At 41.6% G+C, this 71,684-nt stretch overlaps 2 protein-coding genes across 5 annotated transcripts; one reads left to right on the top strand and one right to left on the bottom strand.

Moving 5' to 3' along the window:
- Positions 1-18,393: 18,393 nt before the first annotated feature.
- Positions 18,394-55,249, top strand: CCNYL1 (cyclin Y like 1). 2 transcript variants are annotated; one of them, XM_070387556.1, is made up of 10 exons: positions 18,398-18,962; positions 30,171-30,245; positions 32,061-32,095; positions 37,461-37,561; positions 40,644-40,679; positions 42,901-42,952; positions 44,256-44,375; positions 48,219-48,385; positions 51,640-51,802; positions 53,056-55,244. In XM_070387556.1, the coding sequence occupies exons 1-10, from the start codon at positions 18,737-18,739 to the stop codon at positions 53,170-53,172; spliced, it is 1,092 nt and encodes a 363-aa protein (XP_070243657.1). In that variant the 5' UTR covers positions 18,398-18,736; the 3' UTR covers positions 53,173-55,244. The 2 variants fall into 2 exon arrangements, with proteins under 2 accessions (XP_005907099.1, XP_070243657.1); XM_005907037.3 differs by lacking the exons at positions 37,461-37,561; positions 42,901-42,952 and having other exon boundaries at positions 18,394-18,962; positions 53,056-55,249.
- Positions 55,250-57,959: 2,710 nt separating this feature from the next.
- On the bottom strand, positions 57,960-67,810 carry FZD5 (frizzled class receptor 5). 3 transcript variants are annotated; one of them, XM_070387543.1, is made up of 3 exons: positions 67,694-67,810; positions 67,136-67,456; positions 57,960-66,848 (listed from the first exon to the last, which is right to left on the bottom strand). In XM_070387543.1, exon 3 carries the CDS (start codon positions 66,598-66,600, stop codon positions 64,843-64,845), a length of 1,758 nt encoding a protein of 585 aa, XP_070243644.1. In that variant the 5' UTR covers positions 66,601-66,848; positions 67,136-67,456; positions 67,694-67,810; the 3' UTR covers positions 57,960-64,842. The 3 variants fall into 3 exon arrangements, with proteins under 3 accessions (XP_070243644.1, XP_070243641.1, XP_070243651.1); XM_070387540.1 differs by having other exon boundaries at positions 67,136-67,774; XM_070387550.1 differs by having other exon boundaries at positions 57,960-66,834; positions 67,136-67,774.
- Positions 67,811-71,684: the final 3,874 nt, after the last annotated feature.

The raw sequence follows: 71,684 nt of genomic DNA, 5'->3' as shown, positions 1-71,684 counted from the left end.
CATTTGCTCAGTTGCTCAGTCATGTTCAACTCTTTGCAGCCCCGTGAACTGTAGCCCGCCAGGTTCCTCTGCCCATGGAATTTTCCAGGCAAGAATACAGGAATGAGTTGCCATTTCATACTCTAGGGGATCTTCCCCACCCAGAAATCGAACCCGAGTCTCCTGTGTCTCCTACATTGGCAGGTGAATTCTTTACCACTGTGCCACCTGGGAAACCGCAATCTTTAGAATATATCTGTACTACAACAGGGAAGTTAGATTACTTCCTTCCCAGAATTTCTCCCATCAGAACTCTAGGATTTGATGAAAACTTTTGTAGCTACCTTCAAAAATGATATTAGCTTACCAAGATATCTGTTCATCTGAAGCATACACCCATCAGAGCCACATATACAAACTCTAAGCTTTTCATTACATTTCAACTCAGAGAAGCAACACTAACCTAATGTGATCAAATGAATCAAATTTATCCCAGAGCAAGGACTTCCTGAAAAATCCAAATTAAAAAAATTAAGTTGAATCTCTTTCAAATAGGCCAACACCTGAATTTCTGTCTTACACATAGGTAAATATATTGTTTTGCTTGTCTGCTCAGGTTCTGCATTGCAGAGAAAAGAATTTAAAAGTCAGAATGCTAAAATTTGGAATTAAAGTAAAGGATTATGTAGATAGAGCAAGGGGAAAAAGTCAAAGGACAGTAAATTCCTATTATTAAATTCTCTGTTCTAGTGCTGGATTTTTCTAGTGTTTAATTGGTCAGTCGTGTTTGACTTTTTGGGATGCTATGGATTGTAGCGCAGCAGGTTCCTCTGTTCATGGACTTTCCCAGGCAAGAATACCAGAGTGACTTGCTATTTTCTTCTCCAGAGGACCCTCCCCAGCCAGAGATTAAATTCACGTTTCTTGTGTATCCTGCATTACAGGAGGATTCTTTTTACTTGCTGAGCCATCAGGGAAGCCAGAATTCTTCTAGCACAGAGCTCTAACTTCAGGGGCACTGCATGTAGTTATGCATTTGTGCACTGAATATTCCTAGGCAGTGCCATTCACAGTGAGCTCTGGTTGAGGACTCAAGCTCTCTAAGTCTATTTGTGTCTGTCTGTCTATGTATCTGGGTTTCCCTGGTGGCTCAGTGGTAAACAATCCCACCTGCAGTGCAGGAGCCACAGCAGACCTGGATTCAATCCCTGGGTCATTAAGATCCCCTGGAGGAGGGCATGGCAACCCAGTCCAGTATTCTTGCCTGAAGAATCCCATGGACAGAGGAGGCTGGTGGGCTACAGTCCATGGGGTTGCAAAGAGTCGAACAAGACTGGAGCTACTTAGCATGCACACATCTATGTATCTATCTACACATAAAAACAACATTTTTATATTACATCAATTTGTGAGTATATATTTATTTATCCAATATTACAGACTGAGATGACTTCAGACAGAAGAAATGACAATGGTTTATTGTATGAAGGGACTTATTTCTGAAAAAACAAAGAAAAGTGACAGTTCTGCACACAGTTCAGGAAAGTGAAACACCTTTTTGCAAGGGAAGTGTCTTTTCCACAGTGCACCAGGCTGAGCTGGAACCATCACCAAATTTTTCAACAGTGGCTGTTAAAAGCTAAAGCTATGCATCAAAAAGATGGATTCTGTATCTTTATATGTGTGATTTTATGTGCTGGAAATGTAGATGCTTGCCCTTTAGGATAGTTTTAGGTGGCATAATGAAGTTCCAAAGATGCTGCTCATATTGATTACCAAATATTTCTCAAACACCCACTTTGTGCAATATAAGATGTGAGGTTCTATAAGGATTAAAAGCATGAGTAAGATAAAGACCTTGAATACATGTAGCTTGGAATTGATTTGGAATATAAGCATATAAGAATACATACGGTAGAAGAGCGCAAGATATTTTAAAAAATAGCTTGAGGCTATGAACCTATGTCAGAAGAAATTTAAGAAAATAGAAATTACTGCAATTTAGTACTGAAATATTTCCTCAAACAATGTTCAATGGTAAGGAAGAGGAAGCTCAAAATGAATAACAGGAAAAACTACAAGCTGAAGGTTTTCACTCGACAAGAATAGTTTCGCTTGTGCTTCTACTCCCCACCTGTGACTTGAATCTTTTCAAACCCACTGGCCTAAACAACCAACTCAAAAAATCAGAGAAAGGAGTGGAATCGGGACCCACGAGGATAGATTCTGACCCTGTGTCTCTCAGCCTAAGCATGGTCATAAAAAGTCCGGTTTGCCTCTAGCCTGACTGGTGCTATGGAGCGCTGGCAGCTGAAGATGACAGCCTCTTTACTTTCTGTTTCTGGAGCCAGCGCTTTCCTTGCTAAGTGGGAGGTAAGACTGGGTTTTAAGCCCTGAGCAAGTGCCTTCCTTTCTTCATCTGAAAAATGAGCAAACAATGAGCTCCTCAAGGAGAGACAGTTAACACATGAAGACCATTTGATACAGTGGCTGGCACACAAAAAGAAAATATAGCAGGTGCTGAGCAGCTGCTTAGTAAGGAAGACCTGCTGCTAGACAGATGGAGTTGGAGGCTTGGTTATGCCACCTACAGCTTAGTAGCCCTGGGCGCGTCACTTCAACTCTGTACCTCAGTTTCCCCGTAAGGTACTTTGTGGGAAACTGTGAGAAATAAACTTCCCTGGTGGCTGACAGTAAAGAATCTGCCTGTAATGTGGGAGACTCAGGCTCAAAGCTTGGGTTGGGAAGATCCCCTGGAGGAGGAAATGGCAACCCACTCCAGTATTCTTGCCTGGAAATCCCATGGACAGAGGAGCATGGAAAGCTACAGTCCACTGGGTCACAAAGAGTCAGATAAGACTGAGCAACTAACACTATACTTAAAAACACCTAATACATGTACAGTGCCTGACACACCATAAATTCTCAATAAAACTCTTAGCTATTCATTGCAGTGAGCCCCTGGTGGCTCAGCAGGTGAAGAATCTGTCTGCAATGCAGGAGACATAGGAGACACAGGAAACATGAGTTTGATCCCTGGGTCGGGAAGATCTCCTGGAGGAGGAAATGGCAATCCACTCGAGTATTCTTGCCTGGAAAATCTCATGCACAGAGAAGCCTGACAGGCTACCGTCCAAAGTGTTGCAAAGCACAAAATATGTCTGAGTGCGTGCACGCCTCTGTGCGTGCACACGCACACACACACACACACACACATACACACTAGGAATTAGTAAATTATTTTACCTATCTTTCAAGGTTGTTGAAAGGTTAGTATAAGACCACCCATAAAGGTACTTACCAAAGCTTCTTGCTCATGCTAAGTACTCAATCAGAGTTGCGTATTACTTCAATGATTATTATTACTATGATTATTGGTATTGTACTATACTGAGTACATTCCAGTGTTCTCCCCTGGAGAATTCTATAGACAGAGGAGCCTGGCAGGCTACAGTCCATGGAGTCACAAAAGTTGGACACGACTTAGCTACTAAACCACCACAACCACCACTGTATCGAGTAGTATAAAACAGATTTGTACATTTCTAATGATTTATTATTCATAGCATCACCAGCTCAATGGAGATGAGTTTGGGTAAATTCCGGAAGTTGGTGATAGGGAGGCCTGGCGGGCTGCAGTTCATGGGGTCACAAAGAATCAGACATGACTGAGTGACTGAATTGAACTGAATTAGGTGCTATCATAAGTCAGTAAAAAAAAAAGCAGTTTTTTACACATGGCTAAGAAAAGATGTGAATTGAAAAGGGTTATAAGAATATAGTTAAGGAAAGAACAAAATTGATTGGCCTTTCTGGAAAAGTCTTACTTTACTACTTTCCAGCTCTTTGCGAGATAGATTTTCTGAGCTTTTAATGTTTAGCCATCTGAGTTAAAGATATATTTATTTCCTCCACAGTAATTCGAGTCAGTCCTCTGGTATTCAGCTAAATTGAACTCGGGTATTTTGGAACGGTATCTGTTGACATGAATATATTTGGCATCACTAGGGAATCTAAAACTACATACAGACGGTGTCATGATCCCTCACACTCAAGATGACCCAGTATCATTATGAAATAGAAGGAGTTGCTAAAAAGTTTCATGCTGTCATTTCTAATACTGAGCATAAAGGCATGCTAGTGTCTGGTTAGCAATGGTAGTTACAAAGATTATAGTTTTGCAAACATACTTAATGATATGCATTAGATACTTTTTGCTATTTTGCTCGAAAAAGTAGAAATGGGACTCTGGTAAGACACGCGAACAGACACATAACTGTTTACTCACTTTCCATCTGATTTTGAGGTGACTGTGTGTGGTGGGAAGAGTTCCCTCACCTGCTTCCTCCCAAAGGCATATCGGATTCTAACTCAACTTGGAGAAGATGGATGTACACTTGAGATTTTGTTTTGGTCTTGCCTAGATATTTCCAGTCTAGACAATTCCCTGATGGCTAAATTTAACTAAAAAGCTAAGAATTCTGGAAACAAATTCGCCTCGGAAGAATATTTGTGGCTCTGGGTCTTCTGTGATAACGTTTTATTTTTCTAAGTAAAGAAGTAACATGAGGAGGCCCTTAGTGCTGAAGGACCAGACTTTGTCACTTTGCCTTGGTTTCAGGTTTTCATGGGGCCTGTCAGAGGTCAAGACAGGCACAGGCCACTTCCATATTAAATCAAAACAAAATAAAAAAGGAAGAAAAAGAAGGGAAAGAAATGCAAAACAGAGTTACAAAAGTTGTGATATATTTTGAAAGTCAGTATCTAAGGAGTGAACTGTTTCAACCCACACATGCTCCCGTGTATTTATTCAGTTCAATATAATTATGCCATTCCCCAGATGATTAAAGGAGTTATTAGGGGATTTATTAAAAATATTGATTCATGATACACAACAGATGTGACCCAGTAATGAGACACAGAGGTAGGTTGAGCAGTTATGTCTTCTTTCTTCAAACCTACCAATGCTTCTCTGTAATCATAGGTATAACTGGGTGGCATTGTGGCTCTTTGTGACAGAGATGACCAGGGCCGGTGGCTCTCCTGGTGTTTCCCTTCCCTACAGGCCCAGGGCATCTGCACTGGTGAATATCCAGCTTATATATCCACCTGTTAATGTCAACTCTCTCCTGTGGTCAAAGAGGGGATTAACCTTCATGTTTGGGCTGCACAGGCACACTTGCTAATGGAATCTGTTTTTTCCAGTTTCATGCATTTATTGTGCTTTAAGAAAGGTGATCCGTTTGATCCTTTATTTTCAATGAATAACAGTCAAAATGCAGCCAAAATAGAATGACAAGTGTACACTGATGGACTCAAGAGGCCTTGGGTGGGAGGCAGTGGAGTATATGGAAAAACTTTGAGCAGAAGCTAACAATAAACACACATATTCTTAAAGGAAGTTACTGATGGGGGCTTTTTCTATGAGAGAGGACCTCTCAATAGCATAAGAGGAGTCTGGAAACTGATGAAAACCTCCTGAGAGTGCTCAGCACACTGATCAAAGTTCGGTCCAAGCTGCACTGTTATTGCCCACGCAGCTGTTACCTCTGGTTTGTTAGAAAAGCCCTAAGTTTCCAACTGAGTTGAGTAGCTGTGACTTCACCTGGTGATTGTCCACTTCCGTGAAATTTCATTTGCAGATATCAGAGGTGGCTTCCCTGTCTCCTTTTCCCAGAAAAAAGTAGGAATGAGGGAAAGAAGGAGGAGGAAGAGAGACAGAGAGAAGAGTAAGATGGAATCTTAGCAGATGGCAGTTGGTGCCCATGAGTTAAGAGGTTTGAGTTGGTGCAGGGAGCCTGAGGATTGGGATCCTGAGTGTGAGACCTGGTGAGCAGGAACAGACATAAGTGAAGGAAGCAACCAGCAACCAGCTAGCCTCAGCTTGGGGGAGGAGAGGCCCCACACTATGACCCTGTAGAGAAAGACTCATGGCAAAATCTGAGACTGGTTTACAATGACAGTTGATACAGTTTGTCAGACTGGGGAGTGAGGTGCTGGGGGTGCAAAGAAGACTTAGGGTTTGGGGCCAATGTCTGAGAAGCTCCTCCCCGTGCTTCTCCTTCCTCTTATTAAGATGCAGTAATAAAACATTTTATGAACTCATAAAAGGGTTACAAGGACATCCCTGGTGGTCCAATGGTTAAGATTTTGCCTTCCAAGACAGGGGGCAAGGGTTCCATCCTTAGTGGTTGGAGCAAAGATCCCACAATGCCTAGGGGCCAAAAAACCAAAACATGAAAAGAAGCAATATCGTAACAAATAAAGACTTAAAAAATGGTCCACACACACACACACACACACAAAACTTTAAAAAATAAAAGCGTTACAAACTTTTTGATACATCTTATCTGGATTCCACTCAGGAGCCAAGACCTTTGTTAAAATGTCAGGTCCAACTGTCCTCCAGTGCTTTCCTGTTTCCCCAAAGTATAATCTGAAGTTCTTTCTGAGATCTGCGGGGAGCTTTAGGACCCAGCGGTGCCCTGCTGCCTCTTCTGACCTCCTTTCTCCCTCAGCCTCCCTCAGGACCCCAAATGCCTTTGCTTTTCTCCAATTCAAGCTCCCAAGCCTTGGGCCTTGTGGTCCCCAGACTTCACAGGGCTTGTACCCTCCCACTTCATCCTGGCCTCTTTCTCCAAATTTATTGGTTTCCCGGGGCAGCCATGACAAAATTCCACAGACCCGGTGGCTTAAATAATGGAAATTAGTTTCCTCACCATTCTGGAGGCTGAAAGTCTAAGCTGAAGATGCCAGCAGGTTGGTTTCTTCTGAGAGCTGTGAGGGAAGGATCAGCTCCTGTTCTCTCTCCTTGGCTTACACGTGGCCAGCTTCTCCCAGTGACCTCCTTATTTCCTCTTCTTGAAAAGATCCCAGTCGTAATGGATTAGGGGTTACACTTATGATCTCATCGTAGCTTATCGCCACTCTAAAGACCCTATCTCTAAATATGGTCACGTTTTGAGGTACTGGCAGTCAGGACTTCAACGTACAGATTTTAGAGGGACAGTTTTATGGAACTGTTAAGCATTAAAGAATCTGCCTGCAATGCAGGATAAGAATATACAACCAGAAGCATTTCTCCCAGTTTTTTTTGTTGTTGTTCTTTAATAAGCAAATACGTGGGCTTCCCAGGTGGCGCTAGTGGTAAAGGACCCGTCTGCCAATGCAGGAAATGTCACAGACTTACAAGTTTGATCACTAGGTCAAGAAGATCCCCTGGAGGAGGGAATGGGAACCCACTCCAGTATTCTTGTCTGGAGAATCCCATGGACAGAGGAGCCTGGGGAACTACAGTCCATGGGATCACACAGAGTCAGACAGGACTGAAGTGACTTAGTATGCATCCCCACAAGCCTCCCTGATACATCCAAAATAGTGTCCCTACTAAGTAGCATACATTTATTGTCCTTTTTTTTAAAGATCATCTTCTACCTCAGTGTCAACCCTAGAGGGCCAAATTTTTTGTTTTGTTAATTGATGTATCTCTAGTGCCTAGTCGGAAAGTAGCAGGCCCCCAGTAAATATTCATGAAAGGATGAATGTGTATTATGAAGACATTACAAATTACTCTGCAAAGAACAATGACAGAGAATGATGTTCAAGGTATGTTAAATGAAGAAAGCACACTTTAAAAAGCTGCCTGCTTAGCATGGTTTCATTTTAAAATCATACACATATAATTTATTAAAAGAAAGCTTAGAGAACAAAAATAAATAAATCTTGGAGAGATACACAACAAAATACTAACAGTGGGTGGCTCTGGAGGTGAGATTTTGATTTCTCTTGTATGTTCATTTTCTAATTTCTCTTTAGTGAATATGTATTACCTCTGTAAGAGGAAAAAGACAATATATGTATCAAAAGTTAATAGAACATATTTTCCCATAATTTGTAACTGACTGTTATGTTAAGAGAGAAAAAAATACATTATTTGTCCTTTTCACTGGGGAACGGTTGGAAATACAGTGAATGGGCAGTCTCTTGGAGCCCAGTGACTAAGAGCACAGCCCATGGAATCTGCCCAGCCTGAACTCAAGCCCTTATGTGTCACTTTCTAGATTTATCATCTCAGGCATACTTGCCAACTGTACTGAGTCTCAGTTTCTTGTCTGTACAATGGGCTAACAGTGGTACACATGGGGCTTGGGGCTACCTTCTATCTCTGGCCCAGGCTGGAATTTGATTCTTTTGAGCTCAGTGATTAGACACCAAAGGTCAAGGACCAATCCAAGGATCTGACTCTTCTTTAGTCTCTGGTCAAGAACAGGCCAGGCAACATCCAGAGCACCCTATGCATTGCTTCTGGGCCTGGGCAGGGACAGGCAGCAGGAAATAATGAGGCACTTGCTGCAAGTGCCGAAGTTTTAAGGGGACCTCAAAACGCTCACTGATCAGGAGAAATAATATTTGGATGGGATATTTTTAATAAATACATGTTTAAAAATCTATAATGAACAAAATGTCGACAACTTAAATAGAGACAGATAAGCATTACTAATTCCTCCTTTGTTTCAGGCTCCATTACGGCTCAGCGTGGCACTGCTCCCAGCCCACAGACTGAAGGTGGGGAACCTTCAATTATTCAAATCATTATTAATTGCTACTTAACTATAATTAATTATCTAAATTGTCCTGAGTCTCAGAATGAGCATTGCTCTTTCTGTGATTGTTTGGCCCTCAGTCAAGGCCGTGTAAGGATACCTGTGTGTGTGTGTGTGTTCAGTCACTCAGTTGTGTCTGATTCTTTGTGACTCTAAGGTAGGGAATGCATATTTTTCTGATCCTATTTATTTCTTTCTCCTCAGTAGATACCTGATCACAATTGCTACCTAGACACAACCTCATCTTGTTGAAGACCCTGAGGGGCAAGTTTCTTCCTATTGTTTTATAGAAACATAAAATGCCAGCAAAGCAGAATTTCTACCTAAAAGAGGGCCAAACAAAATTTGCAGATGTTGCAAACTCCTCCCCTGGTGCTTCTGGGGAAGGGCACACAGACCTTGGCATACACCTTGTTTCAAAAGCAGGCAATAGTAAACAGTGTGTTCATTCCACCTACTTCTCTGGAGAAGGGAAGATCCTTATGAGGTGGGATCAGATGGGCCATTGGTTTCAAGTGGAGTTTTCCTGAAAGGCTTTCATATTACTGTATTACGGCGGTGGTTTGTGGATATTTGTTTCTGCATATCAAACACTTCACAGTATACATTCACATGGAAATCGTTAGTTAAATGTAGCAGCTGTAGAGCTTCCCCAGTGGCTCAGTGGTAAAGAATCCACCTGCCAATGCAAGAGACAGGAGTTTGATCCCTGGCCCCAGAGGATACCACATGCCATGGGGCAACTAAGCCTGTGTGCCACAACTATTGAGCCTGTACTCTACAGCAGGGGAGCCACAGCTACCGAAGCCCGTGTGCCCAGAGCCTGTGCTCCACGACAAGAGAAGCCACCACAAAGAGAAGCCCATGCACCACAACGAAGAGTAGCCCTCTTAGCCACAATTATAGAATGCCTGTGCAGCAATAAAGATCCAGCACAGTCAGAAGTAAATAAAGGAAAAAAAAGTAGCAGCAACAATAATGTTTGGAGTTTTGTTTTCATCAGTGGTTTCATTTTACAGGACATTTTTTTTTTTGCTGAAACCGTAGATTCTAAGTTGCTCTGTCAAGGTAATCACTAGAAAAATAAGATATTCTCTTGCCTGGAAAATCCCATGGACAGAGGAGCCTGGTAGGCTGCAGTCCATGGGGTCACGAAGAGTTGGACACGACTGAGCGATTTCACTTTCACTTTTCATGCATTGGAGAGGGAAATGGCAACCCACTCCAGTGTTCTTGCCTGGAGAATCCCAGGGAGGGTGGAGCCTGGTGGGCTGCCATCTATGGGGTCGCACAGAGTTGGACATGACTGAAGCGCCTTAGCAGCAGCAATAGCAGCAGCAGCATATAAACTTTAGGAAATTTCTATTACTCTTCTCCATTTAATGCACTATATGTTGTTTTCAAGAAAGAATCTGCCTGCAATGCAGGAGACCCAGGTTCGATTCCTGGGTCGGAAAGATCCCCTGGAGAAGGAAATGGGTACCCAATCCAGTATTCTTGCCTGAAGAATCCCATGGACAGAGGAGACTGGCGGGCTACAGTCCATGGGGTCGCAAGAGTCAGACACGACTGAGCGACTAACTACCACCACCACGTTGATTTCAAGCACATCATGTGAGATATCACAAGATGAACATAACCTATGGCAGATTTTTTTCTGCGCAAATCTGTGTTCTTTCTAGCTACCAAAAAACTCAGAGACCGAGCAGGGAAAGGAACTGTTTGAATGGCAGGTAGTGCATAAGACTTAGATTTGGTTACAGTATAAGTTTAGCATAATACATTATAAGGTGATGGTCTGGATGAACTTCAGAGGTTGATGAACTTTGGTGAATAAGTTAACTTTGAGGTTTGTTTTTTTTTTCTCTCTGATTTAAGGAATGTTGCTCACTATACCTCTCCCTTCCTCCTCCATATTTTTAGATTAATACGCTTACTAGGGAAGCAAAATACACTGGGATTACATACCTGCATCCAGTAAGCAGTCTGACTCTCCTGAGACCACCATGTGCTGATGCATGTCCAGCTGGCTCCAGATGTCCCAGCCTTCATAGACTAGGCACCTGACAGGAGAGTGAGGAAGCCAGCTGACAGCCAGAACAGACACTCCGGCTTTGTGGCCCTGCACGAACCATGTCCAGTTGCTAGATCCACTTCAAATGAGGCCCGAACTGTTCTGGGTCAGAGAGGAGAGGTCCCCACTGTGCCCTGCCCGTGGGGACCCACAAAATTGTGAGCATTAGAAAATGACTATTTTTTAAATAGATTTTTATTGGAGTACAGTTGCTTTACAATGTTACATTAGTTTCTGCTGCTGCTGCTAAGTCTCTTCAGTCATGTCTGACTCTGTGCAACCGCATAGACGGCAGCCCACCAGGCTCCCCCGTCCCTGGGATTCTCCAGGCAAGAACACTGGAGTAGGGTGCCATTGCCTTCTCCATGTTAGTTTCTACTGTACAGCAAAGTGAATCAGTTATATGCATACATATATCCCCTCATTTTTGGACTGCCTTCCTATTTAGGTCACCACAGAGCATTGAGTAGATTCCCCTGTGCTATACAGTAGGTTCTCATTATTTATCTATTTTATACATAGTAGTATATATATGTCAGTCCCAATCTCCCAATCCATCCCACCACCTCCCCTTCCCCCTTGGTGTCCCTACATTTGTCCTCTATGTCTGTATCTCTATTTTTGCCTTGTAAATATAGTCATCTATACCATTAGAAAATGACTATTGTTTTTTTAAAAATGCTGTAGAGCAACAGAAACTAGAAGCAGAGGCACAAAAAAAAAAAAAATAGAGAAGGCTGAAAAGTAAAGAATAATTGTATCAGTTCTCAAACTGTGATTGCTGGTACTCTCAGTCCAACTTTTTCATTTTTCCAACTTTTATCATTCATTTATTTATTCAAGAAAAAACATATTGAGACTGTTGCAAGCCAGGCATTATACTTTGTGCTGGGGATACCAAAAAGCTGAATAAAATACCTCTGTCCTCAGGGGAAAGGCTGGTTTAATGAGGATGTCAAGCAATTACCATACAACGGGATACAAGGCTGCTTTAGAGGAGGAACTGATTGCACTCAAGATGCAGAGTTTCCTAGCTTTAAGAGTCAGAGAACATTGCAGAAGAGGTGAGATAAGCCTCAAAAGAATGAGTAGAGGTTTACCAGATGGCCAAGGTGGGACTGGGCAAATTCTATGACTACAAAGAGTAGTGGATTCTTTTTTGGACAGTAGCTTCAGCTCCTGTGGTCTTGATTTTTCCTTGCCTCTCCTGGGCAAAGCATTGATTGCATAACCAGAGTATTACTTTCAGATGAGTATTTGATTTTATCTGCATGATAAGTATGACTGGAAAAACACAGCTCATGGGGTGTATGGCCGTACTCAACCTAGGCTTGTCAAACAAATGCCCTACATAAGCGAAACTTACTCACCAGAGGGGACAAGGCTTTAGCCCCCCTCCACACCCCCACCCCCAAAGTAACCTGTGTTATTGTTTTTTTTTTTTTTTTTTTCCCGAGTGTGCTGTCTATTCAAATCTGACTCTAAGGACAAGTTCCCTGGCCCCTACCTCCTTCCAGTTTGCTGTCTTAATCCCTTTTGATAGAAAAGTTCTAGAAGTACTTCAGGGTGAATGCCATGCTATGAGGATAAAAATTGATTATATGAGAAAAATTTCATGTCCTAAAAATCTATGAGCTTTGTTTCTAGCAGACAAACTTGGTGAAAAAGGCATCTTCAAACTTTTCCCTACTGCCAAGTTTAATGAAACTCCTTTTTCTGCAGCGTTTTTAACACCAACTTGGTTTCAGGAGGCCGTTGTCAAAAAGGCTAGGAAAAACTGAGGGGAACATGGTGAACCACTGCAAGAAAATGGTTCTAACTTCAATAAGGCAACTTGGCCAAGGATTCCATTTTAAGAGTATAAAATTAAATGGAAGTGCAGAGAATAAACATCTTAAATACCCTAAGATAACACACAAGGGAAGCAAGTGGAAATAGTGAAATTTGGAAATGCTGGGGGGAAGGAGCATTGGCATGATTAAGAACAAACAACAGAAAGCATCTAATATGTGCTTTTAATGTGTTTTTAAAAAACACTCTGCCTTGTTGTAAGTGGATTTGGCAGTGAGTTATTTCCTGGGTAAGTATAGAGGGGAGGAGCTCTCTTATGAGACTAGTTAAGTATAGACCACATACTGTTACTGTCTTTGGAGCTGGGAGCAGAGCTGGCACCTGCTTTAGAAAACCAGCAGCCTGAACAAGGCACTCCCAGAAGACAACGGCTCCTCTACCTTCACTTGGAGGTGATCAGAGGAAGCTCTGGTGGGCTGAGAAAGATTTTAGATTTCCCATCATACTTAGACAAATGGAACTGGAAGTAAATAAACCATTAAATGGCAGAGAAAAATAATGGCCCCAAGAAGGCAGAAGGAAACCTAGAACTTGTCTGAGAAAATGCCTCAATATTTGGGATTGTAGCCACAGTGACTTGTCCAGTGAGCATTCATTGCCCTGATGCTATGGTAAACTAACAACTTTTTCATTTTTTTAGAGCATCATTTCAACTAAATTCGCATTCTCATCTCAACAGACTCACTTCGCAGAAGGAAAACTAGATGGTGTGAGAAGAGAAAGAAGTTGGGAGAACAATTCAGAAGGAGTAGGGAAGGAAGACAGCTGGAAGAGACATGGGGTAGTTTATTACAATATGACTCCCAGTACTGTCTAATGCCCCACTTACTCCAAAATCTGGATTATAATGTTCTGAAGTCGGGAATTAGAGAAGTGAAATTGTTCCACATGAAATCAGGTATAATAGTAATTCTCAACTTTTTTGTTCACATATGCCACTGAGAATATGATGATAAGGGTAGACTCTACATCCAGAAAAAAAATGTACCTATTACACACAAAATCCTCTTCTGTAAGACCAACTAGTTGTAATACTCAGGACAGTAGGGTGGAGGAAGAGAAGGGAGATTTTTTCAGAAATCCACATAGCACAATGCTTACATATCATTGGCTTAAAGCTTAGTCCCATGGCCATACATAGCTGCAAGGGAATCCAATTACTCACAACACACATATAATATATAATCCTGTTTATTTGACCATTGTAGACACTTTCTTGCATCTGACCTAGTTTCATTCTACAGTTTGTCTTTCTCCACTTTTTTTTGTCCTTTTAGCTTAAGAAAAGATCGTTACAGAACTCCTTGTATAACTTTTTCAAATATGCTTGGAAAAGGCTATGAAATTTTATCATGATCATTCTTGCTTTAAGTTGAAATTTCTCTAATCTTTCCTTACAGATTGTTCCTTACAGAGTGCTTTCAATATCCAATTTCAATGTCTAGTTCACCCTTCTGCATTAGTTACTCAGCTATATAATTACATTTTCTAGCCTCCCTTGCAGCTATGTATAGCCATAGGACTAAGCTTTAAGCCAATGATACGTAAGCACTGTGCTATGTGGATTTCTGAAAAAATCTCCCTTCTCTTTCTCCACCCTACTGTCTAGAATGAAGACACAATAGCTGGAGACAAATAGACATCCTGGGCCATGAGTTTGAGGGGTGCTGGATAAGACTGGTTTGTGGACTCCCTTATTGGAAGATAAATTTCGTGAGAACAGGGACCTTGTTTTTCTTGGTCAAAGCAACCTAAACCTGAACCTATAAAGTGTGGCCTCTAGTAAGAGCTCAAGAGCGTGCATGCTATCTCTTCAATTGTATCTCACTCTGTGGGACCATATGGACTGTAGCCTGCCAGGCTCCTCTGTCCACGGGATTCTCCAGGCAAGAATACTGGAGTGAGTTGCCATGCCCTCCTCCAGGGTATCTTCATGACCCAGGGATTGAACCTGCATCTCCTGCATTGGCAGGCAGGTTCTTTACCACTAGTGCAACCTGGGAAGCCGAAGAGTTCAAATGCTGTGCTTAATTGCTCAGTCGTGCCTGACTCTTTGAGACTCCATGGACTATAGCCTGCCAGGCTCTTCTGTCCATGGGGATTCTCCAGGCAAGAATACTGAATGGGTTCTTTGCCCCAACCCAGGGATCAAACCCAGGTCTCCCACATTGCAGGCAGATTCTTTATCTTCTGAGTCATCAAGGTATTGAACAGCCATTAAATGAATAAGTTGAATTAATGAATGCGTTTACTCCAGATCCATGTAAAACAGGGAATGTTCATACATCAGTTGGCATTTGCAAATGTCAGGTTCTATCACAGAATCAAATTCTAGCTGAATTCAAACGTCATTACTCCTCTGCCTCCCTTTTCTCTCCCAGATTTGCCACTGTCATAAAAGGATAAGGTTTTTTCTCACTGCCCTCCGATGTTCTTTTAAAACAAAATATTCTCAAATCTATTAATACTTTCGTAATGGTGCTTCTGAATATTTTTTCTGCTTAGCAAGTTTAAAATTCTTTAATTTTCAAGGTCATGCATATCTATTTTTGTATGTCCCTGATGTTAAATGCAGGCACTATTTTGAAACTTAATCTTAGGCGTTGTCTCAAGTCTATAAGAATCATCCAAAATGGTAGCTGATGACATTCCTAGGACTTCAGACAATATTATTATTGTCATGGAATGTAGTCACTAGTTCCTAAGGATTTAATGAGATGTGTTCACTGAAACTGAACTTCCTTGAATCCTTTCGCATTCTACCATGGTTTCCCACATTTCAATGTATTGCCTGTTTTTGTATCCAAACCTTATTTATATCTTTTAAACAATTAAATTAAATATTATCTTTGCTTCCTTGATTTTTGAATTCTGTCCTGGTATTCTTTTGGCAAAGAAGAATACTCCCTCTGGGTTTTTTTCCCTTTCCTTTTGGTCTCATGTGTGATTAAAGGGTTTGTAAAAGTTCACATGTGTTGCAATTACATGTCATTTCTTAATTTTTAAAACTCTTCCCCCTCCAAAGTTGTTGCTATTTCTTTTTACTATTTGGAGGAACAAATGTTCCCATCATCCACTTTTGTGACATACCTGTTTTATACCTGAGCTCCTTGGTTTTTTGCTCAAATTTATTTTCAACTTTCCCAATTTTGAGGGAAGCTATCATTTGCTTTTTATTAGGTATATCAAGCTTTTCTAATGTTTAAACTTCTTTACACATTATCCTCGCTTTCCTGGAGTAGCCTTCCAAACAGAAGCCTATTACAACAGAGAAAAATAGAGCTCTTTTCTCACGTCATCAGATGAGCTCTTCCTAAACCTCTTCTCTATCAGAAATGTCTCTATTCTAACAGACCCAGAATAGGCATCTGTCACTCAGGTCCTGTTTCCTTCCTTGCTTTTCTCTCAATCCAAAGCTAACCTATGCCTGCCCTGGAGTACATCCACTTCTGCCTTCTTGAGGACCTTGCTCTGTCAATTTTCCCATCTCCTCTAACCTCAAACTCCAAACTTTTTTCTCCATAGGCGTATACCCTTTAACATATAAATATACTCACATTTTTCCATCTTAAAAAAATTATTAACTGTACATTTCCTTGTAATGACTGACAAGTCTTTCTTCTCAGCCAAATGTTTGGGAAGAAAATCTTTGTGTCCACTTTATCACCTCCTATTTATTTCTTTTAATCACTGCTTGCCTTCCAGTTTGCACCCATCCTGTCACCCATGTACCACATTATTTGTAATTTTCCTGCCCTCTGGACAACATTGGACTCTCTTTATGGAATAACAAATAGAGCTTCTACTGGCCAGGTACTATGCTGGGTGCTCTGTTTCAGAAAAGAGAAGCAGATGTGATTTCTCATGGAACTGAGCTGATCAGCCATTTCTGATTAATACACAGGTCCCTTGATTTCCACTACTCCCTTTGGCAGGTTTACTTAAATGTCATTTAAATTTCCCTATTTTTGAAGTTCCCCTCTCCCTCTCCCTCCCTCCCTCCTTCCTTTCCTTATTATACACGTCTTCTCAAGGCAATCACTTCACCCACAGCTTCAACTACTTTGTACTCCAATGACAATTTTAATATTGTTCTAATTTAACAGTTTTATTTTACATAGGACATGTCTTTTACTAAAACCATAGATTCCAAGTTGCTCCATGAAAAATATTATAGTCTTAACTGTCAGCATTAGGGGATTTCCACAATTACATTTAAAAATTGATTTAATATGTATTATTTTCAAAAACATAAAATGGGATATCACAAAATGGACTTAGCCTACAGAAGTTTACATCAAACTTTCAACCTGAGCACTCTACTTCCATGCTCCCATTAACAGAGCACCAAATGATCTTCCTCCTCAAACCTCTTCCTCTTTCTGCACTATCTAGGAAAAACTCACTGTGCTCTCCCTAGTTCCCTAAGTCAGAACCCTAGCAGCCAGTTTTGCCTCTCTTTTCCCCTTCTTGCTCCATATCTAGTCACTAAATGACCTCAAATCCTTTCCCACCACACCAGTCTCTGCCACTGCCTTTAGTTTGAACTCTCACTCCCCTCTTAGATGAATATAAAGTCGGTCTTGTTTCTTCCATCAATCCTTTTTATTGTCCAAAGTGACCTCACTAGAAGCCACCTGATGGTGACTCCTTAACATCACAATATTCAAAGGCTTTCATGTTTCTGGGGGGAAAAATCAAGCTCTTTACCCCAGAACCTACTTTGGGGTTAGATAGATCTAGGTTTGAATTTCAGGTTCAAGTACTTGGCAGCAGTGTGACTGACCTCAGACAACTGGACTTTCTAAGCCTTTATTTTCTCATGTGCCTGACTGAGCTCATCGAGGGCAGGGCTGTTGCAGGAAAGTGGGAGGGACTAACCAATGTTGAAAGAAGGGAAAGTATTTTTAAATTCACTTCAAAAAATTGTTCTCCCTTAGAGAAAATCCTATGCCACTTCCAATCAAATTTGACTTCTACATTTATTTTCGGATAATCACAATAAGGTGCCTTTGGGGATCCACACAATCGGAGACCAAATCCTGGCCATCCTCCTGAGCAATCATGTGACCTTGGGAACATATCTTTACCATCATCTTCATTAAATCAAAATCGTGGTACTTCACTTTGTGACTCTCAGTTTTGTATGAGAGAATCATGCTTTGTGCTTTATGTTACTGGTGAAAGTAGGGAAACCTGGAGACTCGTGCCGTGGAAGAGAGAAACAGCGAGAAAATCGAGTTGCTGAATCCCAGCGTTTCAGAGTTGGGAGGGAGGAGTTCGGTCCCTAATTTACCGATGAGGAAGTGGAGGGGTGACGTGTCCTCAAGTCTCATTCAAGACGCAGACACAGCTCTTTATTGAGGACCCGGGGGGTTGCTATGGTTAAACTGAAGGCGGAAATCTACACTCTTTCGAAGTCAGTTAGAGAGGAGTATTTAGTTACAAAAAACTCAACGATTCGGGTGTAACTAAGTTTGTTGAGCAATGCATCAAATGAGTCATCTGTCAGATCCGATGAAACCGAGTTGCTAACAGAACTGACTCTTTACTAACAAGCCTTCTATAGAGCCCACTGACTCAGAACAGCTTCGATTCACAAACTCCCTCAAGGCTTCCCGAAGGACCCGAAAGCTCCGAGTGCCGCAAGATGAATGGAAACAGGAGTCCAGGGCGCGCCACTCGAGGGGCGGAGCAGCCGCGGGGTGGGGGCGGGGCATTGTGAGTCACGTGCCTGCTCTTGGAGGCGGGCTCTGGGAGGAAACTCTGTGTGTGATTGGTCCGTCGTAACCAGGTGACCGAAGGACGCGTTCCGGTTGGCAAGGGCCGGCCAGGCCAGCGCCTTTCAGTCGGGAGGCGGCGGCGGAAGGAGGAGGAGCTCTGACCGCGCTCTCTCCCGGCAGTGGCTGCGCGTCTCAGCGCTTGTCGGGTCCCCACCCCTTTTAAATAAGCCGGGCTGGTCGCCGCCTTCACAGACTAGTTGACTCCGGGGAGGCGGCGGCGGCGAGACAGCGGGGGTGCGGCCGGGGCCGGAGCCCTGCCCCGGGCCCGGCGGCGGGGCGGACAGGCGAGAGGCAGGCGAGGCCGCGTCTACATGCGCGGCGCAGCCCCGGCATAGCCCGGGGCTGCCCGTGCCCGCCGCGCCATTGTTGGGGGAGGGGGCGGCTTCTGAGCTCGGCGGAGTCGGGGGCCGAGCGGAGGCGACGGCAGCGAGGAGCGGAGGCGCCCCATGGGGAACACGCTGACCTGTTGCGTGTCCCCCAGTGCCAGCCCCAAGTTGGGCCGGCGCGCGGGGCCGGCGGAGCCAGACTATGAGTCTGAGGTCTACGAGGCGGCGGCCGGAGACGCGGTGGCAGTAGCACCGGCGCCGGCTACCGTGGAACCCACCGAGTTGGATTTCGGAGCGGGTGAAGGCCACCACCTGCAGCACATCAGCGACCGGGAGATGCCCGAAGGTAAGAAAGCGGCCGGCGCGCCTCGCCCCTCGCGGGGCCGGCGCCGTCTGCTCTCGAGCTTACCTCTGGCCTCCGCCGACCCCCGGGTCCCCCGGGAGGGAGCCGCCGCCTAGGGCTCCTTCCTGCCTGGAGTTGGCTCTCTCGGGGCTGGGCACCGGGGACGGAGGCTGGCCCTGCCTGGCGTCCCCACCCCTTATTCTTTCCCTGTCGCGTCCGGCCAGTCTCTCTCCCTCTTCTCTACCCGAACGCCCAATTCTTCCCCTATTCCCATTTCGCAACCCGACCCGAGACCCTCAAGTCTGAGGCCCCTCCTGTTCGTGATTCTATTTAACATCTCGTGGGACTTTGTGAAGACTTTCTGATGTATTCTGTCTTCTCAATGAAAACTTAAATACTCCCAACTTCGGCGATATCCATCCCATCTCCCTATCCTTACTTATCCAGATGGTACCTAAGTGAAGGAACGAGGTAAGGATCTAGATACACTTCCACTCGTTAGGATAGTTGATACTCGGGACAATTAAGACAGATTTTAGGATTTGTTATTTAATATCAAAACTGAGATCGACAGAGTTAGTGTGGCGTTAAGTAGAATTCTGTCTAGAGTTGTGCTGATTGAAGCGACCTTATTCTAACTATAATCTGAACACGATAGCAAAGAAAAAGGTGAGAGTGGGGCTTAAAATAACTGAACGGAGTGAAACGTTACTGCAACGGCTGCAGGGAATAGATTTTTTTTTTTTTTTTAACCCAAAGACGACCCCACGGAGCTCTGATTAAGAGTCCAACTTTGACACAAAAATGTCTTCAGCTTTAACCAACTTCACTTGCATGTTGCCTCTTCTAAGGGAGGGGTGGGGGTGGTTCCTGAGACTGTTGGTCAAAAGTTTCAAAGGAGAAAAAAGAAATTCAGACTTTTATTTGTAATACAAAGATTTGGCAGTTAAGATGGCAGATCCTGCAGAAAAGTTGTCTCCATGGCTACCTCTCCTTCCAACCCCCTCCTGCCAGTGGAATCCTATTCAACTTTCAGAATGTTCAGGTAAAATTCTGAAGACCAAATGGCTGGGGGTGGGGGTGGGTTGTCATGGAGAAGAGAAAAGAGAGGAGAGGAAATGTTTGAATTTTTTCCTCTAGAATTTTGAAACTGGACGGCTCTAGGTTTTTTGTTTTTTGGTTTTTTTTTTAAAGATTCTGGATAACACTGGCTCATTAATAAAGACTGTGTTCTTTAAAGTAGAAAACATTGTGTGATGAAGATGTTAAAGCCCCATTGGCCCAATTGTTGCGTTTAAATGCCAGAGAGTATTTCTTTATTTCATAGAGAAAATGTCTTATAGCTTTTCTATTTAAATTTTATTTGCGTTTACTTAATTTCTTTCAAAGTTAGAATAGGTAAGCCTGTGAACTCACCCATATGATGGACATGGCTTTGTAAGTGGAAAGTACTCCCTTTTCAGATACTGTCAGATACTAGTCAGATACTGTGAAAGAATAAATTATGTAAATTAATTGTAGCTTTAAAAACAAAACTTGTGCATAGTTGTGAAAATTGTTCAGTTTGTTGCTATAAGGTAAGCCTCTAAGGGATTTTAAAAAACAATATGTAGGCTAGTGTAGTTGGACTTTTGTATAATTCTTTTAAGATTTACAATGTATTTTCGGGTGTATTTCACTTGACCCTTCCATCTATAAATAAGACCTGTGAATATTCTCCATGTGTTGCCAATGAAGAAACCAAGACTTAGAGATCTGAAATAACTGTGTAACATAGCTGCTGAACAGAAGAGACAGACGTGAGAGTGGTAGATACACCAAATTCAGTTGTTGGGTACTTAAAAAAAACTATTTGGAATGCACTTTTTATTTTATAATTTATCTGTAAGATAGGCCTATCTCAACTTCAGTTTTAATTATTTCCATTTGAGTTTATTGTTCACAACTCAGAAGCAACATTTACCTCTCCATTCTATGTCTGTACATTTATTACAATGGGTAGGAATAAAAGAAGTCGTGAAATAGCCTAAATTTACCAGCCAGGTAAACATGTTGGTATATTCGAAAGAGTTTGTTCTGCTGACCTCGAATTGAAGCCGAGAATGCCCTGGACAGAGGGACATTAGGAGAAGCTGGTAAGCAGGCAGGTAAGGTACAAAGCATTTAGTGAGGAGGAGTGCTAAGTCGGGAACTAGAAAAAGAGAGTTCATGTGTACAGAATTTACCTTTTTATGTTTGACATGATTGTTAAAATTTTACTTAAATTTGTCTCTCTTTTTTTTGGCGTTCAATAAAGTGATAAGAGAAACTTCAGTTTCAGCATTTGCCTATTATTAAGTTTCCATAGAAACAAGGTCAAAACACCGAATGTAAAGTGCAAGTACATTGGAAGTTTGCTCTTAATGTTTTTATTTCAGACAATTTTATATCAGTTTCCCTGGAAACTGAGAAATACATTGATATAAAACATTTTGGCTTTTCTGCAGTGAAGAATTATTTGGTTACTTAGACAAAATCAAACATAAATGATGCTGTGTCTTGTTCTTCAGAAACCTTTGAGAAGAACATGATTTCTTCAAGCTGTTTCAGTTAACTCCTAAAGAACCTAGTATAAATATCAGACTTAAAAGAATTTTGTTGCTACCTTGCCTTTAACAGTGTTATCTAATGTAACTGTGATATTAGTGTCAATAATAGAAAATAAGATGCTATGGTCCTATTACCTGATTTTATTTTATGCATCTGCTTTTCAAACAGCCTTTATATTGTGCCCTTAGGAACTTTGCTCATTTTCTGGTGCAAGGTGCGCTCTCAAATGATTCCTTCCTTCCATCCTCCAAAGAGTGGATAGGGAGGGAATTGACGATGTAATGGGGAAAAAACCTCAGAGCAACAGGTCTTTCCTCTTTTCAGTAGCTATTATAAACACTTTTTTTTTTTACTTTTTTGATAACAATAAACATTTGAGGTAAAAGATTTACAAAATACTGAAAAGTAGTTCACTCATACTCAGAATATCAAGAATTTTTATTAATACTTTGGTGTTGATTCTTCCTGAACCTTTTGTATACATATAAATAGAAGGTTGTGTTGTATGAAATTGTTCTTTGTGTGCCACTTTGTAACTTTCTCTTGTAAAGTGAAGAAGGGAAGCTCCTGGAATCATGCTGACACCTGAAGCACGCTCCAGGATGTATTTCCATGCAGCTGCATGTAGCTGTACAGTCTGCTTTTTATCGCCTGTTTAATGGTTGGAGCATCATTCATTTACCCACCCTTTATGGTTGTCTTTTATAATCCCATTATATTGCTTTATTCTGGGCATCGACATAAAAAGTGATGTGATGTACTTCCCTGTAGAATTCTGGTAGTACACTTTGTCTTATGACTTAATTAAATTCATAGGGTGAGTCATTTTGTAGTTAAGGTATTTTAACATTAAATGTTCTTTCCCCAAATTAAAGTTACCGTTGATTTTTCAGTGAAGAGTAGATTTCCTCTCTTAGGTTTTTGTGGTTCTTGGAAACCTGTCGGTGTCTTTGATTCTGAGTAACTAAACTACCACTCTAAGAGATCTGAAATTAATGCTGGTCTTAGGTGACAGACACATCAAAGGACAGCATTAGAAGGAATCTTAGATGATGAAGGAAAATTAAGGAGAAGCATAAATGATCTGGGGTACACTGAAATGGATGATTATTGGGCACCATTTAGGAGCAGGACAGACAGAGGTTATACAGACAAAACCCAAACCCTAACTCTGGTCTTTACTTCCTAGAGGTGCCGGGGCGGGGCTGATGACACAGGAATAATGTTAAGTAGCGAGACACTTGAGAAGAAAGAAAATGATGATCACAGACTGGGGAGGAGTTTTACTGAGGGTGGTTTCCTTAAGTGACCAGTGAGCATCCTAGGAGTGAGGGGGAGCCATGTGAGGTCCTTAGAAGGGAATATGCTTGGGGTAGGCAGAGGACAGAAAGGGTGGCTGCAGCTGAGTGAAAGAATGCCAGGAGGAATATCAGGGGATTAAGGCCTTGACAAGAAAAAATACGGATTTTAGTCTAATTGTAATGGGAAACCATTGAAAGGTTATATGCAAGGGAATAATAATTCTTAAAGAAGGGGAGGAGGGCAGGAGAGCAGACCAGCTACTCTAATGTGGGCAGGGGTAGAATGAAGCAGGGAGACCAGCTAGGAGGCTGGTGTAGTTGCTCAGCTGAGAGCCAACAGTGGTATGAACAAAAAAGCAGTATTAATAAGGGCCTAAAATAGGCCGACTTGAAGAAACTGAGTGAATCTAAAAGTAGGCTAACCACAATATGAATGGGACAAGTCACAGAAAAAGAAATGCAGATGGCTTTTAAACATATCCTCACACATAAGAGAAATGAAAATACAACTACTGTAGCTTCTGTTGGGAGAAAATTCAGAAACTTGGCACTGCATTCTTTGGTGACACTGAAGAAAGCTACATTCGTATATTGCTGGTAGAAATGGGAAATCGATCAACCCCTTGAAGGGGAAGTTGGCACAGTCTCACTTAATCCAGAGATCGTACTAAAAGAATTTATTCTGAAGGTATAGGCCGCATATGTTGCATTATCTTCAGTAGCAAAATACTGGAAATAATTCAGATGTCCAGTAAGGGACTGGTAAACTAGCACATCCAGACAGTGAAGAATTAGGGACTGTGAAAGAGCTCTCTCCACTGTTAATGACTTCATCTCCAGGGGATGTTAACCTGAAAAAAAATGGGGAGAGAATATACACTAATCTCCATGACAGAAGCAGGAAAAATGGTATGTATTTGCTTATTAAAGAAGAAAAAGGAAGAACACTAGGAGAAATGCCTGCCCTTCTATACTCTTATCCTCTTTCCTTTAGTGGGTAGCCTGACTCAGTGACATGAGTTTGCACAAACTCAGAATCGTGTAGGACTGGGAAGCCTGGCGTGGTGCAATCCATGAAGCTGCAAAGAGTCAGACACAACTTAGTGACTGAACAGCGACAGAGCATTGTTTGTTTAAGATATTATTTGGCTGAGGGTGATGAGTGGAGATAAATTTTCCTGTGAAATGCTAAATGTTCACTTTTGGCTTTTAGTTAATTTGTGAAAGCTTTGATGTGTCATTTATTATGCTTTATATAGTATATCCCCTTCATGGATCGCAGCCTTGTCATGGCGAAGGGGCTTATGTAACTCAGTGAAGCTATGGTGTATACATTACTCTTGAATTTCATTGGATTCTCATCATGTTCTGAGTTAGGCAGTGTAGGGGTTGTTCTCTGAGGTACAGAGTTGTCCAAGGTTTTATTCATTTTTAAAACCTTGATAGATGAGGACTGTAAATTCCAAATACATGATGTACAGGAACAGAATTTATTGATGTCATTTTGTGCTCTGCTTTGCAATACTACCTTTTTTCTCACCCCTTTTTTAAAAATTGTTTATTTTTAGGGTATTAAAGTAATAAAACTTCAAGAGTTAAAACAGTAACATTGCATAATGTGAAATGAAATCACCGTAGCTTGCAACCCAGAAAGGTTCTTAAAAGTCCAAGAAGCCTAAGTACTCTTTAGAAATACATAAAGCCAGGTATATTTACCTGTATATCATCTCTTAGTCATGATTATTACAACATTGATTGAGGATTAAGGTAAGGCAGAACTGAGAACCCAGTTAGAGGCAAGTTCAGAAGCAGTTTGGAAGCCAGGATGGTCAGAAGCTAGGGAAGTAGTAGCAGTAGAGGGGCTTGCAGGAGCATGCTGTGTGCCCTCTGGTGAGACAGCCCAGTTCAGCATCGGCGGGCAAGAACCACTTGGCTAGGGTGCAAAGTGTGGACTCAGATGAAACACCAGATGATCGTAAGACGTGAGATGTATTATTAGCCATAAAACTAATATATTATACTACTGTGGCTGGATGGCATCACTGACTTGATGGACGTGAGTCTGAGAGTTGGTGATGGACAGGGAGGCCTGCGTGCTGCGATTCATGGGGTTGCAAAGAGTCGGACACAACTGAGCGACTGAACTGAACTGAGGGGTGATAGGGCAGTTCAGTAAATGGAGTAAACCTTTAAGTAAACTGGAGCCCAGAAGTTGGCCCAGAAAATGCTGACAATCCTGTTTAATTGCAATATATTAAGTGAAGATAGCATATTAAAAAGCATGAGATAAAAAGCAACCTAGATAGCACATTAAAAAGCAGAGACATTACTTTGCCAACAAAGGTCTGTCTAGTCAAGGCTATGGTTTTTCCAGTGGTCACGTATGGATGTGAGAGTTGGACTGTGAAGAAAGCTGAGCGCCAAAGAATTGATGCTTTTGAACTGTGGTGTTGGAGAAGATTCTTGAGAGTCCCTTGGACCGCAAGGAGATCCAACCAGTCCATTCTAAAGGAGATCAGTCCTGGTTGTTCTTTGGAAGGACTGATGCTGAAGCTGAAACTCCAATACTTTGATCACCTCATGCGAAAAGTTGACTCATTGGAAAAGACTGATGCTGGGAGGGATTGGGGGCAGGAGGAGAAGGGGACGACAAAGGATGAGATGGCTGGATGGCATCACCGACTTAATGGACATGAGTTTGGGTAAACTCCAGGAGTTGGTGATGGACAGGGAGGCCTGGCGTGCTGCAGTCCATGGGGTTGCAAGAAGTCGGACACGACTGAGCAACTGAACTGAAGTGAAGAAGAACTAAAGAGCCTCTTGATGAAAATGAAAGAGGAGGGTGAAAAAGTTGGCTTAAAGCTCAACATTCAGAAAACTAAAATCATGGCATCCAGTCCCATCACTTTGTGGCAAATAGATGGGGAAACAGTGGCTAACTTTATTTTTCTGGGCTCCAAAATCACTGCGGATGGTGATGGCAGCCATGAAATTAAAAGACGGTTGCTCCTTGGAAGCAAAGTTATGAGCAACCTAGACAGTGTATTAAAAAGCAGAGACATTACTTTGCCAACAAAGGTCCGTCTAGTCAAGGCTATGGTTTTTCCAGTGGTCATGTATGGGTGTTAGAGTTAGACTATAAAGAAAGCTGAGCACTGAAGAATTGATGCTTTTGAACTGTGGTGTTGGAGAAGATTCTTGCGAGTCCCTTGGACTGCAAGGAGATCCAGCCAGTCCATCCTAAAGGAGATCAGTCCTGGGTGTTCATTGGAGGGACTGATGTTGAAGCTGAAACTCCAATACTTTGGCCACCTGATGCAGAGAGCTGACTCATTTGAAAAGACCCTGATGCTGGGAAAGATTGAGGGAAGGAGCAGAAGGGAATGACAGAGGATGAGATGGTTGGATAGCATCTCTGACACAATGGACATGGGTTTGGGTGGACTCCGGGAGTTGGTGATGGACAGGGAGGCCTGGCTTGCTGTGGTTCATGGAGTCGCAAAGAGTCGAACTCGACTGAGTGACTGAACTGAACTGAAGTCAATATGTTGGCATTAGTCTCCTGTCAGATGATTTCTTGGTCACTACTTTCTCTGATATTTTGACAGGGAAAAATCATTTATTGACAGTTTGACAGCATAATTTTAACACTTAGGCTTTGGTAATGCATTTTGAATGTTCTAAGTTGCCTTTATTTTCACATTTTTAACATCTGCAATTAAGATGGATCTCACGATTGATAGAATGTTAGGTTGGAGGAAAAGCAGCGTTCAGTGATCTGGTATACAGGTTTCCTCCTGGGAGTGTTTATATTAAGACCTGAGCTTAATTTTTTCTAGTCATCCTTTTTCTTCATAAGTCTATCATGCTGTCAAATGAGTTGCAATTTAAATTGATAATATAAAAGTGATGGCTCTTAAAATATAACTTTAATGATAACCCCTAATCAAGAGCTCAAGAATATTTCTCCTGGGTTAAAACATTCTTAAAGATTGCTAAAGAAGTAATTTTAGAAAGAATTCGCATATAAAATGCACAGTAATTTCTCAAAATACCTCTAACATTATTGTGTGTGCTTGTTGCAGGAGAGGGGATGAGGGGAAGGGTGGGTGGTAATGCTTTGCTTCCTAGTTGACAGTCTTACCTTTGTGACAGTGAAGAGTATGGTACATTTTTTTCATCGTCTCCTTAGACTCTTGGCAAAACAGTTAATGGAGTGTGCAGAAATACTGTGTGTATGTATGAGTTTATTGTCTAATGGCTTACCTGTCAAGTCTAAAATAGTGATGTAGTTTTCACTGGCAAAAAGTGCAAGTTGTATAGAAAATTGTTCTATAGGCTGTAAACAGAAGATTAGTATTTTCTGAAAACCTCATGCAGATTGACAGCAGTAGGGCCCTAGTATGTTTAGTACCTATAAATGATAGGCAGCTCACCACAGTGGAAATGACACTGATAATTATGGGAAAGTGGTCAAAACTATGTAATCAAAAGAAATACAGATTAGATCTACAGTGTTATTCCTTATTTCTGTTAGTAGGACTTTTTCCTCCACAACTCTGCAGAGCAGGGGTAGGAACTAAAACTGCCATGATTGGTAGCATTATACATTAATGTGGCCCCACCTTCTTCAGGAAGCAGTTTAGCACTGTACCTTGAGCCAGGAAAATGATCTAACCTTTTGGCTTAGACATCCCACTTTTGAAGATCTTTGCTAAGGAGATAAAACCATTATTTATTTAAAAAGCTGTATAACAATAGATGAAAAGTTTCCTCATCAAAGAATAGAATGTTTTAAGTACCTAAACCCCAGCAATAGGGAATTGGCTAAGTACAGTATAGGAATAACGCTTGATGGGCTGTTGTGTATTCATTAAACAGTAAATATGCAACAGTCAGATGTAGAAGGGTTGTTAATAACAAGAAGACATAAATTATACACTAATTAGAGCTTTTTCTAATGTGTAAGGAAAACAACTAAAAGTAAGGGTTGTGAATCTGTGGGTTAATTTTTAAATAGTGTCATTTTGGCGCATGCAAATTTTTGTTCATGACATTTGTTAAAGGAATGAGCAAATGACTTTTACCTTTCCCCACCTTCAATGTGATCATCAGTTCTGCTGGTTAACCAGGTCTCTTTCTGTTGCAAGTTTGAGAAAATGTCTCAGAATAGCTTAAATTAAAAATACATATATATTGACTTTTATATAACTGGAGTTGATAGAGTAAATTAAGCAGTGCTTGACCCAGGAGTTCAGTGACCTCACAGCCTGTCTCAGTTCTGTTCTCCTCTGTTGATCTCTCCCGAAAAGCTTTTCCCCTCTTGATGGCAAGAGGAGTGTCCAAGCAGCTCCAGATTAGCTAAGGAGCCTAGGGTACCCCTCTGCCTTTTTCTGCTTCTTGGAAAGTCCCAGGAAAGCTGCAGTCTATTAGCCAGTTCTGGGTCATGTGCCCACCCTTGAAACCTCTAGAGTAGGGTAGGGGGAGTGCCAGCTCTTTTCTGATCACTTGGGCAAGTTTACCTTTTTCCTGCATGTCATTTCTTTTATCCCAGCCTTCTTGCTTTCTCTATATAGATCTGTAGTAGCACATCATAGCATACCAGTAGCACACCCTGGTTTGGCAGGGTGTGTGTGCGTGTGCAGGGTGTGTGTATGTACAGGGTGTGTGTGTATATGTTAAAGCTCGCTTCTCTTTGATCCTGACACTTACTTTTCCTGGACTTCCATTGACTCTTGTTAAATTTTACCATGCCATAAACCCTGATGAAAAATATGGCTACTTTGCAAGCATTTCTGCTTATTTTTTAGATTCCAGTGTAGCCTGTTTACTTTCTGGTACAGATAAGTAGTCATGAATCCTTTCAGAAGCCTTAGGTCGAAAGTCTCTGCCTGTCAACTTTGTGTACAACTGAAATAATTTATTTTCTCGGTGTCGAATTTTTCAAATATGTAGGGGGTAAAAAACTTTAAAATAATTTTATGGGTCTTTTACATAAAACTGTTGAATAGAATATTTTCTCCAAAAATAGCTTAATAAACTCCAAATGCAGTGAAGGAATTTTCATGAAGAACAAAGCAGTTGGTTTACATATGTAAATTTATAATGCTGGCAGTAACATTAAAATTCCCATTAAACCAGGAAGTCCCAAATTACTGTTCATGCAAAATTCTTTCTTTGAGGAAGAAAAGGGTTCTAGGTAGATAACATTTGTGAAATGCTGGGTTAGACGGAATTCACTACTGGACTGGTTGGTTTTTAATATATCAATGTATATAGCTTTTTGATTCTCAGGGATAACATGTAAATCACTTTGACCACCAAACACCCCTTTAAAAATAGGCCAATTATTATGTGGTTTGGGAAATATTGCCTTAACTATTACTCTTTAAAAATCTTGGTCTAGTTTCTTAAAAGATTGTTTAATTGGTTTGAGGTGAGTAAGTGAGTTCACTGAGTAAGTGCCCATAGGGCTTTGTTTGTTTTAAACAACAACCTTACTGTCCAATGTGGCAGCTTGTGCTTGCTTGATATTTCTGCCTAAATAGAAGACTCTCCCACCTTGGTGCAAAGTGAACTGCCAGCAGACCCACCTTTTTTACGTAGGTATGGGCAAAATTTTTTTCAAGCAGCCCTTTGATGTGCTCCAGGAAGTACTCTTATTGAAGCCTTCTATTAATCATGCACCATGAAAGGAAAAAGTGAGAGTTTAGCTTTGGAAATAGAGGGCAAAGTTAAAAATCACCATCTTGGAAGTGTTCCTATGGATCAGAACATTGAACTCTTATGTATTCCTCTTAAATCTGCCATGATGAATAGCCCCTAGATAAACGGCAGCCAACTGTTGAGTGGAGTTAGAATTAGCTATTGGATTGTCTGAAGAACACTTGCCAAAAGCAGCTCATTTGGTTATAGCATATTTGATAGATTGAGCTGGTATCTGACAGTAATTGACTACAGCATAACTTGCTTCTTGAGACTTCCTGAAATTTGCTAGTAATATCAGCTTAAAGAGAGGTGACTGAATTTTTAATCAATAAATAGGAGGGGAGGCATAGATTAGGTGCAAGTTTAAAAAAAAAAAAAAAAGCCTAAGACATAGCCCTGGTTTTATTCCACATGTTTGGAGAATTTCTACAGTTTTTCTGTTTACCAATAGAATTTTTATATTGTTGCCTTTACTACAGTTTCCTTCTTGTCATTACTAAAAGCTCTTCTTAAGGCTATTAAACGTGATTAAAATCAATGTGTAGCTGTTTTAAAAGTCATGTCTTTTTCTACTCAACTAATTGTCACACCTTTCTCTCTTCTTCCTGTGCAGACTTAGCTTTGGAATCAAACCCTTCTGACCACCCAAGGGCAAGCACAATTTTTCTGAGCAAATCTCAAACGGACGGTAAGACAGTGTTTTTCCCCCCCTGAGAAAAAGATTGAAAACTGTTTTTGTTTTGTGTATTTTAGGAAGATACAGAAAAACACTTAGAATAGTTTAAATATTTTATTTTTTCATATGTGATAATATTTTAATATTTGATATTTTAATATGTGATGATACATTTTTACTTTAGGTGTCACTATTTTAATGAGAAACACTTAGACCATCTGTTTATACACTCTGCTACTTCTTTATCAACACAGTCAGCTTGCCACATGATTTAGTTGTGGTCTGTTTTTCCATGCTACTTTGTCCTTTTCCTCTTGCTCCAAGAGCACATGAGTTAAAGATGAATGATAGGGTTTAGGTCACAGTTAGGTTTTCATTTGATAAAAAAAAATCAGTTGTTATGTATGGGAATCGAGTCTTGTGATTTTGGCACCATTTTGCACAGTGCTCAACCAGATGAACCTTTCTCACATCCAGATTCATGTAAATTTTTAAGTTCTTTTAAAAGTTCTTATAAGAACTTTTAGCTCTTCAAAGTTCTCTCATCCTAATGTGGTGCTGGGCCAGGGTAATCAGAGCAGCATGCCTGCCATATGGGGTTTTCCAGAAGGTTATCCTCAGTAAGGGAAACCTTGTGTAAATTTCTGGTGTCCTGCTTGTTTTAAGATGAGAATCAGAACTGGAAGTTTTTGCACTCCTGCTTGTTGTCTTGCCTGCTTGTCTTCCTTAATATATGTTAAATCCTAGTTTATTTGCTAAAAAGCCACACATGATCAAGTTTTTCGGTTGTTTATGAGAGCAGGAATACAAGTGAACGTTCTATAATATTTGAAGTAATGCAGCACAATAAAAAATAGAGGGTTCTTTTTCTTTTATTTTCATTAGATTACCGATTTTTATCAAAGGGTCTGTCTCAGAAACTGCCAGCCGGAAGAGGGCCAGGCGTGGGGGTGGGGCACAGAGCGCTCACGCCCTCTCGGAGTGCACCATGTGTTCTCCAGCCTGAGGGCACCTGCATTTTCTTAAAGTGTGTGTTCTTTGTCTTGAGGCAGTTATTTCTAGTTAGGATTACTGTATTTCTCAGTCTTTTCCAGACTCATGAGCTGCTCACACTGTAGAGAGACAGTGGAGAGAGTAAAAGAAACACAACCTCATGCCCCTGTCTCTCTTCAGTCTAAAGGAATTCATGCTTGTGATGCCATGGGAACGAGTGTGGCCTGAGACTCTCTTTGAGCTTATATTCTTCTGGTCTTTGTTGGAGCAAAACAGTTCTATGTTCTGTCAATGCATGTTAGTGAGGTCAGCACACATGTTAAAGTTTATAGAGCTTTCCAGTGTGTAAAGACCCTGTATTTTTTAACTTGGGTGTTTGAGTAGGTGACCAATAAGTGGTTCAGGATGCTTCCAGAGACATGGTTGCTTGACCAGAAACTGGTTCTTAGAGTTGTCATCTGTTAATCCTGGTGACTAATGTACATGTAGAACTAGAAAATACTACATACTGTGCAGCTGGTAAATTTTTTTATTAGCTAAATATCTCACCTGGCCTAATTTGCTTTGTCCTTTTCTTTTGTAAATGGAGAGTCTTTGATTTGTACCTAATACAGAGTATCTGTTAGGTCAAATAGTAAAACTAAGTTTTTAGATATTATTTATAGGATTCATTTTGCTGGGTGATTTAAGTTATATGTTTTGTTGGAAATTATTTTTAAAAATAGAATGAAATTTTAACTCATTGTGTATATTGGTAATCCATCAGATAACTAGTGACTTATTTTTCTATGGTATTTGTATCGGAATTCATCAGTTAATTTTTTTTATTCTTAGTGCGAGAAAAGAGGAAGAGCAACCATTTAAACCATGTAAGTAAATAGTTGAAAAGTTAAGAAATCAATAGTTCAATTAAAAGCATGTCTGCCATGATTTCCTAAAAAGTATGATGGATCCAATACTGTTAGCATTGACCTCTTATTTATAAATTTTCTGAATGTCTAGTTCCTAATTATCAAGTATATTCAGAAAGGTTTTTGACTTAGTAGTTCCCTTTTTTTTTTTTAAGGGTCCTGACATTTAAGTTAAATTTCAATAATATGGTTATAATATAAAGATCGAGCTTCAACTCTTTTGCCTTAAATTTTTGATCTTAGTTTTTAACCAAAGTAATAAAAGTGTAATAGGTAATTTAATTCTTAGCACTGTCCATTGACTTCTTGGCACAGCAGGTGAAATCTTAACTTCCTTGTCCACCGTGATTTTATCTCCCTCCTTCTGTTCCCTTTGCGTGCGTCAGTTTTTATTAAATCAGAGTCACTGTCTACATCACTACGACTACCAAGTGTTGTCCGTCGCTGAGCCGTGTGGTTCTCCGTGCTGCCTCCTTGTGCACCTTTCATTCTTTTTCTTCAATGTTAATGAAATCTCAGCACTTCTGCACTTCTCAGGATAATCCAATTCTGCTTTTTCTAGCAAGCATGATCTCACACAGCCAAACACAGTTGAGTAGCTCCCTGGCCAATCTCCCTATTTTCACATTCTTCATTTTTTTCTGTGGAATTAATTTCCTGACTATATTCACTTGCCTGTTTTTTAACAGCTATTTTTTCCCCCAAATGTTGTAACATTTGTCACATACCCATCAAAAATATTTTCCGTCCACAAAACCACATCTGTTCCATTTTTTCTTGGAGACACTTTTTGCCAACCTTTTGTCTTCCTACCCTCTACATACTAGTGTTTCCTAGATGGGCTCTGTGCCTATTTTCCTGGGAAATCTGTGTGAAGTCACCTGGGATCTCACATCACTACTCTCTCATGTTGGATCCCCTATGTCCTAGATTCTGTTTCCCTCTGTCTTGTTATACTCCCTTGTTTTACTGGAGCACATTTTCCTGGAAAAAGGCACATGGGCAAAAATTTTTTAAAGACCTAGCCTCTATGAAACTCCTTATATTTGATAAAGTGTGGAATTCTAGGTTGAAACTAATTTTTGCAGTTCTAGAGATGTTTCTCTCGTCTTCTCATTTACAGTGTTGCTCTTAAATCTGTTGAATTTGGTACATTGTATCTTACCAAATTAGTCATTTCTCCATTCCTTCCTCCTGTGGAACCTTGTAGTACCTTCTGTCTTTGTGGGGTTTTGAAATTTCATAACATGGTTTGATATAGACCTTGTCACTCTATTGGGGCCTTTAAACATACAGAACATCTCTTCTAGTGAATTTTTTTATGTGCATCTTTGGTATTTTCTTTCTTTTTTTTTTTTTTTTGGATTCCTGTTAGTCAGATGTTGAAAATTTTAGAGCATATTTCTGCACAGATTTTTTTTCCCCTCCTGTTTTCCGTTTTGGCTTCTTGTCCTACTTCCTGGGGGTTTCCTTGACTGCTCTAATCCTTCTACTGAATATATTGTTTTGTCTACCTTTTTTTTATAGAGTTCTCTTCCATCCTTTTATTCTTTTTTCACTGATGCAATTTCTCATCTTTCTGTAGATGTTGAAGATTTTTTTTTTTGAAGTTTTTATTTGCTCCTGCATTTTTATCTTTCCTGTCGATGCCTTCTTCCTGTTTTGATCTCTGACTTCTTGGAGGTTTCCCTCAAATATGTGATTCTCCCTCACTGTTAAGATCTAATTGGAAGCATCACTTTGCGAACTCATTAACTGATAGACCTCACTGCAAGGATTTGGTGACCATGCCTCTGAATTCTGAACCTGCCTCGAGTTCTGTAAGACAAATTGGTTTTGTTGTTCCCATCCCAGTCACTCTGTAGGTTCCAAGGTTGTGCTTCCTCTGTTCTGCCATGTCCGTTACCACTCCTTTATCTAGTTTTTTCTTCTTTCAAACATCAAAAATCATCTGCTGTTTATCCTGTCTCGGGTATAGCTTTTTTAAAAAATACTTTTAATTCTAATGAGATGATATCTCTGAAAGAAGGGGGAAAGGAAGTAGATTTGTGGTTAGTCCACTCTAAGTTGGATTTATACTTTGAATATAAATTCTAAGTTTAAAAGTTTTAATTCAGTATAATTAATGGTACTGATTCAGACAATACTTTCTATTATATCTATAATTGAATACTGTACATTTCTACTAAGACCTTGATTAAGAATCCTATTCAAACTACTTATCCTGCCACATTGTCCGTTAATGTGTAGTAATGTAGGGAGTAGTTTACACTAATGCACTTCTTCTTGTTTTATTGCTAAGTCAGACATGACTCTTTTACAACCCTATGGACTGTAGTAGCCCACCAGGCTCGCCTGTCTGTGGACTTTTCCAGGCAAGAATACTGGAGTGGGTTGCTATTTCCTTCTCCAGGGGATCTTCCTGACTGAGGAATCAAACCCATGTCTCCTGCTTTGGCAGGTGGATTCTTTACCCACTGAGCCACCAGGGAAGCCCCACACTAATGCATTGAGTATTACAAAATTTTAAGTAAAAGTCTTAATAATTACTAATAAACACATCTAAAACTTGTGGAAAGGGGAGGAAAAAAGTGAATTTCAGCTTAATTTTTTTGATGGGTTAAACTCAGAGGCAATAGGCAGGATGGGAAGATTCACTGGGTGGGGGCAGAATTTCAACAGGTGCTTGACTTTTAATGATAAGTTTTGGGGGCGATTGTTACTTATTAGTCTTCCAGTATGATTATTTTCTAGTCTCTGCCATTAAACCTGAGGTCTACTAAGCAAGCCTTTTCCCTTCTTGTAAAGATTGTAAAAGTCCATCGGTTCTGTCCTTAGCTCTGAATGACAGTAAATACTCTTCTTCAGTGAACATTAAAGTATCAGTGGTGGGTTTTGCTGTTTGATTTTTATATTTGCATTTTATATCATTAATCTTTGTCAGTGTAGTTTATTGAGGTTTTGAGCCAGCGATGATAAGGCTTTAATCATAAAGGACAGTTACCTTAAATTTTAAAGTGAGATGAGGGGAAAGTGAGCTGTTGGCAGCTAATATATCCAGGCTTTGCTCAGAAACTTTAATTCTGCCATCCTTCAGTGAATAGTAGATGCCAAAAGTTTGAATCACTTCAGGAGTAGGCCTGGAGAAGTGTTCACTGTTTCTTGGTAGGATCTAGCCAGTAGTCTATAGGTTGCTGATAGACTAAAATGAGCCCCATCCCGCCTTGGTCTGTAGCCCCACGTCTAATTAAACTTCTTAAATATTTCAGCACTAATATTTCCAAAGATAAACAGATATAATTCATAATAGAGAAAAAGTTTTAATAGAGAAAAATGGGATAAATATCACCCAAAGCCAGAGCTCTACCAACGGGTCTATATTTTGGTGCATTTTCTTACTATGTTTGTTCCCCTCATAGATAGATTTTATAGTCAGAACTGACTTTTACTATGTGTAGTGCATCATACTCTTAATAGTAGTGACCTTTTAAAAGATAACTTCATTTAGAATATAAGCATTTGAATAAATGTTCAGTTTTCATGCTGTGTCTCCTTTGAGATTCTAAAATTACACATTAACCAGATAGCTTAAGAAATATGTAAGTTTCAGTTTAAATCATTTCTAGCTTGAAGGAGAAATTCCTCCAAATAGTGGTACTTTTCAGGTATGTTATGTCTAGAACTTTTTGTTAATAAAGGAGTAAGTGGCCTTGCCATAAAATACCTGGAAGAAGCAAAATGGTGGTTTATACACCATTTGGATAGTTCTTATTATTGGCTATTGGCACTGTATTTTAAAAAAACATCGACTAGATTTTCTCCTTGTTTCACCTTTGATGTATTTGTGGAGGACACTGATAGAGTGTGACAGCATGGTGAAAACTACTTTATATTAATAGGAGGAAGGAAGGCTCATCTGAATTAGTAAACAAAAACCAACAGAACCAAGTGTTGAAATTGTTTGTGTTCTGTGGTATTAAAGAATGCTATTACTTTGAGCTACTGACAGTGACTGGGATTTGAGTATTGGCCTTTACTTAAAGGAAGAGAATTGTCCTAACATAGTTTAGGCTGTTTTAGTATTTGACTATGGCTTGTTCTTGGGCTCTTCACAAATAAATGGATACTTCTAAAGTGTTTTAAAGACAGTTTATTCTCTAGAGGGTCTCACAAAGTTCTTTGTCACCTATCCAGCACCACTGCAGATAGTTCTAATGTGTATCATTAGTATGATTTACCTTCCAGTTGTAATTGATCTTAAATAATTTGTCAAAGGCTTGTTGAATCCTAATTTGTCCCAGATTCTATGCTCAGCAACTGGAGTAGGAGGAGTAAGAATCTTCTGTAACCTGGAGGAGCTTGCTTGCTTACTTAGGAGGGGGATACCAGGCAAGCAGTTGAGACCATGTAACTGGTGGTGAATTAGATGTGTAAGTGTGCAGAAAGGGAGAAGTTCAGTGGTGTGGCTGCTGGCCGAGGTATGCTGGAGGTCATGGGGTCAAGTTTGCTGGGACAAGGAGGAAGAAGAAGCCGGTGCAGGCAGAGAGCAGCGTGCGCAAGGCACCAGAGTGCCATGATGAGCGTCAGATAGCATGGAGAGTAGAATTAATAAAACTGCAATGAGTGGGAAGTATTCTCTGAGGCTCTCACTTGTCTAATATATGGCAGTCTTACTTAAACATGAAATGAGAAGTTAAATTCTCAGAGCTGCTTTTATCTGTTTCTTGGCTGTGAGAGAATCTTAAAGCTGTACCCTTTTGTCCTCCAGATAAGGAAACTGAGGCCCAGAGAGATCTGTGGCCTCCAGGTTGCGAGTGATAGAGCAGCCCTGGCATGCCCAGCCTCTGACTCAAAAACGCTTGTTTCCTCACACTGTCTCCCAAGCTAATACACTTATGATTGGCGTTCATTTACTGCAATGGAATGCTCTCACATCGATATTACATAAAGCAGTGCGTTTTATTGTAGTAAATGAATAGAAATAGAAATCTCCGCTGCATTTCATTGCTTAAGGAAGAAACACTGAAATCTTACTATATGCTTTCTACATTATTATAAAGGCAATTTATAATAGGTGCTTGCCAGGTTCATTTATGGGTCCTGTATCAAGGGCAGCAGTTTATACCACATTTCTCAGATCTTGCCTGTGGAAGTTAGAGTACAGAGGTTTCCCATGGAGCTGCACGTGATGCAGCACTCAGCAGTTCATGGAGTGTAAGGAAAATCTTAATGCTTTATCGTTTGACATTTTAACCAAGGAAAAAACACACTTTTATAGGTTTAACTTACTGTGACATTTTCTTCTATCTCCCTTCCCCTTCAGGTATCTCCAGGGCAGCTTACTAAAAAGTATAGCTCATGCTCAACCATATTTCTAGATGACAGCACAGTCAGCCAGCCTAATCTTAGAACCACAATAAAATGGTGAGTACAACTAGGTTGCCAAGGGCTGAGTGACAGACCCCCTTCTTGCTGAAACCATTCTAGCCATACGTAATTTCATTCATTTGATTTGTCCTTTTCAGTGATCAGGTTAAGAAACTGGTGTCAACTATATGTTGGTTTCAAGGACCTAAATATGAGTCTTCAGTTTCCATTTTTATTATAGAGTCCATGATAGAAGGGAAAGTCAGTTAGCAAGTAAGAAATCCCAGGAAAAATGTAAATCTTATTTGATGATTTCTATTGTTAAGATAATATTGAACATAATGAGAAAGAGAGGGGTACCTTTTTATTGTATGTTTCTAGAAAAAAGTATTTCTTTATGAGTTGGGAGTGTCCTACAACAATGTATACTAGTTTGGAAGCTACCCTTAGAAGAAGGAACAGCGTGTCCCCTACTGGCACCAAAGCGAATCTGCAGTTAAATTTAATTGGACTTCGTCAGATTTATCACACCCTGCATTTTTTTCCTGCAGTATTTCTGTATGAAATTTTACTTCTCCTTCCTCTCCCCCAAAGAGGGGGAAAATATATCAAAACTGTTTCAAGGGGCGTACTCTCAAGCTTAATTTCTCCATAGATGAAATTTGTTCAACTAAGATTTTAACTTAATAGACACATTTAATTTTTGTTTATATATGTGTATCTCCAACACACTGTATCAATCAAAGCAGAGAACAATAAAAGAGATGAAGTTTCAGAAACAAGGCTGTGGTCAGGCTTATACTTAAGACACGAACAGTGTTAGGATGACAAAAACTATTCCTCCATTTCTGGAAGCCCCTCATAGTCCACAATTGGAGATGCACAATTCAGAACGCCCTAATGATGGGACTGTTCAAGTTTATTTAAGAGAGAGAATTAAAAACCAAACAGGATGCAGACCTCCCTGCCTCTGTTGGAGTTGTCCAGGAACATTAACTAGTGTCTCCTTAGCATATGAATGTTAACTTTCCAGAACAGTTTGGGAAATGCTACTTGAAAATATTAGTATCCTTATCATTAATTTTAGTTTTCTGTCTTAAAAATATAATTAGCTTATACATTTAATTTCATTTTTAATGTGCAAGGCTTTTTATTTTTTAGCTGTTTAAATGATCAGTATACTTCTAATTTTAATTAAAAACAACCAGTTCACAATCATAATAATGTAACTTTCTTATTAGTTTTGGTCAAATCGTGTTTCAACAAAAACTGAGCCCCATTGCTCTTTAAAGTCCTGAGTTTTGGCATTTCTCTCGAAATCAGTGTTTTTATTCAGCCAAGACACTAAATCTGTGGGTTAAAAAACTACTCTCACTGTGGCTAGACTCACAGCTTCTTTTCAATTCAAAAGAGCCTGATGTTCCAGTATATAATTCAGAAGTAGTTTTAAAGATTAACCTTGCTCAGATGAGTAGGTTTCATGCTTTTTATTCTCAACCTAGTCTTAATGTTTGGAAATACAGTAAATTTTTCTCTGATTAAGTTTTAAAAATGACCATTCAGCACATTCATTATTGGTGAAATAAAGGTTTACTGAGAAAATTAGGGCAAATTGGCTTTTAGGAATGATTCTGAAAAGTACCATGGGATTAGTTTTCAGTGGGGTAGGTGAGCCTTATTAGAATCACCTGTGCAACTTTTTCAAGATGTGTATCTCTGAACACATGGATTCCACCTTTCCTCCCTGCCTCCAAGACGCAGAGTCTGTGGGTCTGTCTGGCTCTCTGTCTCTTTCTCACACACACACCCCTTTTGACAAGTTGAGGAATGATGTGTTTGAGGCATGATTTTATAGACAAAAGCATCCTGAGAGATTCTGATCTTAACCCTAACTCATTCATTCCTAAACTTGGCTGCACGTTGCAGTCACCTGGGGAGCTTTAAATACAATCCTGATGCCCAGGTCGTACCTAATGGAGTTAAATCAGAACATTTTGAAGCAGAAGCCAGGCAGTGTTTAAAGTGTCCCGGGTGATCCCAGGATGCAGCTGAGCTTGGAAACCACTCTCTGCTTCAAGGGTAGGAGAAAGAGAACTACTTCTGATAATTGGTGGGACCTTGAGTAAGTCAGTTTTTAGCCTTGATTCCCTTATTTGTAAAATGGGATAAGTGTCATATAAGGTTCAGTTGCCCTTTTTATCATGTAACTTTTAATTCTGTGACTTTAAGGTCAATTTGAAGAAACTTTGAAGCACTATAGAAGTATCCATCTTTGATGCTAACAGTGTTACTGGCCTTTCTGCAAATGCTAAGATTCTATAGACTAGGTACAAAATTCAGATTTGCCTTCTCTCAATTATTTTGAGTTTCATTTTAGATACTGAGAACAAAGGGAAACAAATAACTTAACCAGAGAACCCCTTAATGGCCTAATACACAGCATCTGTGAATAACTTAGGGCTATAGTAATGTAAAAAGTATCTGAGGACTTGTATCTATTGGTTAGTTAATACTTTATTTAAAATAATTTGGAAATACCTGTCATTAATAGTGTACTGTGCTGCCTTATTAGCAGTGCTTATTTCAGGATAACTAGGCTTATCATCAATTTTGTGACTATAAAACTTTGCTATTAAATTTTCTAATAATTACGTGTGAAAGTGATTTTAAATCCATTTTATTTGGTATGGAGCACTTGTATTACTTACTTTTAGAGAAATAATGGAAAATAGACATGTTAGAGGGATACTGAACTAAATCAGCTGAAATGCAGTGCCTAACAAAAAGCCATGTGTGGCTTAAATTTAACCATGTGGATAGATGATATAACTTGTATGGGACGAAAGATTTGGTGCATAGAAGGACAAATGACTGGGGAAATATATAATAACATATTTTATAATAATCAACCCAAACATGTCTTCTAAGAGCACATCTAGCATTTTGGGTCTCCTAATTTTGCTAAAAGCCAAAGAACCTAAAACATGGGGGATAGCACCTGTGGGTACTGCTCTGAATTAGAGGATGTGGGGGCCACTGGGCATCTGGAAGGTCTTACCTCTCTGCCAACCCTTTTTAAATGTCTTCAGGCCTAATGTGATAAAAGTCAATTATTACAATATATTTTTTTCCTCCACAGTGTGACCTTAGCAATATATTACCACATAAAGAACAGGTGAGCTCTTTTAAAACCTATTTTGTTATTCCAGCTAATTAATTTACACAGTATAAAGTTTAGTGTTAAGTAAGAACTATAGACAGTATTTAGAGTAAGCTTTTACTGTTAGAGTGCTTTTATTAGAGTATGGAAGTAAGTCATTTATTTTTGTTTTGGGACTCTTAATTCTTTAACCACTCTTATGTGGTTTATATGGATATTTACTGTATTAGAAATTGAAATTGAAAATTTAAAAAATTAAATCCATTGTATGTTAAAACAGGCTTTCCTTAGCACTATTGAAATTTTGAGCTGGATGAAGCTTTGTTGTGGGGTGCTGTCCTGTGCGTTGTCGAGCACTTCACAGCACCCCTGGCCTCTACCCTCTAGGTGCCAGTAGCACATTCTGCTTCTCTCCACAGTAGGACAACAAAAACTGTCACCTGAGGGATGAGATCACCATCTGGTTGGGGACTCCAGTGTTTAACATAAGTCTTTTTTTTTTTTTTAATGAAAAATAACCATTTTCCACAACAAAATAGTGGAGAGAAAAGTATCTCATTAATAGGAGACAGTTGATTCTCATATCAACACTGTCTTCAGTCATTTGCTTTGAAGAAGCAATATGAAGATCCAGCCACATGTAGACATATAGTTGGGAAAAGGTGAATTTTTAAAGCCTTGAGATAATTTGGCATATTCTTTGATACTGTCCCCAAAATCCACATGTGCTAGTTCATTAAATTAGTTAAAATGGAGTTCCAAGTCATTATCAGTGAACTTGAAGTAGGTACTATGTTAAATTAATGCCCATTGATCTGTCCTGCATACTGAGTGGATCTGTTTATCTGTACATGATTTTATAATATTATACATTGTCATTTGCAAAGTATTGGCTCACATTGCTTTAGACAGTGTCAAAAACTCACTCTTGTTAGTATCACCACCAATGTTATCAGAAAAGTCTTTAAGTATTAAGAAATCAAGCTCACCATAAATAAAGCTCACACTAGAAGGTACACGTTTTCCAAAAATCCTGATATTTTTAGCTTGATGGTTTGAATTTTATCATTGGTAACAAATAGTTGTGAGTTTTCTTTGAAGTGACAGGCTCACTTTATTCATTTTTTGAAAAAATGACTGTCAGTTGGTGTTTCATGAAAAAAGTGGTTTAAATATGATGTTCTAGGGGAGAAAAGTGACTTACCAGTAAGTTACAAGTGCTCTTCCTTAACAGAGCCATATTTCAGTACATGCAAGTGCTTAATGCATACTTTCCACTTAGAATATGAAAAAGAAGAGTAAAGGTTTAAGAATACTTAATTTTTACTCTTTCATCAAGGATGTTCTTAAGTGAAGCAGACTTTTTACATGCATTTGGCCAGGAATAACTGAGTTACTTCTAATTTAGTTTCATACCACTGCCTTGATTCACACTCAGAAACAAGCAATTTTACCCACTTTTGCTTTTATACAATCATAGTTAAGTGTCACACAGTGTAAAGGCAGGTGATGTCTTGGTATTCTTATAAAACACAGTTTTGACCTCTTAGACTTTTAGGCTTTCTGAAGAGGGGCCAGGGGAGAATCCCAGAGGCCTATAGACCACATTTGCAGAACTGCTGTTTAAATGGGCACAGAGTAGTAGTGTGGTGGAATTTAAAATAAAAAGCCTGGTTTCTCTTAAAAGACAATTAACATTTTTAACTCAGACTATTTAAAAGAGACAAGAAATAAATATATAGTTATAGAATTAGATTATATTTATATATAATATATAATTTATATGTTATATATTATATATGTTACAATAAGAATATAATATAAAGAACAAAAGAGGGGAAAAAAACAAGAAAAAAGCATGAATCTCATATTTACATTCATTGACGTTAGAAGACTTTATTGCCCACTACTGCCACTTTATAAAATGTTCTTGTGTATTCCAGTGTGAGGTTAGTGCAGTGAAAATGTATTGGTCTACTAACATTGCCTGTTAGAAGGGGTCTGTGCAGGTAAAGGCAACTCTGGCTGGTTGTAGAAAAGATTTCAAGCAACTTGGTGTGCTGAGTATAAAATAGGTCAGAAAACCTTTCTAAGGGCAGAATCTAGGAGAATATGTAAAACTGTTAGCTTTATTGAAGGTTAATCTTCCTCTACTCCTTTCTCTACTCTTAGCAGATACTTTACTAAGCTAGTAACTCCTGAATTAATTTTTAAAATATATATTCTTATTTTATAGAGATGCCAATAGATCCTTGGATATTTTTGATGAGAGATCACATCCACTCACAGTAAGTGTCACTTTTGATTGAAGTTGTGTTTTTATTGTGCTTTTATTGTAGGTGTCCAATGTATATTTTAATAATTGTAGAACTTGAACTGCTCTAGAATATGAATGACTAGCTTTGTGTTTTACTCCTTTTGATTTGTGTAAAGGATCTCCTATGAGGAGTTCTCGATTTAGACTTTAATATTGTATGGTTACTTCCTTGACTTTACTGAAAAAATATTAAAGTACTTAGTATGCCAGTATCTAACTTGAACTGTAAGTATTAAATATCTTATACATTTAGTGCAGGTACCGTAACCAAAAGATATTTCTTATTTTGGTGGATTGAGAGGTAGCTTTCTGCTGTATATTATAGCAGTTACAGATTTGATCATAACTGCACCAGAATTTGGATCATAGAAGTGCACTTCCTAGCTATTTTTATTTGATTGTAAGAAAACACAGTGAGAACCTTATGGGTAGAATGTAGCAGTTACAGCAGAGGTAACTACACTGCAAGACTTAGGAGGTTTGAGCATGTGACACTATCCTTTTGTTGGGGAGCAGGGTATAAAGATACACAGGAGATATAGAGTAGTTAACAGTAACGTTTTATATGTATGTTTTAACTTCCATGATATTTATTATTTTGTAGAGACGTTTGTGATTGTTTATAGAGTTATTGTTTTTATTATATTTATGTATAAGGTTGACTTTTTTTTAAATAAATAAGCTGCAGTTGTATTTATTTAAATAAATAAGTACAGTTGTATGTATTTCATGCTTATTTGCTTTGAAATTAATTACTAGAAGAAAATTACTGCCTCCAGCTCGAAGCCAAGATTGTCTTCCTTTTAAGTCTTCTTCCCCCACCCCATGTTATGTCTAGTCATTTTACCAAAGGCATGTTGTGTCAGGGGTGTGACTGATAAGAACCGAGTTGCGCTTTGTATGACGAGTGAGTGGGTAAGTAAACATCAAGTAACAGAAAATGTAGCTTTTTAAAGGATGATTTTCCATAGCATCACATAATATAAACATTTCCTAACAAATACGTAAGATCTCTAAGGAGAACATTAAAATAGTGTTTAAATTTTAAACTAATTAAAATGACAGGGTTTTAAAATTCACTTCTTCAGGTGCTCAGTAGACGTGTGACTGGTGACTGCTGTGTAAGACAGCAAACTCTTAGCGCCTTCTGGTTACAGGACACTGGAAAGGTGTTTAAGTAGCACGTGGGCACACGTGTGAAGATTGCTGTCTTGAGGGTACTTTTAAGTATTTTTCTTCAGTGGATACTTACATTGTGTTTTTTCTTCTTTCAGCGAGAAAAGGTTCCAGAGGAGTACTTTAAGCACGACCCTGAACACAAATTCATTTACAGATTTGTTCGTACTCTTTTCAGTGCCGCACAGCTGACTGCCGAATGTGCAATAGTGACTTTGGTAATATATTTTTCTCTAATAGAAGCATCTCTAGACATTTTTTTCTTGTACAGAAGGTATGGGCCTGTTTTCCAAATGAAAGTAGGTTCCTGAAATGATCATCGGAACTTTATTAAAGAGAAATGTATCAAAAGGAAGTAAACTGTACAGATTTGAGCTTTAGTAATCATAATGATTTAAAATGTTGCTATTGCTTTTCTCATCGCAAAACAGTTGGTGTTAAGGGCAGCAGGAGAGACTTCTGGTTTCTCCTTCCACACGTCAGGGCACGTGCACACACAGTGCACACAGGTGCACACTGACAGTGTGCTGGGCGGTAGGATGGAGGCGATCACTCAACTTTCTGGTCCACGGCAGGCGCAGATTCAGTGTGTTTCTGAGTCTCAGGCTGTGTTGCCTAGGCAGTTCTAATGTGTGTCTTGATTGAGACTGACTGCCTTCAACTCCCTGTCCTTGGACGATAATGTTAACCATCTCTACTGTCCTCTGGTGCCTGCATGTGAAGGTACCCAGGATTGGGTGTCAGTGGTGCTTGGAAAGGCTTGACTCAAGTTAGCCTGCCAAGCTCCAGCTGTGTAAGGACCTTTGTGTCATCCATACTGAATTCCTATGGTAAGATTTTATCATTTGAATAATAAATCATATTCAGCTGAGAGGCAGTTGGGATTGCCTAACTCCTCCATATAGCAAACCTATAGGGGAAAGTCAACTGGATCGTCTGGAGGGAAGGAGTACGTCCACCTCTGCCTGCTCCCCTCCAGGCAGAGTGTAGGAGAGGAGGCTTCTCCTTGTGCAAAGAGACCCCTCAGTGGGCACCAGGTCAGACACAGGCCTTTTCTTGGAGCTGCAAGCCACTTGCAGTGCTTAGTTAGCATGTGCTTGAGAGAGGCAGGGTGGCGCTGGCACATGCAGAGCTGGGAAATGCAGGCAGGAGAGTAAGGGTTGGAAGAGGGGCATTTCTTTGTAGACAAGTTAAGCCCGATGGACCTGTGAAACAGCAGAGTGACAGTGTCTAGCAGTCATTTGACTGTATGGGATTGTAGCCTGAAGCTGAGCGAGAGGCAGGGAATTACGTATAGCTGTTCAAATGCAGAGAAAGTACGTTAAATAAAAATTGAGGAGAAGATAGATCTGTGGGGACTATCAGCACTTATGGACACATCCCCAGAGGAGTGGCCAGAGTGGTAGGAAACCCAGGAGAGAATCACAAGAGGTGATTGAAGGAGAAGAGCGTGATGCACATGCTGAGTGCTGCCAAGGAGTTCCTCAGGGCATACACACACACCAAATACCTACCTGTGTCACGGTTCTAAGTGCTGGGGATAGAGGAGAGTTCTTGCCTTTATGAAGTAAGTATAGCAGACATAAACAAAGGGTGTTTGTGTTTTTTTGTATTAAGTTTTTATTGGAGTATGGTTGATTTACAGTGTTGTGTACAGCAGAGTATAAGACTTTTTAAATGAGTATTTTTTAAAAGATGACTATTTCAAGTAGTACTGAAAGCTAGAAAGAGAAAGCAAGGTAAAGGGATAAAGAGATTAGAGAGGCTTCCCTGGTGGCTCAGACAGTAAACAATCTGCCTGCAGTGCAGGAGACCAGGGTTCCTGGTTTGGAATCCCTGGTTTGGGAAGATCCCCTGGAGAAGGGAGTGGCAACCCACTGTAATATTCTTGCCTGGAGAATTCCCCATGGACAGAAGAGCCAGACGGGTCCATGGGGTTACACAGTCAGACACGACTGACTGACTTAACGCGTGCACGCTAGAAAGACCAGAAAGAGCTTCTTTACAGAGCTGAGATCTGAACCAGGACCTGGCTGGACTGAGGAAGATGAGGGGCACTGATCCCACAGGCAGAGGGGTAGACCACAAGGCACTGAGACAGGATCAGCCAGGTGGCCACTGTGACCAGAGTAGGGAGTGAGGGAAAGAGCACAGGTGTTGAGCTCACAGAAGGACGATGGCATCTCACACAGGGCCTCGTAACTTGCAGGCCACAGAAGTTATCTATGTGATGGGAAAGCCCTGGCAGATAACCTAAAGTCTGTCCTGGCTGCTCTGGGGAGAACAGACTGTGGTTGGCAGTCAGTGGAAGCAGAGAAGTTAGGAGGCAATGGTAGTGATACAAGTCAGAAGTGATGGACAGAAGAGCAGAGCCATCAGGTGACCAGTGAAACGGAGATAAGAATTCCGAACAGATTGGAGTGAGATAACTCAAGTGGAGGTTTTTGGTCCCAGCAGCCAGGCGTGTGGCAGTGTCTTCAGCTCTGAGGGCAGGCTTGGGGAGTGGGGCATTGTGATGAAGAGCTCTGGTGGTAGGAAGGCAGCAGTGACTCTGCCTGAGTAGTTTCAGTGGAGCAGTGGTGGCCAGGGGCAGACTAAAGTGGGATGAGGAGAGGATGGATCATGAGGAGCCAGCCTCAGGACATTTCCTGAGGGAAGTGTTCTAAGGGGTGGTGAGGGGATGGGCTGAGAATATGTAAGAGAACATTGGAGAAAATCTCTGACAGAGAGGGGGTTGTTCAAGAACAGATGAATTGTGGGAACAGTGTTCTGCAGAAATGAGAAATGGGACTGACTGCATTCATAGAAGAGTTAGCTTCAGGAAAAAGAAAGATGTCACTTCCACTGAGACGGGAGGGCAAGTGGTATAAATGAGACCAAGTTTGCCTTTAGTAAAGGTGAGAGGAAACTGAGGGATTGCCCCTAAGGTTGAACTGCCTCTATTAGTGCCATAAAGTAGAGAGGTGGACCCTGTAGGGAGATTCGTTCTTAATACTGGAGCGTGCTGAGTTCTCTGGGGAACAGGGGCAGAATTTCACTAAGGGTGTATAATCTCAGTAACTGTGTTTGAAACAGTTGAGTTTGGAGAGCTTTGGCAGATTTGAGCTGTCAATCTGATAACATACTCTGATAAAAACTGGACGTTTTTCTTTTTGTCAAATGGCATATATTCTCTTCTGCAGAGGTAACACCATCACCAACAACTGTCTTTAAACTTTACTCAGCTGTTAACTTGGTCCGGTTCTTTATCGAATAGCCATTTGACACATATAAAAGAAGCCATGAAGTCATCCCACAAACTACCTGGCAGATTTAGAGGAGCCCCAGGGATTCAGACACTGGCAGCTCTTAACCACCTCAGAACCAAACAAATTGACTAAGTTGCAGAATATGTAAGACGAATTATGAAATAATGGAGATGTGAAAAATGGGGGATATGAAAAAAAATGCTCTTTGTATGCATGAGTCTTCCTTAAAAAGGCACTAAATGTGGTAATGTAAAGCTGCTTTGTACTGCCTGTCCTGCTGTGCCACACAGCAGCCACTGGGAGGCTCTCTTGACCACCAGTTATCATCTTCAAGTTCATCCTCTGAAGAGAAGATAAAGAACTGCTCAGTCTTACCAGAGTTTTACATACTCAAGCTTTATGTAAAATTGCCACGTACCCACCACCAGTATGGTAGGTACATTGCGCACGGTAGGCGCTCAAGCATTTACTGAACGGTTGAATTGATGCTGGGCTATATGTGCTGCCTTTTGCAAGTGGGAAAGTAATAACACAATGCCTGTCTTTAGAATGCCCTTTGCTGAGATGTCCTTTCATTCCTGTGACCAAAATTGGGTTGGAAATTCACATGGGCAGAGTAGAAATACCAGACTAACAGAAATACCTGCCTTACAACTGTGACCTGGCCTTTGGCCTTGGCTGGCCGAGCAAAAGTCTCTGTAGAACCAAAGAATAAAAGACATGTTAAAACAGATGAAATCTATCATTCCTAATAATTCTTATCACAGCCCTTAAACTGAACTAAAATCAAAGATCAGTCCTCTACTTTTGCAGGTTTACTTAGAAAGGCTTTTAACTTATGCTGAGATCGACATTTGCCCCACTAACTGGAAAAGAATTGTTTTGGGAGCCATTCTTCTTGCCTCCAAGGTTTGGGACGATCAGGCTGTTTGGAATGTGGACTACTGCCAGATCCTCAAGGACATTACAGTTGAGGACATGTGAGTTTGTAAGGTTACGGTGAACTGTCTAACCATTTTCCAATACCTCATTTGCTCCCATAAAGTTTACATCTTAAGAAATGTTACATTTTAAGAAAGGTTACATTGTGCAGAGAGCTGAGTTAGGTATAAATATAAAATTAGACTCTTGTCTAGCTGTAGTATAACCATTTGTATTTCCCATCATTAATTAGTTAAATCTTGGTGTGTTATTGTAATATTCTGCTTGATAAATTGAAATTACTTTTTGATGGTTTTTGCCAAACATTTTACAAGCTCACTACCAGAACAACATGATGCAGTAAATAATTTCACATCTTTCTTAAAGCTGTCTACCGGTCCAGTCCGTTTTTAAGAGGCACATGTCTGGCCTTGGAAGTTAAGTGGTCACTGCTGAGGTCTTAGCACCTCCAGACTACTGAGAGGTTATAACTTCAACTTGAGTCACACGTTGTACGTTTGTTTTTGCAGGTCTTTTCTTCTTTTGTAATCTGAGGTTGTATCTAAGGTTCTATTGTTACAGAAACCATGATGTACAGATAACCACACAGGTTTCAGATCTCTGTGTTCTCTCTCCTCCGCTGTTAGGAGTGTTCCCCATGTTTAGAAATAGAGGTCTGCTGAGTTAGGAAACTCCTTTGTTCAGGTAGCCCAGGAAGTGTCACTGGGGCCTCACCCGGAGCACTCAGCAACCACAGCAGCACTTGATGGGGCCTTGAGTTAACTTGGGGGGTTCCTCACAGATGGCATGCTCACATGGGCATGAAACATCAGGCTTCCAGTCTGGCTGAGGGGAAGGCCCCGAAGGTGGGAGGCAGCAGGAACCAGAGAGGTATTTGCAGAAGACTCTAGAAGTGCTCACTTGACAGCGAAAATGTCCTTGTGGGTGGCATTTAGGAAAACGTAAAGGTGTACCTCTTTATTATAGTGAACAGCAGAGGACGATCAAGGTCACGGCAGGCAGTGGCAAGAGTTTGTTTTTGTTACCTTTGCCCCTGACTCTCAATTCAGAATTACCGAAGTGCATATTTACACTGAAGCAAAGAAGCTTGTGACTAAGAGAAGGGACCAGTGATTGTTGGTAGCTGTCAAAGTGACTTTTGGTGAAAATGTCCACTTTGGTGGTAAAAAGTGTCATGGTGATGTTGCTGGTAGCCACCGTAGTGTTATGGCAGATAATTCGAGATGAGTACAAGTACTTTTGGAAGTTGTAGAAACGAAAGTGACATCGAGCACCACTATCATCCATCTCTAAACTGGTTCCTTGAAGGAAGGGAAATGTGTAATCATAAACACCAGGCCTGCCATGATGGCAGCTGAAATTTTCTCAGAACCTACAACTAAGCTGATGGGGGCTCTGGGTCCAATTAGAGCATCAGAGAACATGCAGGGAAGTGTGTGGGTGTTCATAGATGTGAGCCCAGTAGCACTGATGGCAGTGTCTAGCTACAGGAAGAAGCTAATTGCAAACAGCACTTTTCTGTGTAAAACAGAATCACCAGGAGCTGTGTTTGTAATAGGCTGCTTTTGTTTATGATCTTTGGAAACTGGAAAGCATTACAACCAAGTGTTCAAGTCACATTTGTCTCATCCCCCTGCTGTTTGTAATGGTCTCATTTTGAGTCTAAATTGAAAAATTGGCATCTGTCAGCTTTTCCTTAAAAGTTTTCAAACATCCATGTATCTTGTTTGAATATATTTCCCTTCAAAAGAATAAGTTAAACTGAGCAGCTGCTGTTCAGAAAATTTGCTGCGCCTATAAATGGCATGCTCTTCAGTCATCTAGTCATTTAAAAAACAACAGCCAAAAAAAAAAAAATGCAGAAGATACGTATTCTGTAGGCCTAATGCTTTTTTCTTCAGTAAGTAAAGCTCTGTTAATAGACATGTTAATCCTATGAAGTACTGTATTTCCACACAATTAAAATGTATTAGTAGAAGAGAATATAAAAGGGATAGTGAAGTGCATTTATTCCTGTAGTAAATTAAGTCCTGATTAGCTGATTATCAAAACATTATCTGATTTACATTTCTATAGACTTACGGCCATTTGAACAGGAAATTAATTTTGGAGGTAGGTTCAGTTAGGTTTAAAGTTAAACAAATGAGAAACCTCATTTCTGCTCACACTGTGCTCTCCACACAGGAGAACATCAAGCATTTGATGACTTATCCAATGGATAAAATATTAACACTTTAAAACCAGGAAACAAATATATTGAAAAATAAGTCACTCTCATTTGTCTGGGTATTTGTCATTTTTATATAATTAACTCTTTAAAGTGATTGCTGTGAAAGTGGTAAGACTTACTCTGATTTTCTTTACTTAAACATTAGACAAGCAAATGACTGTGTATGGTCCCATAGCAAAGACCTGCCCCCAGCACCCTACTTTCCCACTTCATTGAATTCGCCCCCTGTGTGTGTGTGCACCTTCTGTCTTAGCTAGGGGCGGATGGAGCACAGGGGAAACTGCTCCATCAGAGGTCATACGCTCAATGCGTTTAGTCTAGCCCAGACGTCTACCCTTAATCCTGCTGCCTCCCATAGCTTAAAAAGTGTATCCCATCCTGTCCCAGGAACACCTTCTCATCCTACTGGGGTTAAGAGGAACAGAAACTTGCATTCTGCCCTTTGCCACAGTCCCCTGTACTGGGGCAGGGGGAGGGGATTCCCTTTCCCATCGAGTGTAGCTTATTTATTTATTTATCTGAGATGAATCCTTGTTGCCTCAAGAGTCTTCTCCCCTCAGAGATAATAGCAGTGGCTCTCCATGGCTCCATTTGTTGCCGTGGTGATGTGCTTACTCCTTTTGTTGGCGTGTCTCTACTTCAATAAGCCCCTTCCTGTTATCGGCCCGGTGAAAATGTCTGCAAGTTCTCCAGAGCTAATAAACAGCATACATCATTCCTTTCATCTGATGACTATAGCGGGGCCTTGTGAGTGAGCGTGGAGCATGAATGCACGGCTGCACTAATGGGACTCTGAAGAATGAGCCCCCGAGTCAGCAGCACGGGTGCATAAGAGGGCCGTAACCTCTCCCCCCTGTCCCAAACTCAAAGTGCCAGGACGCAGAAAGAACCACAAATAGCTGTACCTTGTTGGAGCATTAGTGTATTAATCCAGCTGGGGAGCCATTATTTGTTTCAAAACAGTATTTAGAGCTGCTGTAGTGGCTCAGAATGGGGTTTCTGAAGATAGCCCAGTTGACTAAAATTGTCCTATGTTGGTTTTGTCTTGTCCTCCTCCCCCAGGAATGAGATGGAAAGGCACTTTCTGGAGCTCCTTCAGTTTAATATTAATGTTCCCGCCAGTGTTTATGCCAAATACTACTTTGACCTTCGCTCCTTAGCAGATGACAACAACCTGAATTTTCTATTTGCTCCTCTTAGCAAAGAAAGAGCACAGAACCTAGAGGTAAGACTGTGGAATCACTCACTGGGTTTTCTGTCAGCCACCAAAGCCAACATCTGTGGCTAACTTACACTAAGCAGTGACTAGGAAAATGAAAAGCTGTTAAATTAACAGTTTGAAGAGCTTATTAACCCGTTGGCATCTTATTCCCTGTGTCTTTTATGGGTTAGGGATCTCACATTGTTTTTTTAAAAAAATTACAGATATTCTCTCTTCTGGAACCATAATTCAGAATATTTTAAATCAGATTTAATCTGTTCTTAATGGTTTTCCATTTGAACTTCCACACTTAACTAGAGAAGGAAATGGCAACCCACTGCAGTATTCTTGCCTGGAGAATCCCATGGACGGAGAAGCCTGGTGGGCTACAGTCCACGGGGTCACAAAGAGTCTGACATGACTGAGCAACTTAACTTTCATTTACATATAACCATACAGGCATAATTTCTTTATAATTGTATCCTTAAATCATATGTACATTGATAATCTACTTACCACTCTTAACTGTCTTAGCTTGCAGTGTGTGTCCCGTGAGTTTATTAGACCAGAAGCATCGGTTGCTAACCTGCGAGACCTGTACTTGGAAATTACAATGTGGGTTCAGAAACAGGATGTAGAAAGTACATGGGTTTTTAATGGAAATGGTAACATACATGGGATGAAGTAATTTGTAGTGGTGATTTGAAGTAGCTTGTGATTTCTGGTGGGTATACAGCAAAATTTACAACTGAAATGAATACATATAAAACTGACACTTTTCTGGTACCTTGGTACTTTGGAATAAGACGTTTTTCCATGGTAATTTACATGCATGTGAGCACCTTGTAGTGCTTCATCATTAGACCTTTCTTGCCTTCAACACACCTACCTCATTAAAATTTTCTTAGAGTGTGTAGTAAATAATGAAGACTGAATAGAAGTTGAATAGCTGGGTAAAGACTGATTTTGCTCAGGTGTGTTCATTATGTTTAAGGATCTAGTATGTAGGTAACATCATATTGCTGTTAGACGGGGCCTATTTTGGGAACCCAGTTTTTAAATAAGTTCCCCCCTGCCCCAGCAATCTCATCATAGCCCTTCAGAGATATTACCTTAGGGAATCAGCAGTGTAGATATGAGCTATCCAAAGTAGCAGTAACTGTGAACCTAAATGAATGCAGATGTGTGGCTTATCAATGATGCTTTCTTTTTTTAAGGTTGGAACTTTTTTTTTTTTCCCTAAATATACCTATGTTCTATCTGATTGACTTTCTTAGGCCATCTCCAGATTGTGTGAAGACAAATACAAAGACTTGTGCAGAGTTGCTGTGAGAAGGTCTTTCAGCGCTGATAATTTCATTGGTATTCAGCGCTCCAACGCCATCCTCTCATAAACAGAGAGAGGTGAGGGGTTGTAACACCATGAACCCCTCGTAACAAGGACTGGAGAAATACCACCTCTCCTGCTCAGAAACCAGCAGTTAGTATTTTCACCTAACAGAAAGACACTGAATTCAAGACTCACGACAGCAAGGATTATGGTCATAGGAAAAAACTGGACTTGTCAATGCAACACACTCTTCTGTCCTTTTTAATGTAAACAGAGTTACAAAAACCACTCCAAAGCCAAAAGCTCCCCACCCACCCACAGATATTTGCTTACTATGTAGGCCAATAACTGTGAACTATGTGAGGTTTTTTTAAATAGTTTAAATTTTTAGACTTTAAAGACACTAACTATATAACTTACTTTTTCCTATTTTTCTCGCCCATATTGCTGCATATTCCTTTAGAATCAGTGCAGTATTACTATTTGAACATGGGACTCCTAACAACTCATAAAGCCACTTAGGAACAGACTGTTGTAGCATTGTTAGGTTTTGAAGGATTCTTCCTCCCTACTATTTCATTGAAGCTGCTAGTCATTTTTGGCAATCAGTTTAAACCAAAAAGCTGCTGAATAACACTTGTCATTCAAATTTTTTGCAAACACTACTTATTAGCATATTAGCATGTTTGGGATCATAAGCAGAGAAAGTATGTTGTTACCTACTTCTATTGGGTCCGTGCTGTGTTTCTTGTTAACTCTAATGGTGCTTCTCATTTTCTGACGATTTTCCTCTTTGTTAAATACTTGTATTAAAGGATATTTTCATAATTCCAGCCGACCTGTTAGTCCAGGAATAAGCAGATAGTGAAATAGGTGTCCCAAAAGTCTTGGTGCAATTTTAAGCTTTAATACAGTGTGTGTGGACACTCCAGGACACTGCCGCAGAAGTATAAATGCTACAGACACAAAGCATCACTTGAAAGTTTACTTGAATTTCTTCTAAACTCATTTAATTTTATAAATCTTAGATGTTAAGCTTTTAATTTTAATTTTTTGTTTCAACCCCTCTTGAAGATGGCAAACAATGGGCTGAAACAAAAAAGTAAAATTAAGAGCTTAATGTTTAAAATTTACAAAACTGAATGAATTGAGAAGGAATTCAAGTGGACTCTCAGGTGATGTTTTGTAAGTTTGTAGCATTTATGCTTCTACAAGTATCAGAGCTTCAGATTGCACACAGACTTCAGGAGGGCATCTTGTGTCTTTATAGACCTGGCGCCTCTTTTTAAAATAGTCCTTTGCCTGCGTGGGCTGTTTATCTGCTTGAGCACCGAAGTTTCTTTTTTCTAGATTTGGTAAAGGAATTATGAACAACAGCATTAATTCTCCTGTAATAAATTGAAAGGAATTGGACCCTAATCGGACACAACTGAGCAACTTCTCTTTCACCTTTCACTTTCATGCATTGGAGAAGGAAATGGCAACCCACTCCAGTGTTCTTGCCTGGAGAATCCCAGGGACGGGGGAGCCTGGTGGGCTGCCGTCTCTGGGGTCACACAGAGTCGGACAAATTGAAGTGACGCCGCAGCAGCAGCGATAGGAAAGTAAGTGATATGAAACAGCTTTTCTATCCTGTGTGTTGACCTGGCTGTAGGTGTGTTGTGTTATTTGAGGAAAGATAAATCTTAGGAACCCTTACCTCAGGCTTTTTAAAACACAGGGTACCACTTAGCCACCAGGAAGCCCATTAAAAGACAGGGAGGTCCAGTAATCAGTCTTTTAGGAAATTGGTAATGATGTCACCTAAACTTGAAACATTAAAAAAAAAGTGTTCTCAACTATGTAAAATCTTTCTCCTCCTACCTTCTCAAATGTAATCCTAGGAATTTTGCCTGTCAACAAAGCATTTCTGGGCCAGAAATACTTTCTCTCTCTATAGCAAGGCTTCACATTATATTGAGTGCCACAGGTTCCATCATTTTTAAAGGACACAGACATAAATGATAAATAATAGATATAAAAATATTACAATCTACCACCTCAAAAAATATTGTTTATGGAGCTTGGAGATTCAAGTATTGATTGCAGTTTTATTTTGAAAAGAATGCTACAACTTATGTGGTTTTTCTTCCTCATGTTTATATTAAAAGAAAAGCTAATAAACTCTATTTTAATTAAAATACATGGCTGCTGTGTAACTTCTCACTGTTCACATAACATTGTGGTTCTGCCTAGCTCAAATGTTTTCAATCAGCTCTGATAGTCAGGCCTTGAAGCATTTTCCGACTGACCATTCAAAAGTTGTTTTGACCGTTGCCTTTAGTTAAGAGGCAGGCATTTATTTCTTTGGCTTATGTTCTTTTCAACCAGAAGATAATTTAGTACACTTAAAATCACTGGCTGTAGTGCTCCGTGGCATAGTGCATTAGATGGCACTTTGGAATTGTGTGTTATTGTACCAAAAGGAAAAAGCACTTTGCAAGATAAAAGGTAAAACACAGAAAGAAAGGAATTAAAGAAATACTGTTGAATCAGAACATGAGTTATTTGAGGACATAAAGCCATTGAACAGGAAAGAAAATGGAAGAAGAGGAAGTAGATTTGCGGTTGTTATAAAGAGGGTGACTTTTAAACAAGCCATGTAATATACAAAATCACCATAAGGTTTCTTTAAGACCCTAGTCACCGCCCTCGAGCAGTATTCCATCACTCCTGATAGTATTGCTGTGTTTTCATCCACCTTAATTCACTACTTAAGGTCAGATCTTTTAACTTTATTCTTGATAGGCTGTTGATTAGGAGAAATGATCTGAATTAGTGCAGAAGGAGAGAAAAACTATTGCAAATCACTAAGATAGTTTGTACCGTGTAATAATATGCCAGTTACTAAGTAGAAATGCTGACATACCTGGAGTGGTCAAAGGTTAAAAAAAAGTAGGGGTGGGAACATTGCTTGGACACAACTGTAGCTTCAAGACAAGTTAGTAGAATCACTAAAAATTGCTCTTTCAGTGTTAATTCTAGAGACAATAACAGCCATTTTGATAAATGGGGGAAACTTAAAGATTTAAACCACTGAAAGTAGGTTCTCAAATACTACAGGGTATGGAAACTAGTTCCTAGGGGCAATAGGGTAGCTTTGAGATACTAGGAAGGGTTTATTCCCTAAAGTACTAAGACTATAAAAGAAAACCTCAACTCAAATTTATTTTCATTTTTAGTTTTTGGAATATACTGACAGTGCAATTTTAACTGGAATACTGTGAACTGAACTTTATAAGGAAAAGACAAAAAGGTTTCAAGTCTATGTTTGAACCAAATGAAACTGTCATTTTTCTACATTAAACTCACGTGGTTCACCCTAAGACCACTTAGGGCCCAGTGCTTCTGAGAAGTTTTTTCCATCCTGTATTAGATTCTGTCATGACCCTATTCTACCACGTCTACTCCTAAAGCACCCTGTATGCCCATTATTGAAATTCAACATTACTAAATCCTGGTTTTATAACAGCTGGTTTCATTTGTTAGTTTTCCCATTCTATAAAATATACCATTACTTGATTTTTTTTTAAGTGCTGAAGTCAGTATTTCCTGGAAAATAATTCACTATATTTTAGGTTATACAATGTTTTTGGAAGTGTTTACCTACAGCATGTAGGTTACCTGAACTCTTTGATCACACAAGCCTTCTAACCACATGTAAAGTGACTAGGACTGTTCCCTCACCCAGAAGCTGTCATCTTTGAGTACAGAGCTACTTGGTAAAGCACTCGACAGCTGGCAGAGCCTCTCTCAGGCAAGTACTAGTTTCTATGCAGAATCTGTAGATTATACCTAGCATCAAGGATTAGATCACCTAAAATCTTAACTGTCAGCTTAGCAACCTGGCCATCCTGACTGCCAGGAAAATATAAATCCAGGAGCGCTTCAGCAGTCTGGTCGCTTGTACACAGGTGCAGTCTGTATGGTTCCTGAGTCTATTTTAAATGGGTTTGGCAGATGAGAGAACATTTACTTAATGTGAAACAAATTTTAAGAATACCAGTTTGTGGTTTAGGATCTCTAGGATGCAGAAAGAACTAGGAAAGTGAAATAGAAATTAAGAGGAATCCAGAGTCAAATGAAAAGTGGTTAACATTCTTTAAAAAAGGCTCAGGTTAGGTGATTATTGTAAGTGTGAAGGGAGCTAGTAATTTGAATATTAGAAAAATCCAGTGACAGCCTCAGAACCTAAGGTCCTCAAGAATGTGTCCATGTCTACTCAGATTGTTCTTTCTCTTAAAACATCTATTCCTTCATCATAGCATTCTCATTTCCAACCTTGTAGCTCTCCAGACAGTGGCCCTGTATTTCCTCACTGTGGGAACTGACTCTTCCAAAGGCAGAGATTCAGTGTTTGGTCACCTCCCACTGGCCTCTCTCAAGAGGATCATCTCAGCTTCACCCTCTGACTTTCTGCTAGTGCCCAATGTGGCAGTGCTTGATGCTGGTTACTACTATGATCCATTTCCAAAGCCTTAGCAGCAGGTTCCAGGAAATACAGGATTTATGTGGCTCACAGGCCAACTCGTCCCTGTGATCCCCTTTAATCAACTACGTGGGCCCTCCTCAAGGTGCTGGTGCCCCACTTGCTGCACTCAGTCCCCTGACCTGCCCACAATTCTAGATGCATCTCCTCAGGCTAAGCAGCAACCCCACGTTCCAAACCCCACAACTTCTTTTAACTTGCGTTAGGAACAGATGCCTCACTCTTAAAGTAACCCCTCTCATCCAACGGAGGCAATTCCATCCCAACTCTTAAAATCAAACTTCTATATCCAACCCCATCCCCTCCCCTCACCAATTTATTCCGCTTCAAAATTGCATTCATCTTCCCAACATGAGGATAGAGCAATTTGACCTTGCTTGGTCCTTTACGTGTCCTAGTATTTCACAAGATGTGGTCCCCAGACCATCTGCCTCATAGGCTGAAAGCCTGTAAGAAATGAGTAGAATCCTGGAACAGATAAAGAAACTGGAAAATCTGGTGAGATCCAAATGAAGTCTAGTTAATATGATAATCTTGACTTCAGTTTAACAAAAGTGCTATGATAATATGTTAATATTAGGGCAAGATGTATATATTTTTGCAACTTCTCTGTAAACCTAAAATAATTCTACTAAAAAGCAAACAAAACAAAAAGACCCACTTCCTGGACCCTAGACTAAACAAATCTCAATTTCTGGAGCAAAGCCAGGAAATCTACATTTCTAATAGGAACCCCCAATGATTCTCACACAGACCCAAACTTGAAAACTAGTCTTTTTCTCTTCCATTCCATGCCTGAATGGCTGCTTCCTCTTTTTATTGATACTTACCTTAACCTGGTTTAATCATTCAGATCCTCTCAACTCTAAAATATAAATACTATCATTATCCCCCTTTCACAGATGAGAAAGTACTAAGATGAGAGTACTAAAAGGTTAAGTAATCTGTCTAGGATCAAGCAGCCCATGATGGATGGAGCTGGAATTTGAGTCCCTTGTCAGTCTAGCTCCCAAATCTATGCATAGAACAATTCTACTGCCTCTCATTCTGTTGAACGTGACCAATTAAAGAGCTCTGAAACTAAACCACTAAAGCATTATGACCTATTTCTCTAGCCACCTAACAGGCCCCTTTTCTACTGCTGGGGAATAAGCAACGAGAAAGCACTGGGAAGATGTGTCAACTATGGAGACCTGTATGGGGAAGGCACAGTGGCTTTTCTACCAGGATCCAGCTCAACTGCTGTATTTTCTATTCTCTCAAATGCCCTAATGTGTACCAATCTAACAATGCTCATCATACTCACTTTGACACTACATTCTCTCAGGTTTGCTAAGCATCTGTCCATATTGTCAGGGAAGTGGCAACTTTAAATCAACTTACAATAGGTCCTCTGTATCCACAGGTTCTGATCAGTGGATTCAATCAACCACAGGTTGGAAATACTTGGGGAAAAAATATCAGAAAGTTCCGAAGAATAAAACTTTAATTTGCTGCATACCACCAACCATTTGCATTATACTTAAAACAGCTCCTTACTGAGGATTTGTATTAGGTATTAGAAGTAATCTAGATTTCGGAGAAGCCAATGGCACCCCACTCCAGTACTCTTGTCTGGAAAATCCCATGGACGGAGGAGCCTGGTAGGCTGCAGTCCATGGGGTCACGAAGAGTCGGACACGACTGAGCAACTTCACTTTCACTTTTCACTTTCATGCATTGGAGAAGGAAATGGCAACCCACTCGTGTTCTTGCCTGGAGAATCCCAGAGACGGGGGAGCCTGGTGGGCTGCCATCTTTGGGGTCACACAGAATCGGACACGACTGAAGCGACTTAGCAGCAGCAGCAGACATGATTTAAAGTATATGGGAGGAGGCAGGGGGAAGATGGAAGGGCTGTGTGTAGGTTATATGGAAATATTGTACCATTTTATATAAAGGACTTAAGCATCTGTGGATTTTGGTATTTGAGGGAGGGAAAGTTCCTGGAACCAATTCTCCACAAATACAGAGGAAGAATATATATCTGTTTATCTGAGCTCCCTGACTGGTGTTTAGACCTTAATGAAAGTGTTAGTTGCTCAGTCATGTCCAACTCTTTGTGACCCCATGGACTATAGCCCGAGAGGCTCCTCTGTCCATGGAATTCTCCAGGCAAGAATACTGGAGTAGGTTGCCATTTCCTTCTCCAGGGGATCTTCCAGACCCAGGGATTGAACCCAGGTCTCCAGCATTGCAGGCAGATACTTTACCCCCTGAGCCACCTGGGAAGCCTGAATACCAAGTTGTAAATCTAATGATAAAGTTTGGGGAGCTTACGACTGCCAAGCAGGCACAGAGAACAGCACCACTTGCATCCAAATTGCTTCAGCAGAGTCTAGACAGAGCTGACAAAACAGAACACAATGTCAGGCAGTGTCTCTGTTCTTGTGTATTTCCTTTCATTTCTTCAAGTGAATCATAAAACAATCACAGGATTGGCAGGAGAAACCTAAGAAGTATATTCAAGTAAAACATGTTTTCATTAGTTCTGCTTCTGTGATTGGAATTTGTTTGATTTTATTATCAATAAAAAGGTTGCCACTCATATCTGAGAAATATGATAGTTAGAATCCACATAGCACCTTCAGCCAGCACATGCTCATTCATGTCCAACTCTGAGATGCCCTGGACTGTGTAGCCCACCAGGCTCCTCTGTCCTTGGAATTTTTCAGGCAAGAACACTGGAATGGTTTGCCATTTCCTACTCCAGGGAATCACTTAGAAAGCAGTGTGTCTCTTTGTAAAAGCATGAGGAGAAAAATACTTGTATAGCATCTTTTTATTTACTTTACCATTGCTTTAATGCACTTTAAAATTTATCTACATTAATTGGGAACAAAGAAACAAAAATAGACATTTCTTTGTTTTTCATAAATAACTACTCTCCATATTTGATAAAAATCTCAAACCATTATTTTAGCTTCCCACAAATATAATACATACAGATTTTTTTTCTGAAATAGTGTCAGCAAATTAAGTACCTTGAAACTAACAACCACATACAACTGCTGTTCTTCTGACTTCCAGGAACAAAACAAAAACAAAAAACTTCGTATCAAGATGCTCTGGGTTTCCTTTTGTTAGTGTTAAGAGATTCAGAATTATAATCATCTGCCAGTAATAATTTATAGATTTGAGTTGATTGTCTACAAATAAAATACCACTGGCGTTGCTTTATGAGTTCTGGATTTGACATGACATCGACGATACCTCATGGGACAGGCAGTACACATGTGTGGAAATCAGAAAAAGTAATGAATGCCCTGCGCTCGAACTGCTGACTCGGTATGTGCCTCATTTGGCTCAGTAATAAATTCACCTGCACCAAACCCGTATCAAAAGTCACTAAATCTCCCATATATATAATATATATTATTTATATACACCCACAACACATACACACTATACATACAGTTTGTAACAACATGAAGTAATATTGTCTTCAAATAATGTACCACAGACATTATCCTGGCTGAAATAAATCCTGTAATTGTCATCAAGCTGCTAGAAGCTTTTGAGAGTTCTGAGTCAGGTTACTTAGTTACTTTCATCCTGCCTACCCTTCACCCTGCTTTCATGTGTTGGTAGCTTTTTCTTTCAGAACCACCCTCCTCAACCCAGGCAGATTTCTTTCCCAGGATCACTTGATTGGACTTTGGAGGCAAGAAAGGGCACGCAGAGGGAGCAGGCAATTCTCAGCCACTGCACCTCACACCTGCCTCGATTTGTGATGTTCTCTGTCCTGTTGGCCCCATTCGGTGTTAGAAAGCAGTGATTCAAAGCTTTGTCCCTCCTACCCCCCTTGGTCTTTCTGTAGAGCACAAAAGTGAAAGAAGCCTCTTTAGCAGGGGTGGCAGTTCATTAAAATATACAACTACATTTCCTAGCTCTGGGGTTCCCATTCTGTACTTGAGACTGCAGGTCACGGATGCTGTTATTAAGGTTCGGTGTGGGATCCATGAGGTTTCCTCCTGGCAGCCGGTGTCAGGATTAGTGCAGCCCTAACCCAGGAGGAAAGGGCCTAATGAATACCAACTTGGAAACAGTGCTGTTGGCACATTATTTAAGCCTGTACATGCGCACGTGACACACAACACACACACGGGCCCGTCGTTGGAAATGACCGCAAGAAAATATGACCAAGGTTTGCAAGGATAAACCGATAAGGCACCAAGAGAACTTTCTTCCAGTCAATTTAGACAGCTTCAAAATGTGAGGTTAATAATACATATTAAAAAGACTTCCTAAGTCTCTTTGTCAACTGATTCACTGATAGGTCACATATTAGTTCCTTCTAAACCTTTACCCTCCTATCTATGATGAGAGACATTCCTTAAAATTGAACCGTGAAAGGGACAGCCCAAAAGCGGTATATGAATGAGACTAAACTGGGCCTTAAATCCTCATTAAAATCAGAGCTAGCTCTGAAGAAGTTGCTAAACTACCTCACAACCTTTCATTTTATAATTGTTTTCATGAGTATGGATTGTCTGCCTAATGAAAATAAAAATCAGGAGAAAATCGAGTACGGGATGGAAACAGGGTGAGCATAAATACATGGATTTCTCTGCCTGGGTAGGGGGAGGGGTGGTTGATGCAAGACTTCAGGAAGCAGGTGGGCTTAATCTTTGAGAGAAGGGAGAGCAGGGGTTAGAGAGAGAGACTTGAAAACAGGCAACGCCAAGAACTGGGATGAACCTAAAAAACCTCCAGTGCATTACCTCTATTCTTGCTCTTTGCCTTAGTATCCTTTCTCTTAACCGTCTTACATTCTTTTTTAAAGTAAATTGGTTGTTCTTTTTAGGTTTGGTATGTTGCCAAAATAAAAAAAATAATTGTTTTAAAAGTAAGAATTAAATCACTTCAACCACATCCTCTCACAACTTTTAGATAAATTCTGCATCATCTTTACATTCTTCCACACACAAAAAAAAAGAGAAAGAGGAACAACCCAAATTAGACACAATGACTGAAGGCAGCAGAATAATCTATGTACTTTCTGGGAAGAGGTCAAGATGATCAGAAAAGGTCCTCATTTGAAAAACAGGAGAGGACCTGGCCCTCAGGCAGGGGATCTATTTCAAGGTTCTAAGAAGCTGCAGAATAAGTAGAGGAATTAGATGTGCAAAAAGTTCTGTAGCTAGGTGTACCAGGTTTTGTCAAATATACTGAAATTTAATTTTGATTTAGATGAGTGTGTAAGAGCAGTGCATTTTTATAAACATGAACAGCCTTTGAAAGTTCATGAAAACTGTTAACATCATGCTTCTTTCCACCAGCATAGCGCTTAAATCCACTGTGGAAAATATATACGTCTTTACTTAATATCCATAAAGTAAAACCTGACCTGGGCTTAAATCTTACTTTTCCAACTTTGGTATAAATGAAGTGCAAATCTTTATTCCCAAATTTTAATTACATTTGCCATTTTAGCTTCTTAAATTTAGTCCCGAGTATTTTACTGTAAAATGCAGTTTCACTCCCTTCCCCAGCTATAGCCTCACACTCTTCTTGAATGAATGAATGGTTAAACAGATTAGGAGAGCAAACAGCATTTTTAACAGTAAAGTGTGTGTGTGTGTAGTGTGTGTACGTGTGTATTCAACAATACGCAGGCTTTCATATATGAATGAGGGAATGGTTCAACAGATTAGAAAAGCAAACAGAATTCTCTAACAGTAAAGTGTGTGAGGGTGTGCTCACCAATATATAGGCTTTCTCAGAAGAGGAGGAAAAGAAACATGTATTGAGGTGGGGTGGGGAAAACAGCTTTCCTTTTGCTACACCGATCCACGTTTCTAAAGCTTAAGCAAGTGTGTTATGGTCTCAGTTGTTGTCAGAGGCTGCAGAGAGCAGTGTCTCGCTGCTTTTGAAATATCTGGCTGTAATCTAGTCCAAAGTCCAGGGACACTCATTTTCCCTCATTGCTGCCAATGTTTGTTCACAGGTAGCCAGCCTCCCTCCTACCCCACCCCCCTTTCAAGCACCTCATTCAAGGATGGGTGTGGTTTCTAATCACAGCTCTCCAGGAGAGGACGAATAAGAAAAGCAAAAGGACTGTTTAACATGATAAAGGAGGTGGGATGGGGGTGGAGCAGATAAGAGAAGTGCTGGAAATTTACTTAATTACAGGAGGTATATCCAGTTTAGTCCTTAAATGTAAAAAGGAGCCCCCTTCAGCTCTATCAGTAAGTACTCTCAGAAGAAGGAAGTGGGTTCATTTTTACCAAAATATAACACAAGTTGTTTGTTTTTTAAAAGTAAGATCACTGGAGTCTATTAACAACCACCCACTCCTCCAGCACAAAGCTGCCATCTTAACAGTCTAGTATTGAAGTTCAACCAATCACCATCCCTTAGGTTAGCACTATTCCAAACATTTATTCTGGACACTTACAATGCTACCTCTAAGTCATTCAAGCAAAGCTGGCACTGTTAAGAATGAGAATGATTACAAGTACTACGGAAAAGAAACCCAAGCTTGCTAAACAAAGCTAGGACACACACAGAAACTCTGAACACTTCCTAACCTTGTCACTTTCCGGAGGCCCCAGACCCATTATGCTTCCTCTCCTCAGTGTGACTTAGGGTGTCCCCCCGTAAGTTAGGGAAAGGGTCAAGCAGCTCACCGTAAAGCATCTGGGACACTTTAAGCAGTGGAAGGAGAAGTAAGCTGGAGAAGCCCACGGGACAACTTCCCGGTCACAGCAACCTGAACTTTCACTGTTCACATTATTTTTAAAGACACAAGTATAGGAAATACATTTTCCCAATTGAGACCACACAGTTCAGAGAAACCTGAACCAAGCGGAACTTCATTATAATGCCAACCTTAGGATTGTAAAGCCCCCACAAAGCAAAGGTAAATTTTGTTGCCAAAATGCAACAAAGTTAAAAATTAAGAAAACGACATATAAATTAAAAACAGGGTTTCCCTCGAAAAGGCAGGAAGATAGAGCAGACATCAGCTGAGCCCCTCTGAGAAGTCCTGGGACAGGTGCCCCCCTGGAAACAGCCTCTTCCCTCCTCTCTCCAAGTTGCCCCAGGAGGGGGCGTCAGCACCATGAAGGTAAACGGAAGTGACCTTGGCAAAGCTACCAAACAAAAACAACCTAGCTCCCTCAACTCCCGCCCGGCTCCCGGTCCCTTGGCCTCCTCCTCCTCCTACACGTGCGACAGTGACACCTGCTTGTGGTAGGCGGCGGCGGGGCCGGGGGGCCCGGTCCTGCCCGTGAGCGCGGCGCTTGCCTCGGCGTAGTCCCCCGCGGCCGTGGCGCCGCCGCTCTTGTGGCCCCGCCGCGGACGGCAGCAGCAGCGGCTGGTGAAGCGTCGCCATGACTCCACAGTCTTGCCGGACCAAATCCAGACGCCTGACGTGATGCCCACCACGAGGCACATGAAATACTTAAGCATGAGCACCCAGTACTCGGGCTTGGCGCGCGGCTGGCCGGAGTCCGGGCCCGGGCACGCGCACGTGAGCGCGGCCTCCCAGCTCTCGCGATAGTGCTGTTCGTACAGGTAGCAGGCCACCACGATGCTGGCAGGCACCGTGTAGAGCAGCGTGAAGATGCCGATGCGGATCATGAGCTTCTCCAGCTTGTCCGTCTTGGTGCCGCCCTGCTTGATGACGCTGCGGATGCGGAAGAGTGACACGAAGCCCGCCAGGAGGAAGAGCGTGCCCACCAGCAGGTACAGCACCAGCGGGCCCAGCACGAAGCCGCGCAGCGAGTTCAGGTTCTGGTTCCCCACGTAGCAGATGCCGGCCACCGGGTCCCCGTCCACGGAGCTCAGGGCCAGCGCGGTGATGGACTTGACGCTGGGGATGAGCCACGCGGCCAGGTGGAAGTACTGCGCGTAGCCCGCGATGGCCTCGTTGCCCCACTTCATGCCGGCCGCCAAGAACCAGGTGAGCGATAGGATGACCCACCAGATGGAGCTGGCCATGCCAAAGAAGTAGACCAGCAGGAAGACGACAGTGCATAGCGCAGGGCCCGTTGTCTCGTAGTGGATGTGGCTGTGCTCGCGGCTGCAGGCGACGCTAGCATGGCCCACGACCAGGCGCACCAGGAAGCCCAGCGACACGCAAAGGTAGCAGGCTGACAGGAAAATGATGGGGCGCTCCGGGTAGCGGAAGCGTTCCATGTCTATGAGGAAGGTGGCCACCGTGGTGGAGGTGGAGATGAAGCACAGCACAGACCACAGGCCGATCCAGAAGGTGGCGAACGTGCGCTCGTCGGGGCTGAAGGACGGCTGGTAGCAGGGCACCGCGCAGTTGGGTACCTGGCCCGTCCGCACCTTGTTGTAAAGCGGGTGTGACTCCTTCAGAATGGGCACGAAGGGCTCGCGGCACTTGCACACCGACGGGCCCCCGGCGGCGCAGTCGTTCCCCGAGGCCGGCGACCCCGGCAGGCCCGAGAGTGTGGGCTTGACCGGGAAGGGCCTGGGGGGAGCCGTGGTGGCCTCGCTGCGGTTGTAATCCATGCACAGGACCTCGGCGTCGCGGCCCAGCACCGGGAGGCGGTCGCAGCTCATGCGTTCCGGCCAGGCAAAGCCGTACTGGCGCATGAGCGGGGAGCAGCCGGCTTTGGCGCGCTCGCACACCGAGCGGCAGGGCGGCAGCGGCTTGTGGTAGTCCGGCAGGCAGATGGGCGTGTACATGGAGCACAGGAAAAAACGCAGGTCCGGAGAGCAGTGGATCTCCACCAGCGGCCAAAACTGGTGCACCTCCAGGCCCGCCTCGTCCTGCGTGTCGTGGTTGAACTGGTTGGGCATGTGCGTCAGGTTGTAGCCGATGCCGCGGCACATGGGCACTGTGATCTCCTGGCACGCCGGGGCCTTGGAGGCGGCGGCCGCCCTGCCCACCAGCTGCGCCAGGAGCAGCAGCAGCAGCGAAGGCGGCGCGGACGGGTCAGGCCGAGCCATAGCCCCCTCCCTCCCCGCGTCTCCCGCAGCCCGCGCGGGGCCAGCTCAGGCAGGAGGAAACCGGGATCGGAGCTTCCCTCTCCGCGGACTTGTGTGGCGCCTGGGCTGGCAACCTGTTGGTTTCTTTTTCAAGAAATCCGTCCAAAGACCAACTGTTTCGGGAAGGCGCTGCCTCCGCAGGAGCGCTCAGCTCTTCGCTGGACAGGGCTGGAGAGGGACGATTAAGCTCCGATTCTGGGGAAAAAGCTCTTTAAGAAAAAAAAAGTGGGGGAGAAGAAAAATGGCAACCACTCCCAATTAGAGGGGCGTCAACGGTACAATCCCCTCAAGCGGTCTCCAAATCTCTAAGTTAACCTTTCTCCTTTCCCTCCCCTCCACCTCCTGGAACACAACTACAGACTCCCCGTCCCTCACCCTGCCTCCTTTTTCCCTGGGCCTGCCAGGCTGCACCCCGAAGGCACAGCGCTCAGCCCCCCAGGAAAAGGGCTGAGGGACAGGGAAAGGACGGGGAGAAGGGGAAGACGCGGGCTCTCACCTCCGAGAATCCCGAGAGAAGCAGAGAGTCCGTAGCCAGCCTGGGTCCCCCGTCTCTGGGACACTCCACGTTTCTCAGAGACGGACTGGCATCAGGAAAGTTTGGCGAGAGGCTGGGTATCCGAGGAAGCAGCACATGGCAGCAGGTGGGGGCGTCTCAGAGAGGGGGTCGCCCCCTGAACGAGGTCGCCGCAGACTGGTCACTCGCCCTCTCCTCCTCCGGGGCCCCCTGCATGATCCGGGCGGGAGTAGGGCGGGGACAGGCCGTGCGTTCCACCAGGGTCCGGGAGCCGGACGGAGGGGCGAGTGCGCCTGGCTGCACCTGGGCGAGAGGAAGGCGACTGGCGGATCCTGCCGCCTCACAGCACCGCGAGCAGCCAGCGCTGGCCCTGCCGGGACCGCACGGTGCGCGCCCGCCGCCGCGTCCCGCCCGCCCGCCGCTCGCCTCCTCCCCTGCAGGGGGCTCCGCGCTCCAAGCGGACTCCTGGGGGCGGTGGCGGCGCTCCCGGGACGAGCAGGGCTCGGCTCCTCCCCCGCACTCTAACACCCTTTCGCCCACCTCCGCCGGGTATTGAACTGCACGCGGCGGCGGTGGCCACAGCAGAGTCACGGTCGCGGGCGGACTGGCCTCTCCCGCCCCGCCCGGGTCACCTGCTTCTAATGCCCGCCGGGAGACTCCGCCCCAGCCCCGCCCCTTCGCGCTGGGGCTCGGTTGGTGGGCCGCCCCGCCACACTCTCCATGCGTCCCCGCCCACTGCCCCGCCGGCTCGGCCTCTCCCCAGGCGCCCTTGGGTCCAGCCCGGAGCGGGTAGCCGAGGAGCGCGGGCCAATCGCCGGCCGGGAAGCTGTGGAGGGCGGGGCGAATGCTAATCACGCCTTCTTGAGACCCTGAGCGGGAAACCCTGGCTAGAAGTCCCTCCCGAGTTCTCTGCTGATCCCCACTTATGCGGGGCTCACTTTCCCGTAATGTTCTAGCTTATGAACCCTTGCTTCCAGGGCACCTACCAGATCTCTTCTCTGCAGCTAAGTACCCTTAGAGTCCAGCGCTTGTTTAAAAGACTGCTCAAAGACTCACTCTTAACCGTGGCACCTGTCTCCGCTCTGCGCCGCCCTCACACCAGGTGAGCTCAGATTTAGAGGAACAAATGCTTACCGAGTCCCTACTGTGTCGGACAGCGCGTTAGTCATTCACATCTTAATACAGGACGTCTCAGATCTTTAAAATAATTCTATGAATCAGACACTCCTTACAGGTGAAGAACAGAGTTTAGAAACTTGACCAAGGCAACCGAACTAATGTTAATGACCCCCAAGAAAACCACAAAGAAATGTTGTTCAGCGCGGTATTCCGAGCGCCTGGCGCAGAGTAGGCACTCAAATGGGAAACCCGGGATTCGAATCCAGATAGTTGGGCCGCGACATCCACAATTTTTACCACCTCTTTCCCCTCCCCGCCCCCATATTCTACCGGTTATCTCCCAGGCTTTAACCTTTACTTTTGCATTTCGTAACAAAATCTTACTGTTGCAACAAGAAAGTAATTTTCTTTCCGTCTTTGGAAGACTCCAAACATGTTAGTCCTTTATCAGTTTATCGGGTTAAAAATCCAGGCAGTTCCGAAGCTGCCTGCAGAGAAAAGCAACACTGGCTCCGGGCAGTGTAATGGGCAGGGGCTGTACCCCCTCCCCCTCGACCCGCCCCCGTCGCTCCCCCGGGCTACCCACTGCTTCACGGTGAGGCCGACCGCCGCCGGGGATCTGGGGCATACGAAGCAGCGGGTGCCCACGGGAAGACCTGCTGGGCTCCCCCAACCACTGGGACGCACTGTGGCGCTCTCCAGATGGGTTATTATGCTGCAAGTTTTAAATGTCCTAAAAATGCCTCTTTTCTACGTGTTCTAATTAGGTTGGAAGACTGAGGTGTTTAGCATTCTTGAAATTCATTCACACGCTTACAAAGAGGGTTTGAATTGTTTCCCTTTCCCCGACCCCTTCCTTCTACTGGGAAGAAGGCGGAAAAAAAAGGCAGGAGGGCCTGAGTTCTCAAAGTACTCAGAACTGGACTAAAGGACCGAGACACACCGCGGCTATTGTCGTTCTTGTGTCCTGGATCCCACTTACATAGACTGGGAAACTAAATTGCAGAACAGTCCTCTCCTCCCTGCTTATCAACAAGACTTGTAATGAAGAATATGTGTATTAATTCCAGGCTCAAAGTTAAATATCAATCGCTTCACAAACATCAAAACTATTAATAAATACGTTTAAAATGTATATTACTTATTTCATTCCCTGTGATTGTACCTGTGCTTATATTTTGTTTGTTTGTTTGTTTTGGGGAACTACTTGGCAGTCAATGTCGGCAAACATCCCAGGGTTGAAAGCAGTGGGAGTTTTCAGCTATGGAATAGCAATCAAAAAGAAAGGGAAACCCTCAGTGGAAAGTATGCACAGATTGTGAACATGCCAAGAGAGGCTGCCTCATTCTGTGGCCTTTATGCAACGTGTGTATTATTGGGGATGGACAAGTGTTGGCTAATAATAAAAATTATTTGAAGTTGGAGAATGTTAATCACTCATGCTGGAATTTGGCCAGAATACATGTGTTATTTCACTTGGTTCTGACTCAAAGGATGTTATCTCCTAGTCTGTAAACTTTTCCCTTCTCAGTCAACAGGGAAATGTTATTTTTGCTTGGAGATCTCTAATAATAGTATTGTAATAGTAGTAACAGTGGGAAAACTTTGCCAAAAGAAAGTTACTTTGCATTGTATAGCTTTTCGTGTCATTTGAATTTTTGCTTTTTCACCTATATTACCTCACTTTAAAGGCAGTTTAAAATATGCTGTTTAACATGAGTTAGGTGCTACCTAATTCATTTCAGTTAGCTCATTTAATCCTCACAACAATCAGATGGAATTGGCACCATAATGACTTGCTTGAAATTACGTATTTAGTCCACGGAAAGAACAGAAATCTTGATTTTTTTCTCCTGAGTAATAGTTATTGTTTAACAAACTGGAAAACACGAAATTATTTTTAAAGATGCAATTTTTAAGCAACTAGAACATTGCCATGCCTTTTCACCTATTAATTCACTCATCTGTCTTCCATCTAACCATCCATCCATCTATCCATCCATTTAAAAGCATCAAATTTCTGAGTTGAAGACACTACTGCTATATTAAACATGTTACTCCAAAGTGAAATTTATGAGATTCAACTTAAATTATTGTCCCAGGTGTACTTTGCAGCCAAAGATGGAGAAGCTCTATACAGTCAGCAAAAACAAGACCAGGAGCTGACTGTGGCTCAGACCATGAACTCCTTATTGCCAAATTCAGACTTAAATCGAAGAAAGTAGGGAAAACCACTAGACCATTCAGGTATGACCTAAATCAAATCCCTTATGATTATACGGTGGAAGTGAGAAATAGATTTAAGGGCCTAGATATGATAGATAGACTGCCTGATGAACTATGGAATGAGGTTTGTGACATTGTACAGGAGACAGGGATCAAGACCATCCCCATGGAAAAGAAATGCAAAAAAGCAAAATGACTGTCTGGGGAGGCCTTACAAATAGCTGTGAAAAGAAGAGAAGCGAAAAGCAAAGGAGAAAAGGAAAGATATAAGCATGTGAATGCAGAGTTCCAAAGAATAGCAAGAAGAGATAAGAAAGCCTTCTTCAGTGATCCATTCAAAGAAATAGAGGAAAACAACAGAATGGGAAAGACTAGAGATCTCTTCAAGAAAATCAGAGATACCAAAGGAACATTTCATGCAAAGATGGGCTCAATAAAGGACAGAAATGGTATGGACCTAACAGAAGCAGAAGATATTAAGAAGAGATGGCAAGAATACACAGAAGAACTATACAAAAAAGATCTTCACGACCCAGATAATCACAATGGTGTGATCACTCACCTAGAGCCAGACATCCTGGAATGTGAAGTCAAGTGGGCCTTAGAAAGCATCACTACGAACAAAGCTAGTGGAGGTGATGGAATTCCAGTTGAGCTATTCCAAATCCTGAAAGATGATGCTGTGAAAGTGCGGCACTCAATATGCCAGCAAATGTGGAAAACTCAGCAGTGGCCACAGGACTGGAAAAGGTCAGTTTTCATTCCAATCCCAAAGAAAGGCAATGCCAAAGAATGCTCAAACTACTGCACAATTGCACTCATCTCACATGCTAGTAAAGTAATGCTCAAAATTCTCCAAGCCAGGCTTCAGCAATATGTGAACCGTGAACTTCCTGATGTTCAAGGTGGTTTTAGAAAAGGCAGAGGAACCAGAGATCAGATTGCCAACATCTGCTGGATCATGGAAAAAGCAAGAGAGTTCCAGAAAAACATCTATTTCTGCTTTATTGACTATGCCAAAGCCTTTGACTGTGTGAATCACAATAAACTGTGGAAAATTCTGAAAGAGATGGGACTACCAGACCACCTGATATGCCTCTTGAGAAATTTGTATGCAGGTCAGGAAGCAACAGTTAGAACTGGACATGGAACAACACACTGGTTCCAAATAGGAAAAGGAGTACGT

The sequence above is a fragment of the Bos mutus genome, chromosome 2 (assembly GCF_027580195.1).
Source record: "Bos mutus isolate GX-2022 chromosome 2, NWIPB_WYAK_1.1, whole genome shotgun sequence".
NCBI lineage: Eukaryota > Metazoa > Chordata > Mammalia > Artiodactyla > Bovidae > Bos > Bos mutus.
The sequence above is the reverse complement of the archived record's forward strand: the minus strand, read 5'-3'. Positions and strand labels throughout refer to the sequence as shown.

What these genes read in the sequence shown, in the direction of transcription:
- CCNYL1 (XM_070387556.1), top strand. Translation starts at nt 18,737, where the DNA reads ATGGGGAACACGCTGACCTGTTGCGTGTCCCCCAGTGCCAGCCCCAAG. An exon ending in CTTAGAACCACAATAAAATG is followed by an intron (nt 37,562 to 40,643) that starts GTGAGTACAACT and finishes TTTCCTCCACAG; the next exon opens with TGTGACCTTAGCAATATATT. An exon ending in TATTACCACATAAAGAACAG is followed by an intron (nt 40,680 to 42,900) that starts GTGAGCTCTTTT and finishes CTTATTTTATAG; the next exon opens with AGATGCCAATAGATCCTTGG.
- FZD5 (XM_070387543.1), bottom strand. Translation starts at nt 66,600, where the DNA reads ATGGCTCGGCCTGACCCGTCCGCGCCGCCTTCGCTGCTGCTGCTGCTC.